Source organism: Daphnia pulex, chromosome 5 (genome assembly GCF_021134715.1).
Source record: "Daphnia pulex isolate KAP4 chromosome 5, ASM2113471v1".
NCBI lineage: Eukaryota > Metazoa > Arthropoda > Branchiopoda > Diplostraca > Daphniidae > Daphnia > Daphnia pulex.
The window spans coordinates 1,089,200-1,154,562 of NC_060021.1; the positions used below are offsets into that span (position 1 = coordinate 1,089,200).

A 65,363-nucleotide genomic window follows, 5' to 3' on the forward strand; every position below is an offset into this window, starting at 1 on the left:
GAATACCCAAGTCTACAATGAAATCACAAGATAACTCCTTATAAGTCATAGGTTGCATTGGCGTTGAGGTTATACAAAAAAACTGCTCAAAAGTTTACCCTCAAAATTTTTCAAATCGTGCTGCATATCTTTCCTATCACTTATAAAGGTAATTATGGTTCTGAATCGGAGTGGAATGCCCTATTCTAAAATAAAACCACAATAACTCTTTATCAGTCATAGGTTGCATTGGCGTTGAAATTAAACAAAAAAAACTGCTCAAAAGCTTACCTCGAAATTATTTAAATCGTGCTGGATACCTTTCCTATTACTTATAAAAGTATTTATCGTTCTGAATCGGTGTCGAATACCCTAATTTACAATAAAACCAAAATATAACTCTTTAAAAGTCATAGGTTGCATTGGCGATGAAGAAAAACAAAAAAAACTGCTCAAAAGTTTACCCTCAAAATTTTTCAAATCGTGCTGCATATCTTTCCTATCACTTACAGTACCCACCAAGCTATTAGATACAACCCCCCTTTTTTCAGTGCATTCTTATGGTACTACGTGTCTTATAAAAAGTGCAAATACTCACCGAACGGCTTGGGCTAGATTTATTTTTTCCTGAGTAGATCTAATGATGATCTACATTATTTACACACACAAAGTTGTCGTAGGATTAACCCCCATGGCACTAAGGTATCCTTCACTTCGGGTTCACTAGGTACACCCCATTTTCCCTCATATGCGCCGTGTTAAATACGACGTTTTCAAAAATATACAAAAAATACAAAAAATCAAGCTAAAATCTTTTTTTTAGTGCCAAAAAATGCAAAATTCTTCTCTATACGAATATCCAGAATGATTTACAATAATATAAATTCAGAGAACCCTCTCCGATACCTCAAAGTTTTCCACTTCAAAATTTGTCGAAATTTGTAATGCCTCTGATGGCGACAGCAGTACAATTTTGTAGTAAAAAGTACAAATTTTGAAGTTTCTTCCAGAAATTTGAGAATATTCATTTTCCCCATTCCCTAGTTTCTATTTATATTCCTACAAGAATTCCCTTGGAATTCATTGCTTCAATGAACTTAAAATGGTGTATTGGACATCGATTAATACATCCTGTAAGAAAGAAATGTTTTGGATTAATGAAACCATCAAAATAGCAAATTCTTATTCAGAAAAAATGGTGTGACCCAGCTCCTGAACTTATCTCTATCTTCCCTAATTTCTATTTCTATTCCTACATAAATTCCTTTGGAATTCATTGCTCCAATGAACTTCAAATAGTTTATTAGACATCGATTAACACATCCTGTAAGAAAGAAATCTTTTGGATAAGTGAAACCATCAAAATAGCAAATTCATGTTCAGCAAAAATAGTGTGACCAAGCTACTGAACTTATTTTTATCTTCCAAGTTTCTATTTCTATTCCTACATGAATTCCTTTGGAATTCATTGCTTCAATGAACTTAAAATGGTGTATTGGACATCGATTAACACATCCTGTAAGAAAGAAATCTTTTGGATTAGTGAAACCATCAAAATAGCAAAATCATAATCAGCAAAAATGGTGTGACCAAGCTACTGAACTTCCTAGTTTCTATTTCTATTCCCACATTTATTCCTTTGGAATTCATTGCTTCAATGAACTTAAAATGGTGTATTGGACATCGATTAACATATCCTGTAAGAAAGAAATCTTTTGGATTAGTGAAACCATCCAAATAGCAAATTCATATTCAGCAAAAATTGTGTGACCAAGCTACCGAACTTCTTCTATCTTCCTAGTTTCTATTTCTATTCCTACATGAATTCCTTTGGAATTCATTGCTCCAATGAACTTAAAATGGTGTATTGGACATCGATTAACACATCCTGTAAGAAAGAAATATTTTGGATTAGTGAAACCATCAAAATAGCAAATTTATTTTCAGCAAAAATGGTGTGACCAAGCTACTGAACTTCCTAGTTTCTTCCTACATTAATTCCTTTGGAATTCATTGCTTCAATGAACTTCAAATGGTGTATTGGACATCGATTAACAATCCTGTAACAAAATAATCTGTGGGATTAGTGAAACCATCAAAATAGCAAATTCATAATCAGCAAAAATGGTATGACCAAGCCACTAACTTCCTAGTTTCTATTTCTATCCCTACATTAATTCCTTTTGAATTCATTGCTTCAATGAACTTTAAATGGTGTATTAGACATTGATTAACACATCCCGTAAGAAAGAAATCTTTTGGATTAGTGAAACCATCAAAATAGCAAATTCATATTCAGCAAAAATGGTGTGACTATGTAAAGGTCGACACAACGGAATCATTGTGTCACCAATACGAAGAACTTAAATACTATGAGGCGACTTTACTCACAATGTCAAAGTGAAGTGTCTAAGACCGACGGGAATAATTAAGGCTTAACAATGTATTGATAACGGACAGATCATACAATAAGGTGAACTAATAATATTAAATAGTGAGACGATAAATAAGTGAGACAATACTACTTGTATGGAGAAAATGTGGTAGCGGGCTGAGCGGTTAGGCTTGTCGAGAAACGGCAAGTTTCGAGGTACAGTTGGAAATGGCACTTAGCTTAAATAACAGGCACTGAGCACAAGGGAAAATATAACTAATACAATACCAAAAAGGAGAGTGCGACTGGAACACAATGGTAGTGTGAATGCCGTGGGAGAATGCAGTCCAGAATAACATTTACATACAGTTTTTATACTAATTCTGGCTGCACGGTTAGCATAGGCCTAGAGAGGAAGTATAGGGAGCAGACATGTTTAGGCCTAGAGAGGATAGTATAGGGAAACGTGAGCAGACACGTTAAAACATGGTCAGAGCGGAGACGGACGAAAAGGGGGTTTGTTATTGAAAAGCGTTGAAGGAAAAAGGAAAATATATTTATATAGTGTCATAAAAGATAAAAGTACGCCTAAAGTTAATATAGCAAAAAGGGAAAGGGGATAGTTAAAAGGGAAAGGGATGGGGCGAGTTGGCGGCAGAGATGGGGCAAGTTGGCGGCAGATTCAAATGGTAGCAGCCTCCTCTGGTATGATATGGAGTATAGCGGAAGCGACATCTAGTAGTCGACGTTAGAGATTGTCTTGTAGAAAGGGAAAGTAACAAGGGAAAGGGGTGGGGCAAGTTGGCGGCAAAGATGGGGCGAGTTGGCGGCAGATTCAAATGGTAGCAGCCTCCTCTGGTATGAGATGAAGTATAGTGGAAGCGACATCTAGTAGTCGACGTTAGAGATTGTCTTGTAGAAAGGGAAAGTAACAGAAAACGGGAGTCGACCGAGCGTTCTGTTACATCGCTCCCGGCCCTATGAGATTACGTCACGGAATCTAAACAGCAGACGGATCGTATTCGGAATGATTCTGATCATCATCCAAATAGTAAGATCCTTTGAAGTGGTCAAATTTTTCTCTTAAATATTGCAGCAGTCTCGAGGCTCCGCAACAATTTGTAGCGATGCAAATGGCCACGCTGAAAATAAGGGCACAAATTAGAGTGACGATAAGAAGGAAGAGACGGAAATTCCCAAAAGCTGTGTTGGTTTTTTCAATCGCCGTAACAATGATGTTGGATGCACCAATGGTAGTATCTTGTGAAGATCCTTTTGCCGAATGTTCGTTAATTGAGGCCGTCAGGTCGGCTATGATATCCATTGGGCTGGTCTGTGAGTCAGCATACGCAGGATTTGAACGTTGATGATATTCGAAGAAAGTAACATCAGTATAGCGAAAAGCGTCTGCCAAATCACGTTGAGGAACGACGAGAGAAGTCTCAACCGGCTCCCAAGTATTATTGCGGGAGGCGTGGAGACGATCATTAAAATTCACGGTCCCGCTAGTCCAATAGCAGGGAGTGAAATTTGTCAGTTCCCATCCGGTCCGGCTGACAGTGAAATTTTTGAAGCGATGATGTGCGCCATAAATAGTGATTTCAGTAGTAAAGTTGACAGGAATGGTTGTGCAGTGAATAGTTGACACATCCGGGGCTGTTGGCACTACTTGCGTATGTTTGATGTGACGTTGTTCTTCGGATGATGCGAATTAAATCGTTTTCTTTGATGAACAGTTAATAATGATGAGGAGCAACATGATTTGGGATTAATGGAATACGCGTTTAACATATGCAGCGTAGTTGTAAGTAAAGGAATTTTAAGTATAGGAATAAGTAATAATAGATAAGTAAGTTAAAATAGTAAGAGGAAAAGAGAGAAAGAGAGGAAAAGAGAGGCACGAAAAGAACAAGGCGACAAAAAGGGACATATTTTTATCATAGGAAAAAGTGAAAGGTATTATTAACACTATATTGAGGACACCTGGCTGTTTCCTTTCCCCCAAAAATGTTTTACCAAAATACGGAGGAGAAAAATAGAGAAGGTAGAAAGGCAAGTGTCTGGGGAGTTGGACATTTTTTCCGCGAACTTATCGTTGGATGGAAGGGCCAAGGAAGTAAACAATATAACGATGGGACATATGGAATTTAGTAGCTTTTCAGCTTTCGACGAGTGGAGGAGTGTGTTGAGAGATGTGGAAAAAAGGTGCATATAAATATATATCCACCCAAAAGATGACAAAGAGAAAAAATGTTTCAAGTTCGTTGACGTTATTTGTGTGAAAGTGATATGTGAATATATGTGATTTCATGGATAGTAGGGTGTTTTTCTTTTTGTTTTGATTTGTTTCGTTTGTTGTTGACATACATTGTTATACATTTAATTGTAAAATTTTGATTTGATTTGATTGGCAAGTATGCATTAATTTTTTTATTGTTGTTTGCTATTTTTTTCAGTATTTTGATTATTCTTTTTTCTTAAATCATTTTTTTTCTACTATTTTTTTTGTTTTATTTTGTTTTTTATTTATTTTTCAAAGGAGAATTAACGAAGTTAGAAGGGAGAGTATCTCTTAAAGCGGAAGACCCTAGCTCTATTTCATTATAAGTTTCATTTCCGAATTGATGAGGATTTGCAATTTTATCATTTGAAATTTGGTGAATCTCATTTGACTTGTTCGTCAACAATTGCACTTTCTTATCAATGATAAAATAATACTCAGAGAAGTTACAAGTTAAGTCTACACCAAAGTGAATAAATTTAGATCAGTCCAAATGAAAAGAGGGGGGAAATCAAATTGCTTGAGCACGTAGCTTGAAATATCAGATCACTTAGATCTTATTTAAACATTTTATTTATTAAAAGAGGGGGGGAGTATTGTACCTGTGAAGAAGAAAAGTAGCCAGGCTGAATTAAACACAAATAAAATTACTATAGCACTTAGCTTATTTGAATTCCCCTAAGCACTTAGCAAAGACGAAACAACAACTGCAAATGGCACAAAGCGCATGCAGCAAAAAAAAATGTGTTTTAAACCAATTTTAGCACATAGCTAGTGGTTTAACACGAAAATATCTAGCACATAAAAGTAGCAGAAGATTTTCTTAACTTATTTAGCACATAGCTTTGCAAGTTAATTTTACAAATTAAAATATTGAAGCACTTAGCAACTGAGTTATAATTTGCTGGCTAAGCACATAGCGACACACATCAACGTTTCAAATTTAAATATTGAAGCACTTAGCAATGGAGTTATAATTTACTGGCTTAGCACATAGCAAAAACCCAGCAATGGATTGTTCATTTTGATTTGTTTTTTGTAATTCTGTTGGTTAATTTGTATCTCTGATTTTAATAAATTATTTGATTTTCTTTTTTTTTCAATATTTTGGTGTCTTTTTAATATGTTTGTGTGTGTTTTTTTTTCAATCAGTTATTTTTTGTTGTTAGTTATGCCACTACATGCATATTCTGTCAGGGCAGTCTTTGATTTCATGACCCCGTTGACGACAAGAATAACAAAGTTGCCTTTCACTACCGAATTGTGGCGGAAAAGGGTGATCCACTTGTTGAAGCTGTATATTAGGTTGATGGGGCGGCTGCTGAATAGCCTGAGGGAATGTGCGGGGGGGCTGCGGAAACTGCGGAACAGGGGGTTGGAGGGAAAAGTCTAACAGTGGAAAACTTGGATTTGGATAATGGGAAGGCTGACTGTCAAAAAGGTATGTTTCCCTTCCGACGGGTTGTTGAAATCTAGCGTTTTGCCATTGCTTATTAAAATTATTTCTGGGAGCGGAGGTTTGATGATTTTGCTGATTAGATTGCCCAACGCTATTCTGATTAAGAGAAATATTTGTTTCCATGTTTGCTTGCGTTAGGCCTCGAAGGTCAATGATCGATTCAGTTAATCGGTCCAATCGATTATCAAAATTTGAATTTTGGACCGAATTATTATATACATTTGCCTCCGCAGGCTTATTTCCCATTTTAAGACTGGTTGCAATGGCACAAATTGTTTCTTTTTGTTTTTCTATTGCCTGAACTATGAGAGAATCTTTCTGATCGTTAGCTGCTACTGCGTTGACAAATACTTTTTGGTCTTTGCTGTGCTGGTCTAACTGTACTCTTTTCGCATATTTCTGAGTTACTGCTACAAGTTCCTCAAAAGAAAAGACTTTTTTGTAGCGTACAATATGTTGTAGCTCATGCTCTAGGCCTTGCAAAAATTTCTGACGGAGAAAACGTAGCTGAGTCGCTTTTTCTTCCGCTGACTCAAGTTTGTTTGAAGGATAAGCGCGCTGATATATTGTTTTTAAACGAAACGCGTAGTTTAAAATATTTTCTTTAGGCTTTCTTTGTATTTCATCGAATTTATTCTGATAATAGTCGGAATCTTCGTCGCCATGAAAGTTTTCTTGGAAATAGGATTTTATACTACTATATTCTTGGGTGCCACTTTCCATTATATTCTGTAATAGGTCGTATGCTTCTCCTGACATTTTAGTCGATAGCATATTGACTATATCTGCGTTATTCCAATTTGACATTGCGACTACGTTGTCAAATAATTTAATCCAGCGATCAAAACGAACAGCTGGACTTCCAGTATAATTTCGAATCTGATTCAACATGGTCATAGCTCCTCTTCCTTTATGAGTATCCGAAAAATTTTGGCTTGGTCTATTGGGACTACTAGCTTTTTTGGGAGAAGGGCTTCTTATTGAAGAAGAATTATTATTGCCTTTTGGTTTGAGGCTTTTAATAGTGTCACGAGATGGCTGATATTCAACGAAGAAGGTTGATTCGTCGGTATCTGATGATTGTGTGTCAGACTCTCTTGGTCTATAATCGTTACTTCCTCTACCTGCCCATCCGCTGGGATTTCTTTCGTCGCTTCTTCTTTCATAGTCTCCTTCCTTTCTAGTCCTACGGGGAGGTTCATCGACTGTTCGATGTTGCTCGAAAAAGCTGGGTTTTGGGCGAGTGGAATCGGCAGCCATTTTCTCCTTGTTATATTTCCCTTTATCGATTCTTTCTTTCCCCCCGTAACTTGTATATTCGATGCTAGTTTTACTGGGCTCTGTTGGTCTATTTGATTGCTCGGCGTTGCAATTTCTCTCAACAAAGTCTCTATCTGTATTTGGATTTCTGCTTTCTGTTCGTGCAGCGAACGAGTCGGATCTGCCGATATTGCTGCAGAAATTAAATACTTTCTCCGATACTGTATCTTCGTCTGGGGATTTTTGATTAACTTCGTTTGTCGCGCAAGCGCCTGATAGATAATTGGGAGTGTCGATGTCGGAAGAATGCACTCCTGATCTTGGGTAACTAGGCTGAAAAGGCGCAATAAATTCACTCCCAGAAACGACGGGAAAATACGGCAATCGCTCAGATTTATTGTGCTGATTGTCAGGTTGTAACGAAAAATTAACTGTTTCTTTCGCTGCGTGGTGGTGACAACTCAATATCGGCGATAGCTGTTTGAGTGGGTGGTAAAGAGAGAAAATTCCCTGCTGTTTCGGGACCCAAACACGACTGATCGTTTCCAATTTGGTATTGAATATCCCCACTTCCTGTAGGAATTCCCAAGTCGCGTTGATGAATTCGATTATCGTTATTAGCTCGGTCACTGCACAATTCGCATATACAGCTAAAAGGGCTGTCGTTTCTAACGCTCGAGTCCAAGTCCCCGTCGGCTGGTCGTTTAAACGGATTAATCTCGGAAGGATTTGGAAAACCGGAAGAGGAAGAGGGAAATGGGAAAATCGGTCGAACGGATTCCTGATAGCTGTTTTGAAAAATTCCCGAAGTGGGGAAATATCTGTTACTACTGGCCCCTTCTTCAAGATAACCGTAATTGACTTTATTATCTCTGAGCTCGTCGTGTAATTTGGGCGGGGCTTTTTTAGTTCGTTCGTCACCAAATACTCGTATTTGCTGCGAATTGATTGTATTTCGGCCGTCTTCGTTTCCATGGGAAATGGTTTGTTTAATGGGAAATTCGATAATATCCTCAACTGATTCTTCCTCTCCCCCTACAGCGATACTATGCTTTCCCAGTTCACTTATAACGTTATCGAAATGAATATACGGTGCGTAAGTTATCGGGTTATGAATGGCCTCGATAGTCGAATTATTAAACGCTACTGGCGTGGGCAAAACTGTGGGGGGAAGATTGCGTATCAGTCCACCAATACGATTAAGAATTTCAAAAAAAGAATCTTCTTCTTCGGCAGCTGATTGACAGTCGATGCCGTTAGAAGTCGTGATTAAATTGTGATTAGTTACTGAAATCTCCGCGTTATTGTGAATAAAAATTGTCTTTTTTTCAGTATTTTTAAGAGGAAAATTTGAAATTTCGTTTACAGTTAGATCTTCTGGTATTTCAATATACTGGCACAACCAGTATCGGTTGTGCCAGAAGATTTTTTAATTTTACTTATTTGCCCCACACTATTTTGATTAGACTGAACGGTCTCTGGTGATTTAATTACTGAAGGAACAGAAATAATCGGCCCAATTTCTTTTGGAGAAATGGAACGGTCAAATGCAAGCTTCTTAATCGGACAAATAGTCGATTCAACTGTAGATTTTTTTGGCGACGGGGAAAAAAACTACCGAATTTTTCAGCAAAAGATTTTGAAGTTCCCTTATTTACGTTTCGTTTAAACAAATATTCAGGATCGGGAATACTTTTTAGTTGGACATAATTCTTATTTGATCGAGTATGTCTATTAATAACACGAGTGTCTACTGTTTGGCGCTTTTGAACTGTAGATGCGAGCGGAGTGGAAGTAATCGGGACAGAAAGAGGAAGTTTAGTTGGAAGAATTGGTACAGTTTTATCAGTAGAAATATCGTTTAAATCTTCCAAGTTTTTACGAAAAATACTTTTAGTCTTAGGCCTAGCACCGTACGATGACATTGTAAGTGAGTTCGAAAATCGCTGCCACCAGATGTAAAGGTCGACACAACGGAATCATTGTGTCACCAATACGAAGAACTTAAATACTATGAGGCGACTTTACTCACAATGTCAAAGTGAAGTGTCTAAGACCGACGGGAATAATTAAGGCTTAACAATGTATTGATAACGGACAGATCATACAATAAGGTGAACTAATAATATTAAATAGTGAGACGATAAATAAGTGAGACAATACTACTTGTATGGAGAAAATGTGGTAGCGGGCTGAGCGGTTAGGCTTGTCGAGAAACGGCAAGTTTCGAGGTACAGTTGGAAATGGCACTTAGCTTAAATAACAGGCACTGAGCACAAGGGAAAATATAACTAATACAATACCAAAAAGGAGAGTGCGACTGGAACACAATGGTAGTGTGAATGCCGTGGGAGAATGCAGTCCAGAATAACATTTACATACAGTTTTTATACTAATTCTGGCTGCACGGTTAGCATAGGCCTAGAGAGGAAGTATAGGGAGCAGACATGTTTAGGCCTAGAGAGGATAGTATAGGGAAACGTGAGCAGACACGTTAAAACATGGTCAGAGCGGAGACGGACGAAAAGGGGGTTTGTTATTGAAAAGCGTTGAAGGAAAAAGGAAAATATATTTATATAGTGTCATAAAAGATAAAAGTACGCCTAAAGTTAATATAGCAAAAAGGGAAAGGGGATAGTTAAAAGGGAAAGGGATGGGGCGAGTTGGCGGCAGAGATGGGGCAAGTTGGCGGCAGATTCAAATGGTAGCAGCCTCCTCTGGTATGATATGGAGTATAGCGGAAGCGACATCTAGTAGTCGACGTTAGAGATTGTCTTGTAGAAAGGGAAAGTAACAAGGGAAAGGGGTGGGGCAAGTTGGCGGCAAAGATGGGGCGAGTTGGCGGCAGATTCAAATGGTAGCAGCCTCCTCTGGTATGAGATGAAGTATAGTGGAAGCGACATCTAGTAGTCGACGTTAGAGATTGTCTTGTAGAAAGGGAAAGTAACAGAAAACGGGAGTCGACCGAGCGTTCTGTTACAACTAAGCTAATGAACTTATTTCTATCTTCCTGGTTTCTATTTCTATTCCTTCATAAATTCCTTTGGAATTCATTGCTCCAATGAACTTTAACTGGTGTATTGGACATCGATAAACACATCCTGTAACAAAATAATCTTTGGGATTAGTGAAACCATCAAAATAGCAAATTCATATTCAGCAAAAATAGTGTGACCAAGCTACTGAAATTATTTCTATCTTCCCAAGTTTCTTTTTTCTATTCCTACATGAATTCCTTTTGAATTCATTGCTTCAATGAACTTAAAATAGTGTATTGGACATCGATGAACACATCCTGTAAGAAAGAAATCTTTTGGATTAGTGAAACCATCAAAATAGAAAATTCATAATCAGCAAAAATGGTGTGACCAAGCTACTGAACTTCCTAGTTTCTATTTCTATTCCTACATTATTTCCTTTGGAAATCATTACTTTAATGATCTTCAAATGGTGTATTGGACATCGATTAACATATCCTGTAAGAAAGAAATCTTTTGGATCAGTGAAACCATCCAAATAGCAAATTCATATTCAGCGAAAATTGTGTGACCAAGCTACTGAACTTATTTCTATATTACCTAGTTTCTATTTCTATTCTTACATGAACACCTTTGGAATTCATTGCTCTAATAAAATTAAACTGGTGTCTTGGACATTGATTAACACATCCTGTAAGAAAATCTTTTGGATTAGTGAAACCAACAAAATAGCAAATTCATGTTCAGCAAAAATGGTGTCACCCGGCTACTGAACTTATTTCTATCTTCCATGTTTCTATTTCTATTCCTACACGAATTCCTTTGGAATTCATTGCTTCACTGAACTTAAAATGGTGTATTTGACATCGATTAACAACATCCTGTAAGAAAGAAATCTTTTGGATTAGTGAAACCATCAAAATAGCAAATTCATATTCAGCAAAATAGTGTGACCAAGCTACTGAACTTCCTAGTTTCTATTTCTATTCCTACATTAATTCGTTTAGTATTCATTGCTTCGATTAACACATCCTCTAAGAAATAAATCTTTTGGATTAGTGAAACCATCAAAATAGCAAATTCCTGTTCAGCAAAAATGGTGTGACCAATCTACTTAACTTATTTATATCTTCCTAGTTTCTATTTCTATTCTTACATGAACACCTTTGGAATTCATTGCTCTAATAAAATTAAACTGGTGTCTTGGACATTTATTAACACATCCTGTAAGAAAGAAATCTTTTGGATTAGTGAAACCAACAAAATAGCAAATTCATGTTCAGAAAAAATGGTGTCACCCGGCTACTGAACTTATTTCTATCTTCCCTAGTTTCTATTTCTATTCCCGCATGAATTCCTTTGGAATTCATTGCTTCAATGAACTCAAATGGTGTATTGGACATCGATCAACACATCCTGTAAGAAAGAAATATTATGGATTAGCGAAACCATCAAAATAGCAAATTCATGTTCAGCAAAAATAGTGTGACCAAGCTACTGAACTTATATCTATCTTCCCTAGTTTCTATTTTTATTCCTACATGAATTCCTTTGGATTTTATGGCTTCAATGAACTTAAATGGTGTATTGGACATTGATTGCACATCCTGTAAGAAAGAAATCTTTTGGATTAGTGGAACCATCAAAATAGCAAATTCATATTCAGCAAAAATAGTGTGACCAAGCTACTGAACTTTTTTCTATCTTCCAAGTTTCTATTTCTATTCCTACACGAATTCCTTTTGAATTCATTGCTTCACTGAACTTAAAATGGTATATTGGACATCGATTAACACATCATGTAAGAAAGAAATCTTTTGGATTAGTGAAACCATCGAAATAGCAAATTCATGTTCAGCAAAAATGTTGTGACCAAGCTACTGAACTTATAATTTCTATCTTCCCAAGTTTCTATTTCTATTCCTACATTAATTCCTTTGGAATTCATTACTTCAATGAACTTAAAATGGTGTATTGGACATCGATCAACACATCCTGTAAGAAAGAAATCTTTTGGATTAGTGAAACCATCAAAATAGCAAATTCATAATCAGCAAAAATGGTGTGACCAAGCTACTGATGAACTTCCTAGTTTCTATTTCTATTCCTACATTAATTCCTTTGGAATTCATTGCTTCAATGAACTTCAAATGGTGTATTGGACATCGATTAACAACATCCTGTAAGAAAGAAATCTTTTAGATTAGTGAAACCATCAAAATAGCAAATTCATGTTCAGCAAAAATGGTGTGGCCAAGCTACTGAACTTATTTCTATCTTCCTCGTTTCTTTTTCTATTCCTTCATGAATTCCTTTGGAATTCATTGCTCCAATGAACTTAAAATGGTGTCTTGGACATTGATTAACACATCCTGTAAGAAAGAAATCTTTTGGATTAGTGAAACCATCCAAATAGCAAATTCATGTTCAGCAAAAATGGTGTCACCCGGCTACTGAACTTATTTCTATCTTCCCTAGTTTCTATTTCTATTCCCGCATGAATTCCTTTGGAATTCATTGCTTCAATGAACTTAAAATGGTGTATTGGACATCGATTAACACATCCTGTAGGATTAGTGAAACCAACAAAATAGTAAATTCATGTTCAGCAAAAATAGTGTGACCAATAAGCTACTGAACTTATTTCTATCTTCCCTAGTTTCTATTTTTATTCCTACATGAATTCCTTTGGATTTTATGGCTTCAATGAACTAAAATAGTGTATTGGACATCGATCAACACATCCTGTAAGAAAGAAATCTTTTGGATTAGTGAAACCATCAAAATAGCAAATTCATATTCAGCAAAAATGGTGTTACCAAGCAACTGAACTTAATTTTATCTTCCTAGTTTCTATTTCTATTCCTACATGAATTCCAAAGGAATTCATTGCTTCAATGAACTCAAATGGTGTATTGGACATTGATTGAACATCCTGTAAGAAAGAAATCTTTTGGATTATTGAAACCATCAAAATAACAAATTCATATTCCGCAAAAATGGTGTGACCCAGCTACTGTACTTATTTCCATCTTCCATAGTTTATATTTCTATTCCTACATGAATTCCTTTGGAATTCATTAATTCAATGAACTAAAAATGGTGTATTGGATATTGATTTAAACATCCTGTAAGAAAGAAAACTTTTGGATTAGTGAAACCATCAAAATAGCAATTTCATATTCAGCAAAATAGATGTGATCCAGCTACTGAGCTTATTTCTATTTGGCCTAGTTTCTATTTCTATTCCTACATGAATTCCTTTGGAATTCATTGCTTCAATGAACTTAAAATGGTTACTGGACATCGAGTTACAAATCCTGAAAGAATAAACCGCTTTCAATAAGTGAAACTAGAAATATATAAACTTCAAATTCATTGAAGTGTTTTCAAGCTCTTGGAAGAATCATCCATTATTTCTATTCTACTCCATCAGGAATGTTTTAATGAATTCCTTGATTCAATGAACTTTAAATGGTGTATTCGGCATCGATTTACACATCCTGTAAAAATAAAACGCTTTGAATAGGTGAAACAATAAATATATCAACTGCAAATTCTTTCAAGTGGAATTTCCCAGCTCCTGGAAGAGTTTCTATCATCCCTTGTTTCTATTTATACTCAATGATGAATGTGTTAATAAATTATTTGATTCAATTATCTTTAAATGGTGTATTGGACATCGATTTACACATCCTCTAAGAATAAAACGCTTTGAATAAGTGAAACTATAAATATATACACTTCAAATTCATTGAAGTGGTATTTCCCAGCGTCTGAAAGAGTTTCTATCATCCCTTGTTTCTAATTCTACCTCATCAATAAAATATTCTACACTGATTCAAGACGAAAAATATCATTATATAAGTGATAGGAAAGGTCTCCACCACGATTTGGAAATATTTCAGGCTAGGTATGTTTGGGACGTATTTTGGGGTTTCTTCAAAACCAAAGCAACCTATCACATATAATGAGTCTTCTGGTATAATTATTGCAAAATAGAGTACTTTTCACTGATTCAACACGAAAATACCATTCTACAGTCCCCTCCATAAGTATGGGATCACCCCGCGCCGTTCCATAAGGCGGCGTGTATTTTTCATATGGGTTTTTCGGGTGGCAAAAATCGAAAAAATGACATAAATTCACCAAACTTGGGATTTATGTCATTTCACGTTTTTTCTATTGTCTGAATTTTTTTCAGATTTTTCCCCCTATTTTTTATGCCTAGAAAAGTGGCGCACAAAGTATCGGATCACTCCGACGGCGGCCGTGTTGTCTTATGGCTCAAATGGGCTTTTCATATTGCTTTTTATATATTTAATTTTTAAGAAGGAATTTTTATATTCAAACCCTTTTTACATTTCCCTTTTATAAATTAACTGTAAGATTTCCATTATGATCGGAACCATTTCCGAATTTTCCCAGATTTATTAATTTTCCCAGTTGCTAAAATAAGAGACTACAGAAGAGTTCATTTAGGGTTTGCAACCTCTATCAGCTGGCGTAGGCCGGAAAATTAGTGTCGTTTCTATACGCCCCTTAAGTAAAAAAGGAAGTAGAGTGCCAGTGGTGTATAGAAACGAACCTAATTTTCCGGCCTACGCCAGCTGATAGAGGTTGTAAACCGTAAATGAAGTCTTCTGCAGTCTCTTATTTCAGAAACTCGGGAAACGAATAAATCTGGGAAAATTCGAAAATAATTCATATCATCATGAAAAACTGACAGTAAATTTATGAAAGGGTATAGTATGCACGGTTTGAAAATAAAAATTCCTTCTAGAAAATTAATTATATAAAAAGCAATATGAAAAGCCCATTTGCGCCATAAGACAACACGGCCGGCGTCGGAGTGATCCGATACTTTGTGCGCCACTTTTCTAGGCATAAAAAATAGGGGAAAAAATCTGAAAAAAATTCAGACAATAGAAAAAACGTAAAATGACATAAATCCCAAGTTTGGTGAATTTATGTCATTTTTTCGATTTTTGCCACCCGAAAAACCCATATGAAAAATACACGCCGCCTTATGGAACGGCGCGGGGTGATCCCATACTTATGGAGGGGACTGTATGTAATAGGAAAGGTCTCTACCCCAATTTGGAAATGTGATGAAGTCGAATAAAGAGAGAGAGAGATTGCGGCTCGATTCAGTATATTGGGACGACCAATGCTCTGTGAAGAGCAGACAGAGACTGAGTGGGAGTCAGAGTGAGACAGAGAGATAGGGAGGGGGTCCTCTCCTATATATAGAGCCGATGGGTGCCGTGTTGCCAGATGGCATATCATCACACGCCCCTTTCAATGAGCAAAGATAACACAGCATAGTTAACTTTGCTCTTTAAGGTGTTAAAGAAACATGCACCAACTGGGCAACACACAATACACACATAACCATGAATAAGTAAACATGCGAATGAGATGGGTGTCAATGTGTCTTCTCGGCTGGGAAAAAAAAAATGACGTTCCGGTTGGCGGAGGTGGTTGACCGACGTGGGATGGTTGGAGCTGCAATACCAGCGGCCAGTTTTGGCGTCGATGGGCGGCGTCGTCGTTGTGTCGGTTGCTACCGCGTCCACGGAGAAGGATGATGATGGTGTTGTTGTCATCAAGGTCGGGAAGGTCCATGGTGAGAAAACAGCCAGGCGATGTTAGGATCGTCGTTTGGTTCCAACTTCAAAATTCGACGCGAGATGGCGCCAAGTGCTGGATGAAATATGGAAGCATCGGGAGGCTGCTCACGAAAATTAACTTCCGCCACGTAAACTGCAACGTGGTGGGGGTGCTGTATGCACAAACGGACCAAAAAAAATAACTGTGACGGGGTGAGTGTGTCGATGAAAACACGAGTCACACTGTTGTGCTGTACGCACGAACATAAAACAAAAACAAACTGCTTGTCACGTGGGAGATGTGTCGAAAGAACGAGTCACACAAATCATGCTGTATGCACAATTAAATGTAGGGGAGACCGGGGCTATGTGGGACATGGGGCTACATGGGACATCGCAGTTTTGAGCATGTTCCCGTAATTTTTTTTAAATAATTTTTTTACTATATTCGAGCATTTACCATGCCCCATGTTGGGTAAAAAAATTATTTAAAAAAAATTACGGGAACATGCTCAAAACTGCGATGTCCCATGTAGCCCCATGTCCCACATAGCCCCGGTCTCCCCTACGCCATGTGATGAGGGTGTGGGTGCGTCGAAGAGAACGAGTCGCACCGTTCGTGCTGTATGCACGATGAGAACCAAATCCGTCCGTCACGTGGGGGATGCGTCGCAAAAAAAACGAGTCACATCGATAGCGCTGTATGCACTATAAACTGTTCAACACGCGTGCGGGGATGTTCCGGGGTAGTAGATTTAAGTACGGCACACTTGAGCGTAATGATTGGGCTTACCACATCGTTTACACTTTCTACCTTGGGCCGGGCAGGCCGTCAAGGGTTTACACCGCGATTTTGAGCCACAGTTCCAGCAGCCCGTAAACTTGTCGAAGTCCAATTCACTTTCACCTTCGGGCGGTTTGTCCGTTTCACGAGGTGGTGGTCGGTCCGACATCTGCTTAGATCGCCTGTAGTTTGAAGTAGTGCCTTGGATCGCTGCTGCGTCTCCGGTCTTCAAGTTTTTTTGATTGCTTGTTGGAGGCTTCAGCTGTCCGAATAATAGTCAGCGCTTGATCCAGCGATAAAGCCGCACCTTGTTCAAGGAGTTTCACTCGCACTTCATCGCTTTCAACGCCGAATATAAGTTGGCCTAAAATACGAGTTTTTTCACAATTCGCACAACAATCCGTCGCGAATTCACATTTCCGAGCTAAGTCCCGCAACTCACACAACCAATCGTCTGCTGATTGTTGCACGCCTTGTGTCTTTGCCGCGAACTGTTGGCGCCACACGTGGCGGTTGCGGCCGGCATTGCAACGAGTACGGAGGTGGTCGATGATGACCGTGTGGTTGTCAAGCTGCGTGTCGGTTAAGCCCATGGAGAGAACCGCTTGGAGTGTGTCGGTTGACAGGCACGATAGCAGCGTGTGAGCCTTGTATACGGCCCGCTGACCTGCGTCCAGCGCCGAATCAATCGTCGACAGGCTGAGAAAAATCGTCCATTTCTTGTGCCATAATTCAAACGAGTCCTTATATTCATCTAAGTCAAAAGGTGGAGGTTTACCATACGGCTTAAAAGCCGGATTCGCCATGTTGTGGTAATTGCTCCAAAGCCAGTCAATGTCAAGCACACTATTTTCGTTCTCCAGCTTGAAGAGAGAAAAATAAAACACAAAATGGATGCTTGTTGCTGGCCACTAACACTGTAACGTGGGAACAAAAACTCAAACTGCACTGCTCAGTGGCCCATCAATCACGATAGCTACCATGACAAGAACCAGCGAAAGCATGGCGAAAAAATGTTCAAAAAACTGCCCAATGGCCAATAAATCACGATCGCTATCATGAAACAGACCAACGTGAGCGAGAAATTCGACTCCAATTAACAGTTAAATGTAAGATGCTTTAGATGAACACGGATGCACGAATGTCTTCATCCAATCAAATCGAAACAATGGCGGGCAAAAAATGTTAGGCCACACAATACTCACTAGTCAACTGGGTAGTGCCGTGCGCAGCCATGCGGTCGTGACGAAACTGTCATGACAACACAAAAACTGCAGTTCACACACACTCTGGTCGGGAAATTAACGCCAATAAATTGTCACAATAAATTGCACGATGAATGTACCTTAACTGAAACGACCATCAACTGCCATGCCGATTGCTGGTAAACGGGATGGCGTTGGACTACCAACTGCGCCATGTGATGAAGTCGAATAAAGAGAGAGAGAGATTGCGGCTCGATTCAGTATATTGGGACGACCAATGCTCTGTGAAGAGCAGACAGAGACTGAGTGGGAGTCAGAGTGAGACAGAGAGATAGGGAGGGGGTCCTCTCCTATATATAGAGCCGATGGGTGCCGTGTTGCCAGATGGCATATCATCACAGGAAATATTTCGAGCATGATGTTAGGGACGCATTTTTGGTTTTTCTTCAAAACCAATGGAACCTATCATATATAATGAGTTTTCTGGTAAAATTATTGTAAAATAGAGTATTCTACACTGATTCAACACGAAAAATACCATTATATAGTAGGCACCAAAAGTGTCCGGACACCCGAGAGAACCTTATGGGAAACCGCTGTTTTCGCAAGGCGAAAAGGTGGTCAAATTTTCATTCGATTTGAATGAAAATTATTCTGTAGGTTCTCTCGGGTGCCAGGAACAATCCTAATTTTTTTTAGAATTTTAAAATAATGGGAAGGGTAGGTTTATGGTGAACCTAAAAGTGCCCGGACAGTAGAGAGGCCCATATGTAAATGGGCTTACTTTAAGTCCCAATTGTGACTCACTGGGAAATGCTAGAGAAATGCAAATGGTCTTTAAAAAAAGATCTGCGTTTCTTCTATGGCACCCGTGAGCCAAGATTTTTTAAAACTATTAGTGTTCTTTCCCTACCCACCCTCAAAATTGATTTCGTTCAGATCTCCACTTCTGAGAGCCGTGCACTGCTGCCGGGTCTACGGAATTGCTTACTCTCCCCCACGTTAGTAGGGACTGGGGGGGAGATAAGCTATTTTCTATCTTCCTATTTTCTAGAAATAGGAAAATAGGAAAATATTTTCTTTCTTCCTATTTTCTATCTTCCTTTTTCCTATCTTCCTATTTTCTATCTTTCTATTTTCTATCTTCCTATCATTTATCTTCCTATTTTCTATCTTCCTATTTTCTATCTTCCTATTTTTTATCTTCTTATTTTCTATTTTCCAATTTGCTACCTTCCTATTTTCTATCTTCCTATTTTCAATCTTCCTATTTCCTAGAAATAGGAAAATAGAAAGTAAACGTCCCTATCGTGTTTACCAAAAAATATCGCCATTTCCTGCCACAAGGGAAGAATGGAAAGAAGAGACGAAGGAAGAAACTAAGAGGGGACAAAGGGGTGGCGCGGGGTTCTCTTTCCTCGGGGCAGGATATAGTCTTTGAAAACAAAATGCCTTTTACTTAAAAATTAATAATAAATAAACTAACAATGTCCAGTGAAGTCAGAAAAAAAGAAGTAACTTGCCAGAATGATGACAAATCTTTTAAAATTATTAAACACAAAAATAACCTATTCTTTCATTTTGTATTATTTAATCGAAAATGAAGCTCCATAAGAGGGCTGTGTTAATTTTAGGCATGTTGTCCCTGATTAGGGCTGTGGCCCGGGACGTTTTTAACGGGGTTTTTTTCAATGGGTTTTTTAGATGGGTTTTTCTTCTTCCGCGGGTCGGAGCGGGTTGGGCCAACTGAGTGAACGGGTTTGGCCCGGGCCAACCCATGGGTCAAAAAATGTTTACCGGTTGGGTAACGGCTCGGGTAAAAAATCGGGTCAAACACACTTTTTTTTTTACAAACTTAAAAAAATTCCCTAAATTTCTTAATTATCTTCTTCTTCCAACAGTGACACGTCAATTCTGTCTTCTGAACACCCCTGAACGCCCTTTTCTACCACTTATCCTACTTTTCATGCTACGAAATTATCGTAGAGCATTTGGCGGCAATATTTTGAGGCCGCAGGCATAGAGAATAACGAGCTTCTCTATGTGACTACTAGATGGCGCCACCGCTCGGGTTGGCCCGCGGTACCGGGAGTTCAACCCGTCGCCCGCCCCGTTAAAAAAAATGCCTCGGTGGGTCGAGTCGGGTTGGGTTTTTTTTCGTTCAGCCCGGGTGGTGGCCCGGGTTTTCATCGCCCGGGCCACAGCCCTATCCCTGATCGATATTTTTGACCTTTTCCAGACCTGGCAACTCAGCATCCTTGGGTCGTCTATTCTATGCTACTTTTTCCAAATTTTAGATTCTATTCTGAATTTTTGACACAGTAAATATTAATATTTCCGAGAAGGTCAATGAATAAAGCCTACATTTATGCAAAAAAACAAGGTTCATATAAAAATCCGATGTTGCAGTTAGTTCCCGGTAACCCCCTCCCCCCCGGTCGAGTCTATTGCACCGTCAGGCCGCTAGGGGCGCTCTGACGGTTGGGGCCCCTCTCTAGTCTCTACCCTTTCCCCCGTTTCCAGAACCGTCAGGCCGCTAGAGCGCAGTCATAACTTGACTCCGATATACACGTGATTCTATTTTACTCTGCTTCTTCTATGTTCGCTCGAAAGCCCTTGACCATTCACTCTCGCCATCTGTTGAAAACCACACTAACCCACTCGAGAAAACCCTCGGGCACAAGTAACAAAACAATAGCATACCGTGAATGGAAAACATTGATATCTGTCAAATTTGGACTGACTGCGTATATACGGAATGGATAACCAGTTTTCATCTCGTAGTTCAATCTTATTCTGAATATGATTCCACGTTTCATTTCAGGTAGGTGGCTGCTAGGAATTTAGAATATATTTAATAAGCTATTTCAAAATTTCCAATGCATTGTTTCTAGTTCGTGTTCGTTCACAACGTCAATTGACTGCTGCGACTGCGCATTAAAGTCTAGAAACACATGATCACATTGTTTTTAGATATCTTAGCAGATTCTGTATATCTATTTATCTATTTTCTTTATCATTCCTTATCATTAATCTTGTTTAAAACTTCAAATAGCAAATTCTGTATTGGTTAATAAGCAATGCACATAAAACAGTAAGGTTGTATTACTTGAAAACAGAATAGAGCCTTTCTTGGATGAGAAGACGATTGCAGTTGAACCTGAAAATATTTTGAAATTCAAAATATCAGTATTTTATATGTTATAGATAACTTTGTGCATCTTTTAAAATGGTGACTGTAGTGGGAAAAATTATCAATAGTAAAGAAACAAAAAATTTTAATTGACATTAAGATATGATTTATGTAATCTCATTTATTACCCTTATGTGATTTCAGAAGCAGACCCAAGAATCCTGACTTATCCAGAAGAATATGATAATTCCCTCCCTGATGATGTTTCATTCCCAGAGTTCATTTTACAGAGGATAGTGCGCTGGGATGATAAAGTGGCTTGTGTGAGTGAAAAATCATATATATTCAGTTAGAATTAGAAAAATATAATAATAGAGATCAATTGACACCCTCACAGGTAAATGCTGAAACAAAACAAGCTTTCACTTTTGCTCAAATAAGAGAAAGTTCTTTTGCACTGGCAGCTGGATTACAAAGAAAAATTAACCTCAAACGAGGAGACAAGGTCGCAGTAGTTCTGCCCAACTGTTTGGACTACCCCGTCGTAACGTTTGCCGTTACTTTGTGTGGAGGTTGTGCTATACTCATAAACCCTGCTCAAACCATAAGTATTTTTCGTTCTTTCTTAGTTCATACTCGCTTGAATTGGATCTCATTGATTTATGTATGTATTAATTGCAGATGAATTGGGACATTCAGTTAAATTAACCGACCCGAAAATATGGATTGGAACGGAAGATTCTTTTGTAAAATTCGAAGAAATTTACAAGGGTTATTCCAACCGACCTGCTTTTGTTTTCCTAAATCCTCGTTCAACTGGTGATAATAACGTGATAACTGTTTCACAGCTGATAGTCCTTGGACATGAACACGATTTCCGACGACCAAGTGTCAATCCTCATGAAGATGCCGCGCTTATTCTTTTTTCCAGCGGAACTACTGGTGTTCCCAAAGGCGTCGTTTTGACTCATTTGAACTTGATGGCATCCCGACGACAGAGCGAGTATGATATCCTTTCGATTTATATCCATCCATAATTAATTATTTATATTCGTTTTCAGGGAACTCGCTAAAAATGTTCGACGTCAAAATCCGTAAGAAGTTTTTTAAACGATCATTATTGTGAGTTAATAAGTAGTTGAAATCTACCCAGCGGAACGTCAATCCCGGCCAGTGAATGTTTAGCAGCCGTTCTTCCTTTTTACCATTCGTTCGGCATCAGTGGTGTCTTTGATAACCTTATGGGAGGTTTACGATTCGTTTTAATACCCAACTTTACTCTACAACGTTTTCTTCAGGCTGTTCAAGATTACAAAGTAGGCAATGTTTAAATAGAATTCATCCCGATCAACTTCTTAATATGACTTATTTTCCTAGATCACCATAGTATCGTTGGTTCCAGCAATTGCTATTCAACTAGCCAAACAACCCGTTGAGAAGCGTTACGACCTTAGTTCGCTGCGAGTTATTAGGTGCGGTGCATCCGCTTTGAGTGCTGAAACCATCACAATTTTGAAGCAAAAGTTGAACTGCTTAGTCTACCAAGGTTACGGAATGACGGAAGCAACTGTACGCTCTCACGCCAACTATAAAGGCGTTAATCGGGATGGCAGTATCGGGATCGTCATGCCATTTTGCCAATGCAAATTAAGTCTCAAGTTTTATGTTTAATGATTATAATAGTTTCTGTTTAAATAGTTAGTAATATATTCGAATTTTCAACCCATAGGTTGTAGATCGCAATACAAATGAAGCTCTGGGACCAAAAGAAGAGGGCGAGATATGCGTCAGAGGTCCAGTCATTATGAAGGGTTACATCGGTGATGCAGTAGCTACCCAAGCCACGATAGACTCACATGGCTGGCTTCACACTGGCGACATAGGCTACTATGATGAAGACGGCTACTTTTTTCTTACTGATCGCATGAAAGAACTTATCAAATATAAAGGACTGCAGGTGTCCCCAACTGAGCTCGAAAAAATTCTTCTGACTCACCCAGATGTCCTTGACGTTGCAGTAGCTCCTGTTAGTGATCTAAACGCCGGAGAAATTCCTCGTGCCTACGTTGTCAAACGACCAGAATGTACTATGACGGGCGATGAGCTGGCAAATTTCCTTTCAGGTTCTAAATTATTTTTACTCTTTGAAAATCATGTAACTGATTGTTGTTTTATTACAGATAAAGTGAGCTCCTACAAGCAACTACGTGGTGGTGTTGTCTTTGTCGAAACGATTCCGAAGACTAGTACTGGTAAAATCATCCGTCGAGCTTTAGTAGCAAAATATCCCAGCAAGTTATAAGACTAAGAAGCTGCTTGCTAGAAAATAGATATCACAGTTACTCGGTACACTTCTCTTCTTCTGCCCATTTCTTCCCATTTCCGCTCAACTAACCATATTTCAAAGAAATTATAATGTTACAAACAAGAGAACGACTAAAAGAATGTTAAATATAACTGTCTAGTCTTATCATCTGTGTACTGGTTGGCTTTCCATTGATGTTTCACTTGGGCCATTACTGTAATTCAGAAACCAAAATGAATTCAAGCCAAGTTCTAGGATACGAAACAAAATCTTGATTTTATGAAACCGTCAACATGAATAACGATGGATGATTTGTGCGATACAAGAGATACAGGAAGCTTCGAAACAAAAATGTTCAATCAGTCTCTTAAAAATCACACTAGCACTATAGATTCACGTTAACAAGTATCAATGCACACCCACATTTTCTTCTGTTTGGCATGGTTAAGTTGAGTCAGGAGACTAATCTCACAAGGAAAACTGTGTACAAAGAAGCTAACAGTTCAACAATAATTTGACACAACTAAATGAAATGTTTCTGGAAATTTTCCGAGTCTCAAAAAATTAACGAACACAAAAAGGGGGAAGAATGGGCTAAAAAAACGAATAAGACAAGTTGAATAGAGGACATTAACCAAAAACGTTCTACAAAGATTTTCAGTGTAAAACGACATGACATTTTAGTACGACTAATAGTCAACAGCACTTACTAGGAAGGCAGGCTCTTCTCTGGCACGTTTAGTTGGGCCTGCAACGCAGATCTCCTCGTCATCCGAAAGAACTTCTCTCTTGATCCTCTCCGGTGGGTTGGTGGTGCTAACGGCGGCAGATGATCCGGCGAAGTCGGCTTGCATGAGAGTTTCGCGAAATTCGATCAAATCATCCGTCATCTTTTTCAGCAAGGCGTTACGGCTTAGCATTTTTTCCATTTTGCAGCGGAAGCGTTTGCCCATTTTCACCGGATCGACCTGGACGCAGTAGCCGTTTTTGGTTCCACCCACTCGAACGGAGAATTTGCAAGCACTTGCGAACGTTGGGAAGTGTGAATAAGTCATCGACTTTTGCGTCGATCGAAGAAAGGCTTCCACTTCCGGATGACCAGGAACAACAGCGTATGGATGATCCCAGGAAAGATAAGGTTTGGTCATCGTTTTTAACCGATTGATGCGTTGGTCCAGAAACAGACGAAAAGCTGCTTTGCCACAGGGAGAAGTGCTGACCATCGAACGAAGTTCTGCTGACCAAACAATTTTCGCCACCAGGGGATTTTCTTCGGTAGGCAGAAAGGCATCCAGGATCTTGTGAGAAAGGGTCATAAAAATGTCTTCGTCGGCGAACCAATGGAAACACTTCCACAATTCAGTCACCAGCCATCCGTACGATTTAATGAAGGAATTCAGTTCTTTGTTGACGAGAAGACGACACAGGTCTCGATAGATATCGGAGCAAGGTGGCAATTTGAGCACAGATGATGACGAGTCGACAGCATCCAGCTTGCGCAGATCCAGGATAAGATGACAGAGCCTCTCCAGGGATAGTTTACCAAGAAGCAGAGTAAAGAAGGTGGCAACATTCGGTTGATCCGATCGCGGTTGGCTTTTCTCTGTGCGAATGAAAATGTTAACACACGTGGCAATTTTGCTTCGCAATCCGTCCGTTTTTCTGGTCGACGCAGCTTTCACGCCCACTTGATCGAGAATGCGACACAAGCCAACGATCCAGGCTCCGATCAGTGCGGTTGAAGAGTCACGAACAAGGCGGCTGGAACTAGGACCCACTTCACACCACGATTCAAGGGATGACAAGATGGTCTCCAGCAAATTGTTCTTGTCATTCGGATCCCAAGATCCACCACTTCCGGCTAAACAAATTTGTTTCACCAGCGAACGCACCAACATGACGTCTCCTACCCAGATGAAGGTTTTCACGACTTCAATGATGATGTCGTGCGGTACTTGAGGCAATGCTTCCTTACACTTGTTGACCAGCAACTGGCAAAGATTCTTAAAGAGGCTGAAACAGACTGGATTGTCCTTCAGTAAATTGCCATCCAATCCGCGAAGATCCAAGATGAGGTGACACAGTTGCTCCAGTGATAACTTGGGGTAGAGTTCAGCGAGGGCATCCAATCCCTTTTGATTTTCGAAGGCTGTTTCTCTTTCCAAACGGAAGACTAGATGAATGCACGCCGTCAAACTGGCTCTAGTGGCCTCCTGGGGCAGTTCCATCATCCAAGAGTGTCGAACTGGTTCGTATCTTCGAGCATTGACTTCATCAGAAAGCACAGGAAGGGGTTGATCGACTAACGAAACTAAGAAAGATAAACGTGCCGATACAAGACTGACGATGGTGTTTTTTGCCAACTGAGAGGTGTGGACCAACTCCCAAATCTCTGGTGAGGAAAGGACGGCTTCCAGTAAATTATTCTTGTGAAAGGCTGGATCCAACGACGGTGCCTGTGTGGTGCAAATTTGATCTGTGAGCGATTGTACTAGATTTTCGTCACCCAAATTCAAAAAGCACTTCAGCAACTGGACGATGATCAGAGTCATTGGTCCCGTTGTTTGCAGGTCGGATAGAGACAAAGCGAGGCACAAGTTCCGAAACATTCCAAGGCATGAAGGCACACCACGAAGTCGGAGAAAGTTTTCCTTCTGTAGATCCACCACTAGATGGCATTGCTGATTAAAGTCGAGGCGGGGGAATAGGGAGACCAAGCGTGCCAGACGTAGCGGATTAGCGGTTCGGGGGTTGGCTTCCATCGCAATAATCTGATCCACAAACGCACCCAATTCCGGCTGACTCAGAGTTGTGGCAAAACTGGGCTCCAAATCCGTTAAAGTTGATGAAATGCAGTCCATTAACTGTACGCCTCCCTCAAAACAGAAGCGATCCAAAAGGTGTTTCACGAGACTGATCAATTGAATCAATTGAACAACAATGCGATTTGGAGTGACTAGTTTCAGGATGCGATTAAAACAGGCCACCCATCCTGTAAAAGTTCAAAATAAAAAAAACATTTAAAGGTTTTAATTGAAAATAACGTGACTTAATTCTCTGGTTACCGCTAATCAGACACTGGAATTCGGCGATAGCTTCAGCTACATCTTCACTGCGGATTCCTTCGTAGACAGCAAAGTTGGGCGGACTATTACTCGCGATCGAATGAAGGTTCTTCTCTCCATCCAAGCTGAAATCCGTTCCAATTAAATCGAGAACTTCTAGTCCCTCGTCACGTGCTCGTAAAAATTGGCAAAGCCTAAGCAATCTATAAGTTCGCTGGCCAGCTTTGACTGTAGGATCCCCCCAGACTTTCACTGGTTCCGTGCGACAGAAGGACAACACAATACCCAGATCACCGATTAACTCTTGGCGATTCGACGAAATGTCGACCGCTGCTTCCATCCGATCAAGGACAGCATTAAACCCATATTGGCAATAGATGCGGATCGTTTGTGGCTTAGGCCATATAACTAAGACGGGATGGTTACAAGAAAAGGAGCGTGGCGTCCCATGTGGTATCTTTCTTTCTTTTTCTTCAGGGATAATATAATTCTTAAGCTTTTGCACGTTGCCCATTAACTGAGTTCGGAAATCAAATTCAATTCCTTTCAATTTGATCAACGTATTGGTGGAATTTATCCAATGCTCAATTTTAAATGACTGATTCAACGATTTTCCCTCATCTAAATCGCAATAGTCCAGGACCCCAGTAACATGTTGTGATATGACGGCCAAATGGATATCAAGAAATAAAGAGCAATTAAAGATGCGAGCCAATAACTGGTCCTGCCCAATTAGATCAGCAAATCCGAGATCGGCTATGCTGTACTTTTCTTCGAGTAAAAAGAATAGCATGTTGCTGTTCTCATTTGAGTATCTGGAGTTGGATGTTAAGAGCGCAGGTGAATAATCTAGAGGGTCACTGAGTGACGACGTATCAAGTACGGAAGCGATAATTTCTTCCGGGGAAGTCTCTACAGATGCATCAACTTTTAAGCGCATAGGTTCGTAATCAGCTGGGGTATTCCAAGATTTAAGAGATTCTGCAATTTCGTTCAATACTGCCAGTAAAGTAGGAAGCGGGAGAGGGGAATCAGCCATGGCCATCGCATTCTTCCAAACTAGGTTAAAGGACAATGTAACCATCCAGCCTTGTGTTACAGTCTCCAGCTCTTGCACACAGCCAACATAAATGGCAGTCAAGTGAAACTTATGACTTTCGCCCAATTCACAATCAAAGCCCATAGATTTACTGCCTAACTGAACTTTTAACATTCCGCCAGTATGGCCACCTTCAATTGGGATTTGCAAAATCATACTTGCAAACATGCCTGAATAACCAAAACATAATAAAAAAAATACAAAGAGTTTGAATGTTTTATGAATGTCAGTCCCAAAATAGTAAAGTGATTGTATACCTGGCTCTCTCTTCAAAACACAGGCAGGCTTCATACAACCACCAGGTGGAATGAATGAAAGTTTGTCTAAATGGGCTTCAATAGCTAAAATGCCTGGATTAATTCCTAGATGACACATAGCTGTTGCTGCCAATGATGAAATCCCATTTTGAAGGAAATTTTCAGGAAAAAAATTTACTGACTGGGCATCGATTTCCCTAATTTGGGTATCAATCGTGGGATTGGTACCGCCTTCAATGCTGAGTTCTACTTCTGTGTCACTTTTCAAACGTTCAATATCCTGCAATAAACAACTTTTCTGTTTTCATTTAACTGTTCCTTAATCAGAGCAATAACTGAATATACCATCAAAGAAATCGGCACTGGAATGACTCCCACTTCATTGACACTAAGAGATTGAAGTACATCTTCATCCAAAGGGCGGCTAAAGGCAAAATCAAATGTGGATGCTTTCTTCCCATTCAGCTTCAGAGCTTCAGCTAAGCGTCCTTTATCCACCAAACTCATTTTGAATCAGATACTACTTAAAAAACAACATGTTACACACTGCAGTATTGCACCCACACCATTTTGGTTTGATATTTAAAATGAGCTTTAAGTTAAGGAATATTTTAAGGGAAGGAAAGATCTTAGAAATGAGAAAAGTAATTACCTTTTTTTAATGAAGAGAAAACATTTCAATCTATAATGAAAGCCCAGTTTGTGCTTCCTTGAGTAATTCAATAAATATTTAATTCAATACTGTGCTGACTGCTGAACACTATCTTAATGAATGGGCTAATGCTGACACTATCTGAAAGGAAATATGTAACAGGAAAACTTGGATTTCGGTTTTCACTTTACAAGTTTACAATTTTAAGATTAAATTTGTTAATTTGGGTTGAAAATCTCAGGACTCAGTCCACTAAGCAGTAAGCACTGACCAGCAAAAGCAGCAATCCGCCATTCAAGCCTTCTATTTCTACCACTTACCGCTGTGGGCCTGTGGCGCACTGGCGCTGCATAAGGCTACATACTACATTAAGCCTAATCTAATTAGACTTTAAGGATAGACAATTCCAGCGATTACTTTCACCCCAAGAGAATTCTTGTGGTTTGCAAAAAAAAAACGCGCTCCTAATGGCGATCTGGTGAATTCACTAAAAGATTCAAATCATGGAAGTAAAAATATTCTGACTTGAAAAAAATAAAATCTGCGTAACTTCTTTTCGTACCAGGCTTCGTACCGTGGTTACAAAATTCCGTTTTCGTATCGTGAATCGTGAATACTCTTTTTCCACGAAGAAGTGGGGGGTGAACTCAAATTTTTTTTAATAATCGGGACCAAGGTGTCTGGGGTCACCCCAGTGGGGTGAAATAAACCCAACCACTAACTACGATCAGGGTACCTTTGTATTTGACTAAAATTACTTTATAAAATGAAAACAATAAATCACAAATTTTTCTAGGTTGGCTGATTTAATGAAATTATAAGGCGAAAATCTCGTTTTAATTAATAAATGACATTGAAATTCAGATTAAAATACTTAAGCGAATTTCCCGTGGATTACATTATAGGAATCCAGCGTAGTTTAAATTAGCAACATAAACATTATAGTACGATACGCACAACTTCCACAAGCTACTCCACTAAGTGCTCATTGGTTAAGATTCAGGAAATCATTCAACCGTCTTGATATAAAAACTTTTGGCCAAATATGGGGATCCTCGCTAGGGGAATGCCGGACACGAATCGGTTGTTGTGACTGAGATTCGGCGTTGATTGACGACTCCTTTGATGATTGTTTGGTAGAATCTGAACCATTTGATTTAACGCGAGTGCTGTCACTTGGTTTCTGTTAAATTCCCAGATTTTTAAAAATTATTTCGTCTCCGATAAAACATATATTGAAAATTGAGACATTACCCCTTTGGTTTGATTATCCGAGTGTACCTGGTTTTTATGGTATGTCATTGCAACCCTCGTTCTGAATTTCTAGGGAAAATAAAATACTTATTAAAAAGGTGAAAAAAAAACACAAACGAAACAAGAAACCAAGACACTAACCACATGACAATTGTCGCAGGAATAAGCAGGATTATCAAAATGTGCTGCAATATGTTTTCTCATAGACGTCGTTGTCGTAAATCCCTGCAAAGTTATCAGAAATCAGCATATCAGTAATATATCTTTAAATACTCGAAAGCTATAATTTGCAATTAGAAGCTATTTGCAATGAATTCCATACCGTTTTGCACACGGGACAAATGTGCAGAGGTTTTTTAACTGTAGAGACGCTTACATTAAGGTAGTCAAAATTCAAACTCTCTGTTCTTTTCTCAATCTGGGGCTTTCCAATTTGAAGCCGTGGCTTTTTAACCATGCTTTTGCAACCCCATTTTTCAAACGTGGTACTATTTTGAGTCGTTTCATCGTTAAAAGATTTGCTAGGATCGACTAAACCAACCGTCTTCTGAACAATCTGAAGAAAAAAAAAGGACGTAATTAGTAATCTCGCTTTAAACTCTTAAATCGAATTTGAATATACTACGTTTACATCCGATGCTGCTGCAATACTTTTCCTGATGATGCCTATTTTAGGGCAAAGGGAAGAATTATCACCCAAATGAAATTCCCTTCTGTGATTGAAGACAGTCTGCTTTTCTTTAAAATTCTGAAAAGAAAATTAATTAATTAATAAGGAAATTTGAAGTTATTTTTGTCTAAAAGGTCATAAATAATGACATTGCAACACAAGTTATTTAGGCTGCTGTTTAGCTTAGAAATCCAGATAGCTAGATGTGGTAATTTGTTATTTATACCTAGCTTTCAACATCTTTAATTGCACTGAAGTTGAAAGCAACAAAATATACACTTTTTTGCATGGAATACCACAATAATTTAGATGATACATAGGTTATTCTTGAAACAAGACTTGAAAGATAGCAAAAAATGGTCTTACCGAGAAATTTTCTGGCATATGCTTTAGTAACACAGATTTTTGAGAAAACACCTGTTAAAAATAACAGGGGAATAAATAAATACAGTATATAACGAAATCCAACACAATTGCCATATTACTCTGCCTTCTTTTTCACGATGCTCCTCTTCAGTGTGCATAACCTTGTGAGTAATTAGACTTTCTTGTTTTTGAAAAATCTAAACATCAAAGTAACAAAACATTATTCTAGTTCACTTCATACGAATATAAAGCATGTATATAAAAAGATGTAGTACTTTCTCACAGCAACAAGGATTTCCATTATTGATACCAGTTTCAGACATCCTTAAAAGTTAACTCTTGTTCCTTTACTTCCAGTAGTGGGTTATTCAAACCGTAGCTAAAAGAGGATATTAATCCCCACTAGAAGAAATAATGACGAACTTTAAGAGCTAAAATCAATATAACTTGATAATAAAAATACACGTGGTTGAAGTTCAAAATTAATTCAGTCTCGCGCAGTCGACAGAGCGACAGAGCTCACGAAGTTGTGTTGGTTCTGTTGATTTTCGACGTTGCCGGATCAAAACTATATTTCAACTGGAAGGGGAAAAAACGGATGTGAATATGTCATCGATATTTCTTTCTTCCGCAAACAATTTAATTTAATTTAATGTATTAAAAACAATACAATTTCCGTAAGATTAATTAACAGATGGTGAATGGCATCAGTGTCTATGTTCGTATATCGAAAAGATTTTGTTTTGCATCCACGAACTTAATCGTTTTCGGTTTCTAAATGACAGTAGGAATAATGGCTCTGAAAGCGCTCACCAATATTGATTGACACTGAACAAGATCTTTTTTTCGTTCTGTATTGGTGCATTATCATATGTTGGGTATAGGGGTATGCGATTTCTTTATTACTGGAAAGATGTTCGCTACATTTGAAAGTGTTTAATTGCAAGGCTTTTATCGTATGCAGACATCGGCATCATCTCCCGTGCATCGACAGGGAATGTATCCGTTTCTAGCGTCGTCAGCAGCAACAGTGTACGTTTTCGTGTAATCAATCTTCGACTCCCAGACACAGTCGATATCCATGTAGGCTTCATTTTCCCGGCTGTATGGTAAAAATTTCGGAAGGCCGGGTAATAACTTGACGCCCTCAGGGGTAGGATTTCTAGTTTCATTGTAGTAAAAAAAAGTTGTTAATTAATCATTTGACAGTTTTGGCATGGAAACGTCCAAGTTACTAACCCGTGAATGGCGAAATTCGTCCAAACTTGGATCATCTTCAAAGACAAATCTTTTTCTCGTTCGTCCAAAAACGGTGGGTCAGACGGGAAGGGATAAATGAACAAGTAAATCATTTCGTCGGCGTGACAGACTCCTGCGTGCACATCGTATGATATTTAATGATTTATAACATGCTCCAAGATATTTAAGCGCAAATCGGTTACCATGAGGAATGGGTGGATAGTTGCCAGCAAACAGGTAAATGTACAGACTGTTTCTTCCCTCGTAGTTGAAGGCGTACCAATAAGAATCAGGGTTGTGCAAAGAGTTGAGACGAACTGTTTCGTAACCGGCTGATTTCAGAAACAGAACACCCAACATCTAATTTTTTTTAAATAATTTAAAATGAACATAATTAGATGATTAAAATTGTTTTATGTAGTGAATAAAATGAAAGCTGACGGCATACATCCGTAAGGCCAGGAGTCATGGAAGTAAAATCCGTCATGTCAGCATCAGCCAGGTACTTGTCGACTAAGGCATCGGCCAAGACACCAGTATCATCGCGGATATCTGTAAAGAAAAATACGTTTTATTTGTAGCCTAAATATTTGTTACAAGTCTAAATTTTCAGGGACTACTGCGTTTAAAAATACTTTTAAATCTCTTTAAAATGAACGTGCAAAAATAATATGGATACAAGAATCTTACGGAGTGCCTTCAAAATGTTGGGAACGAGGTCGACTTCCAAAAATGTTCCATTGACGGTCATGTTGTTCGGTTCCAAATAGTCCTTCCAAGCGTCTTCAAATTTCAAAAAAATTTAGATAAAATTAAATAAAAATTTCGATTCAATCATCTAAATTCGTATAGACAATTTTTAATTTTTTAACAATTTATTTACAGGCTAGCACCAAGACTCCTTCGTGTTTATTAGCGCCAAACCTATGAGAAATGTTCATATTAAGTCTTGGATCGATTACACACGCAATGTAAATTCAATTACAAGACTGGAACAACCGAGTAGTCTCCAGATTCAAACTGCAGTCTCGGCTCGATTTCAAGTATCCGTTGGGCTCCGGCTATTTGAATAACGGGATTTGAAGCGCCGAATCCCATGCCTCCATTTTTCAGATCTTCTTTCTGTTGGAATTAAAAAAATTCAAATATTTTAATTTGAATGAATTGCAAAAAGCAGTTAAAAATTTCTTACGCGAAATTCTCCGTAGGCGTCGGTAAGGTTTTGAGCGTCTAGGGTCCGAACGCAATTCAGTAAGGCATCGTAAGGCTCGAGAGGACATCCGGCGATTTCTGCCACTCTGGTGGAAGCTTTTTTCCCTCGTCCGTCACGATCGACGGCCCACTCGGCCAAGACGGAACCGCTCTCTCCGATGGCACGATGAAAGAGACCTTGAGCTTGTTTGGCCAGCAACAGAATAGACACGCTGGCGCTGCCGGCACTTTCTCCGGCGATCGTCACCAGGTCCTTGTTGCCGCCGAAATATTTGATGTGTTTCTGAACCCAGCGAAGGGATTCGATCTGGTCGAAAATGCCGGCATTGCCCGGCACTTCGTCGGTATCGAAGGACAGGAAACCTGTCGACACAAGTGAATAATGTTTGAATAATTAGAAACATTTATTATTGATACTGTATGTTATGCAACTGACCTAGAGGGCCCAAACGGTATTGGATGACGACCAAGACGACGTCTTCTTCCATGAATCTACCGGGCAGATATTCGACGGCTTGACCCGATCTAAAAGAGCCGCCATGAATCCAGACGATAACGGGTAGGAGCTCAGTTGAATTTGTATCATCAGTAGTTAACTAATTTCCCCAAAAAAAATGTTGCGTCAGAATTATTTTTGGTTTTGAATGAGTTGTTTCACTTACAGATGGGGTGTAAATGCTGAGCGAAAGGCAGTCCTCTTGCCCTAGAGGCAAATGTTGGGTGCAACCTGCATTGTTGAAAACGGCTTGCTGGATCTCATCCATCGGATAAGGTTTTTTCGGTACGGGTGGCTAAAAACAATTCAAACATTTCAAAATAGATTCTTTTGAAAAATAAGGCGTAGCTAATCTTTAAAAAAATTTCAATTAATCTGAATAGTCCTAAACCGCAATCAATGACCAAAATTTACTTTGAATCCATTTGGTTCTAAATTCTTAATTATGGCATCGTATAATAATAAGAAATCTCACTAGAAAGCGCGTTTCCGGGGTGGGCATCTCGGCGTAGTAGACACTGCGGAAGCCGTAGAACGTCCGGTTGGTGTAGACGGAGGATTCCCCCGTGCCGTTGAGAACACCGTAGCCCGGGACCGTCCAAGTCACATTTCTGGCTTCCGGCCGATCTGGTAATTCCGTTGGAGGTGTGATTTGACAAGAAACACCGACCAATATAAACGAGGCCAGCGACAAAGCTGCGACGAACAACAACGGACGTCTCATATTGGTGGTACGACTACGCCCTGGAAAGAAAAAGCAAACTGCAAAGGCCTGGACTCAACCAGTCGCCTTTATGGCTTTGGATTTATCGAAACGCAATCGGACTGGGTTTTTATTTTTTCTTTACAAACCATTTTTGGTTAGGTAAACCCCTCAACGGTCCCCCGCCGATCTAAACAACAAATTTTTTAGTCAAAAGTTGGGCCCAGACACTCCAGTCTATATCAGGTTGGCTGCTGATTAAACAATCAATCAGACGTGGTCCGATTATCAAAGCTGAAAACAAATAAGAATAACTTGCGATAGATATCAAAGCAACAACAGCACCACTGGGCGCTGGCTATTTTTTAATTCGTGTCAAATTAAATTGATGAAAATAAGAAGCCAAAACAGTCAGTATGATTGTTTCAGGTTTCACTAATTTAAATTATTCAATACATTTTTTATTGCGTTGACATAATTTGTTTTTAAAAGGCCCAGCCCAATCCCAGTCGAATTTGCAGTGTCAAAGAAAAAATAAACCCTCAAACAAATTTGTATTGCAAATTAAAAGTACATCTTGAAATTATACCTACCAGACTCCCGATGATAAAATGGCGCCTTTTGGCTCATTAATTTTTTTATTATTATCGATATCAAATAAAAATTGGATGGTTTAGGGTGTCTATATTCCTACAGTACGTCAGAAGGCAGGATAACATCAGTCTATGTATATTCTACACAGACACCAACCAGTCAGCGTTCGAAATGAGATAAGCAATCGGCTGCTATTTGAATAACATCCAAACTGTCAAAAAACAACTGATCCCAGTGATCCGCATCAGACAGGGGAAACGTACATGTTTGTTTGGCTTGTTTTCATGTCAGACTGCGACGACTGTTTGTTGAATTTGTAAGAACCGCATAACAACAAGTTCTGTCCTATAATTGTCTGTCGAGACATTTTCCAAACTGACGTTTCCGCAAATTTATTAAGCCTGAAATAATTAAATAGGAATAGTCAGCTGGTACCAGACATTTTGATTCGCGATGACGGAGGCTTCAGTTATACACCAATCTTCAATTCGTTTTAGTCCACCTTCTTTTGACCTTGCGCGCTTGAAATCGATAATAAAGTGTAAAAGATAAGGCTCTCCACAGATTATCCTAAATACACGTGACGAGTTCGATTCCCAAATCGCCTGGATGCGCGTAAACATGACCCCAAATTCTCACTTCGACTTTTCAATATTCAACTCAATCGAATTACGTAAGGAAAACACAAACTGCGCAACAACAAGCAAAATGTGTTGGTAATTTTACATTTTAATAACTTTGAGAGATACTTCTGTAATCGAGCACAGATAAATAAATAAAGCCAATAAGAAAAGCCGTTCAAGTATTATGAAAATAAATTTTTTTTTAAATTTCAGTAAAATTCGTTTAAAGCACCTTTTTTTTTTAAGATAAAAAAAATGTGATGGCTAGTTTATTTTTGTTATTTGAAGCTTCTCTTATTAAATAAACAAAAGATAGGAGAAATGAAAATGATAAGTGATAGCACTCGTGCACTGACGATATGATCCTGCGGCTATAATATCGAAACGTTGACAAAATAATAACAACAAATAACCTGGATGACACCCGATTTTCAGTTACATGAGAACGGCATAATTTTAATACATTCCCGTTTTGAAAAGAACCATTTAAATTGAAAATGAGGTCTAATAACGAGGAGGTGCCGTTGTCGGAGGTCCCTCTTGGTCAATAAAGTTTTCTAGTTGCAATTTGCTTGGAGTGTTTAAAGTTTTCAAATATTTTCGAATTTGATTGTTTACCCACAAAGTTGTGAGGCACAAAACCAAACAAGTCTGATCTGCATTCGTTCAACAAATGAGATATTTCAATGAACCCCTAACTGAGTAGATAAAAAAATGCCAAGCAGAGAAAAGAGTTGCAGTCGTCCGCCTAGCTGCTGGAATAATCGTACTCCGTAACGATTTCTAATCAACGCCACAAAATAGTTCAAAAGGAAGAATAGAAATACATTTGTCCTACCTTTAAGCCTGGGCGATACGGTGACCAGGCATCGACAAGTGCTCCATCCATCCGCAGAGAAGTCGAATCCTAAGAGAGGGATCGGAAAAAGGGGTTCTTCGTGAATACATGGGTGTACACGAGGACAGATGAGATTTAAAGAAAGGGAAGAACTTGACCGACATCGGTAGTTTCTCCCATAACAGGGGATGCTGTTTATCTAAATAAAAAATAAAAATATGGTTACGAAAAATATTTAGACAACAACAAAGTGAGGAAAAGTTGAAAACGAGACAGTTCTTAATAAACCCTAGTTGTTAGTAAATGGGAAAATTTAAGGTTTCCATGTAATACATAATTAAAATATCTAGGAGATCACACGAATACAAGAAACACAAATCATTACCAAAGCGGTGAGACTGGGATTGTTGCTGATGAAACATCATTACCAGCACAAGCAAAATACTTGCATATCTTGTGGTTATGATGGTTGGCCTATGGCCTCAAATCTGCAGAAAGAAAAAGGTTATACAGTAAAATCAAACTGCCATGCATCAACAGGGGGCCGGGACTTACATCATCATGCTTACACCATGCTTCCACTGTGATAAATGCTAGTCAGGAACTAATAACACAGACATTTCCCTTCACAGACACGACGACCACATTTTTGTAATTTTACTTATTGATTCGTACAGTCGTCAGTTTTTCAAAAATAAATTATCGTTGCGGTTTCTTTGTAATCTTCGTCTCTTTTTCAAAAACTTGGAAACAAAAACGCAAGCACAAGCAGACGACACCTTTTTCCTAATTAGTTTAAGATATCGATTATCGATAGAATTGTAATCAAATTTGCACGAAACCCGCAGATTATTATTTTTAGACCGCAACCACCTAAAATTTTAGTGGAAGTAGACTATTGAGATTGTGTGATTTACAAAAAATGGTTCAGCTTTATTCAACCAGCGATGAAATATAAAATAAATTTTTTTTTTTTGAACAGCGTGGAACATTAGTCCGTATATGGAATAGATAATTTTTAAAAGGCGTTCTTATTAAAAATCTCGCAGTAGCTTCGCCGTAAAAGTATATATGGTAATGACACAAAAAAAACAAGAAAAATAAGAGGATCCCTTAAAAGGCTAATCTAATCTGTCGCGTGAATCGGACCAAATTGCTTGACGTCGGACTTCAATTAAAGCGTCATAACGGGCGACTGAGATGGCTGGGCTAATATTTTCACAAGTTTGCCGTGGAACCAGTTATGTGACTAAGAATATAGTGTTAAAGCCATTACCGGTAGAACAATTTTAAAAATAAAAATCATTTTTTGTTCAATTTTGAACTTTTTCTTGATGTTGTCCAAACAACATTTGAAGGTTTTTTTTTCAGCGACTTTAATAGACTGTGGCTGTGTTAGGACGGACCTCAAATGGATATTATTGGGCGTGCCAATCTATAATTGGATAGAAGATGCACGCAGGTATACATAAAATAAAACGTCTTATCTGCAAGTCTAGAAAATAAAATAAAACTTTTCCCATCGAGGTGAAATCAATTTGAGTCGTGTCTCCAAAATGTACGCGTCGTCGCATGTTATTATCAATGAACGACAGCGTCTAGAACTCAGACGATCTAAAAAAAAAATGAATATCTTATCATTAAAAAACAAAAAGTCTCAGGTACGTCACGGAAGAAGTCAAATTTGTTTTGACAGCGTTTATTTTACCGTGAGATGATTATATCACGATTTTTCTGATCCCGTGAAACATTAAAAACAATCGCATCTTTTTTTAAATATCCCTCTGCTGGCCGCCATCTACAAGCAACGATTTGAACTCAACGTCTCAAAAATTCTTCTCTGCTCATTAAAACAGCTACCTGCGCTGCTTTAGCAAAATACCCGAAGGGCTGTTAGCCTGTAACTGTTAGTGATTTTTTTCCATAAATAAAAATTTAATATGACCTATCTCCTACTGCAATTAGGATGACTATGATTTCATTGAGAATAAATTCAAACCTGTTTATGGATTCGCTTCTACTTTTTTTATAGTTGTAAGGCAACCTCGATTCTTAGAGCAGAGAAGCAAAAATAAATAAAAAAGTCAAGCAAGTTTATAAATCTATAAATCATTACAATTTGGACTTTTTCGGCCGTCACTGTGTGACCCATACGCGGTGCACTATTGTGTGTGGCGACTTGGATAACTCTGCTCATGCTTTTATTTTAGCATTACTATTCGATGACCCTGCTTTCGCCTACCTTAAGCCTTTAACATTAAAAGACATTTTATTTTATTTTTGCTTCGATGACCAATTAGCGCTATAGATGGCTATAGTTGTAAAGATTATCTGGTGAGACTATCGACAACTAATCCATCCTATTCCAGCCCAAAAGAAAAACGTGATTAGAAAACCCTTCGGGTAAAATTGTGTCAAAAATTAAGTAAAAAAACCAAATTAAATTAATTAAACAGGTATATGAATAAAAAATAGTTTAATTTCAACAAAAACAAAAAGATGAGTTGATGATTAATTCAGTCCTAAGCTGATGAGTCTCATATAATGTGGACTCAATTATGCGCAAGTGATGCGCAACAGATTTGCGTGACGGAATTATTATAGTTCATCACTGAAATCCAATTTTAATATTTCCGCTGCCTTTTTTAAAATCACATCCCCAACGATCCTCGGTATATCTAAATTCCAATTTAACGAAAGTTGACAGCCTGAACTGGCAGCAGCCTGGCAGCCTTCAAATTGTCCCTGGCACATAGCCCAGCATAATATAAAACATGTAAAATAAAATAAAAAAAAAGATGGAGTGAAATGTAACATTAATTACCGATGAATTGTAAAATAGATTTTCGAGCCGGATTAGACAGCCGACATGTAGAAGGTGCCGGGGTAGCTAAGTGCCAACACGATGATTGGCCTCCTGATAAAAACGGGAATGAAAAGACACACGAAAGTGATGGAGAGAAAAATATAAAAATAAGGTAGCCGGGCCAGTTAAGTATATAGGAGGAGTCGACATATTTAAAATACAAAAAAAGTTGTCAGTCTGCTTCTGCTGGCCTCTGATAAAAACTTTAATGCTATACAGAGGAGAGCTCTGATCACTTAGGCCACTTAAAAAGCCAAAAGGAAGGCGCGCGCTCAGCTTCTTATATATTTTGCCCAGCTAGAGCTAGCTAGAAGAGATGCTATCGATGATAAGCTGCGGCGGCCAGCAGCCGTTCACATTTTTCTTTCTCAGCTTTTTACACAAAGGAGCTGATTGATCGTTTGATTTCCATTAAAAGCAGATATATATATAATGTATTATACAATGGCGATGGCTGCCACCGCGCGTAAAAGCATTGCTGCTGCCATTGGAACGTGTTGGCGGAGAAATCAGATGTTGTTGGACGGGAAGAGTGCCGAACCAGATAACGATGGAACCTCTTTTCTTTATTCTTTATTCTTAGTATATAGCGATGCTATTACAGTGTGTGTAACGAAATCAGTTGCTGTTGTAGTAAAAGTCTTCATTTGAGATTATCTTTATTCTATTTCTTTTTCTTTCTCTACTTTAAAAAGTCTTGATAGATATTTGGGGATGGCCTGGAGGGGAGGTTTATCACGATAATCACCATATTCAATTTAGATTTTTATTTTAAATAAAAAAAGGCGCGACCTGCTGAATGTGGGAGATGGGAATCTGTTGATTCTTTCTGCTGGGGCGTTGATGATGGAGAACGGATAGAGTCATCATCTTGGCTTCAAATATTCTAAGCCAAGCCACCACACTAATAGAGCCAAAAGGCTAATATTTCCACCTCTTATTAGAGGCCTAGTCATCAGATGAAAAGGTATGCTAATCAAATAATCTGACAAAAATAAACCTTTTTCTATCCGGAAACTCTATCGCTTCATCTCTCAAAGCAGCAGCTCAATTTAGTCCTCTCTGCTGTCATATTTCTTTCTATATCTTACAGTTTCTACCTTTTTGCCAAAAAGGTTAATTAGCAGGTGAGAGGGGGGTAAGGATAGTAGAAGCGGCTTATAACGCCTCCCTTCATATCCTAGCAGCTAAAAAGCCAAGAAGATGAAATGACGAGGCCTATCTTTCTGAACAATCTCTTGAGCTTCCTACTGGACTTGGTATGTGCGCGTTGGGCTGCTGCTGCTGCTGCTGGACGATCGTTAGCGCAGATTATATATTAAAATATATAGCTTACTGTCGACTCTCTCTCTCTCTCGGCTTGATGTCTTTTCAATTCGACTCTCCCATCAGCAATCTAAGCCAAAAAGTTGCCTGTCGTCAAGTCAAATTGTTTTTTAAAAAATTCCGGAACTAAATAATTTTTATTGTCAGTTTTGACCTCATTTTATTTATTGACATGTGGGAAAATAGGATCAAATATGTCAAAAGTAAGTCGATATGGGGCTGGAATTCCTGTCCAATCATCTGATCAAGAAAGGTGTCCGTCGACAAACTATTCCGTCGATGCAAATGCTGATGTGTACACGGTCGAAAAACCACATAACATAACACAACTAGCCTCAGCAGCTTATATCCTATACAAACACCAAAGTGTCAATCCTCTTTCACAGATGAACGCGTATCCGGGACCATATTAAGCTATTACGGAATATAAGGAATGCCACAACTTAACGTCAATAGATCCCCCCAAAAAAAAACTGTCCAGGTATACGTAAATCAAAATGGGGTCTAAAGTAACTAGATAACCGATGGACCAAAGTGTAATAATCACCCACCGAAAATTTCTAAAACATCAGCTAATAACGCAGTATATATACATAGGTTCTTATGTACTATCCTTCCCGTGTCGAGTGTAGTACATAATCCTGTCAAAAGTGATGAGCCTACTACTATGGGGCTGTCCATATATTACGTAACGCAATTTTTCACCTTTTTGGACCCCCCCTCCCCCCCTTGTCACGGATCGTAACAAAAAAACAGACACCCCCCCTTCTAATTACGTAACAAAAAACAAACCCCCCCCCCCCCAGTGAATTTAAAAATACAAAATACAAAATTTTCTTGATTAAAGCCATGTATTTGATGTTACATGGTACAAACTCTTAGATAGGCTCAATAAAGAAGATGAAGGCGATAGCGGAGTAGGCTATCAAACTGAACGAACGAAAAACTTAATTTTCTTCCTCCCAGACACCCGTGTGTTTATTCGTGGGAAACAAAAAACTAAACAGACGAACCATTTTAGTTACATTTTAGCGTGGGAAATCGATATTTTTGCCACTGTTTTAACTTTTTTTAATTGAAAAAAATTTTCGGCATTGCTACGTAACGTTTTCAAAACTCCCCCCCTCCCCCCTGTAACATTTCGTAACACTTTTTGCAACCCCCTCCCCCCCCTCATCGCGTTACGTAATATATGGACAGCCCCTATATACCCTGTGCCTGGAATTCTCACCAGCAACAACAACAAGAGCCCCAAACAGTTCAACCAAAGTGACAAGATCACAAAAGAAGATCACAGCCTATATAGTAGCCATCCCCATCCCCCTATACACACACACATCAAGAATAGATATAGAAAGGAGAGAAAGAAGAGGGAGCTATATAGTCTCAAAACATGCTGCTGTACAAAACGCTAAGCCGCTTTTCTTCTTTTCAAATTTTTGTGCTGTGGACATTTTATATATATACATTTGTCAGCCCCCCTTCATCCAGCGCGCGCGTTCCACCCCAAGTGAGAAAAAATAAAAAATGAGCTAATTGGGGTTCCTATTTATTCTTTATTCCCTCCGGCTGCGCCTGTTGTTATTTTATTTTATTTCTTTTTATTCATCCGCTTCCGGAAAAATAAAAAAAGTTATTTTATTTTTTTGGGGGAATAACTGGTATTATAGGAATCAGATATCATGATGTAATAATAGATGATGATGGGCGGAGAATAGTTACAATCGATATCACGTGATCGATATTGTACATATTCAAATGGCGTTTTAGCAGATATATAGACTGGCTGACTGGCGGAAGGGTTTTATTTGATGAGCGGACAGACGCCAGGAAGACATGAATTATATACTAGACTGCTGGTTATATATTTCTATATACAACAGACGACATGTGTACGTTATATTTGCTCATCATCCATCGTTGATTCGTTTTCGGGAGCCCGGAAGGAAGTACATTCGAAATTATATCGGCGTCCGTCAATTTCTAACAAGCGCAACGCGATGTTGAGCGATGCAACTGATGAGTTGATGACGTTTAATACATTTACAATTATTCAGCGCTGCGCTGGGCGTAATTATAAAGCGACTGTACACACACAGAGACGGACCTTATCTTCTTATATTTCTCCGAAATATAAGTCGCCCAATCCTTAATGAAAACCCTGGGGGGATCACAGCTCACAAAGAATCGGACAAATAACGTCTGTACAGTGTAGCAGCAAAGAGCTGTTGATCAATTAGAGCCAAGCTAATAATAATAAGAGTTGCATCATCAGTTCAAGAGAAATAAAACGACCGTTAGTATACAGCAGCAGACAAGGGAACTATATCATTTCATCATTGCAATTAAGCCAAGAAGATATGCTTTCTTATAATTAATGAAACTATAATATCTAGGCTACTCTTATTCCGTCTTATTTGAAAAATAAAAATTGAACAACAGTTTAGAATTTACGGATATGATTTCAGGTTTATTGAAACTCTCGGTGGTTGGAATGATGTCGATATCATTATATTTACACGAATGTACGGTTATGCAAGAGAAATGATTTCCGGCGAAAAAACTATTATGATATATAGGGGGGGGGAGCATATTATAATGTATACGTTCATTTCAAAGAATTACGCAAGCGATTTAGTGTTCAACAATCAGAAAAATTGCACATGAATATTATTTATAGAATTTCTATTTAGACCGTACTGTTTTTATTATAACACGGAGGATATCATCACGACTGCGAAAAAATGTTATATAATTAAACAGAAAATTAAACCAAAATCAGAATACACAAATTACACACGGAATGGACATAATATACGTGGGCATATAGAAATCAAACGTTTCAAATGATTTCGGCTGACGATTATTTGTGGAAATAATAATTTTTAAAAAATCAGCCGGGATTGAATTTAAAATAAAATAAAAATTAATTAGATTTAAAAGTTAAACTAAAGCGGTTTGGAATCACCGCGACGGAATCGCGAGGTTGGAGTGGCAACGATGTCGGGCGAGTCGCGGGAGTTGATGGTCAGTGAGCCGCTGGACGGTGGCGACGGTGTGGCCGTCGGTCGGTGCTGGACTCCGTGATGGGCCGGCTGAGACTGGACTTGGCCCATCAGAGGCGTTGTGGCCATCATGCTGGGCATGAGGTAAGACGCCGCCGGCGGATAGGCCGAAGCGGCCGCTGCCGCCGCCGCCGCCTGGTGGTAGGCCATGGCCGCCCCGGAAGTCAACGACAGCCAATGGTCCAGGTGGGCCGGCAGTCCGGCGGCGGCCGCCGCAGCCGCCGCCACCACCGCCGACCCCCCGCCGTTGTTGTTGTTGTTGTTGTAGCGCGGAGTAGTTGCAGCAGCCGCCGGAATCATGGCCGAGAATTCCTGCTGGAATTTGCGCAGCTGTTGCGACGCTTCCATCTTCTCCTGGCGACGCCATTTGGCCCGCCGATTTTGAAACCAGACCTTCAAATTCAAATCATCAAATCAAAATATTCAATTTCAAATTTCCCGGCTACTTTTTTCTTATCTTATCAATGGCTATAAACTAAGTCGAACATAAGGGGACCGCTGATTGATTCGAACTTGGCGCCATGATTGCCAATAGTTTTGAATGGCCGCCAACCCCCCCAGAAAATAAAAAAAAATGAATACAACTTGACTCTTGTACTATTTAACACACTTATATCCGGTATATAACGAAGCAAACTCTTGGGTGGGGCCGGGAATGATGGGATAATGGGAGCAATCAAACGCCCATTGAGCAAGTGCTGGCTTGACAGATGGCCGTCGCTTTTTTCTTCCCCCGTACCATTTATAGAGCCAAACTTCTTTTTATACAGAAAACATTAGGGAACAACTTTTTTTGATTTTTTCTTTTTATCTTTTTCTTCTATTTTTCTGGAGTGTTGAAGGAGGGTATGTATAGTTGCCATAGCTCCCAATTGCGTCCAATTGGCCACTACCAACCAACCGAGACCCTTTTTTAGACGATTTCATTATTAGTTTTCGAAGTCTTTTGAAAAGAGAAAAATAATAATAATAAGTACGAAATTGGGTGAAAATCGAGCAGATGATTATTGCGCCATCTGGGCTCTTTTCAACGATTGTATTACGTGACGCTAAATTTCATTCTTTTTTTTTCCCTTGTTGTTCGTCCCCACAATTGAAATGATTGAATTTGTATGTCTCTTTTGTTGTATTAAACATTTCCTCTGATTTTATTCCCTGGCGTTTGAGAAAGAAATTTAGAAATTCAAAGAATATCTATTTCTACATCCTCATGATTCATTCATGTATAAAAATGGTTAAGATGTTGGAAAAAAATTAATTTGCATTTTGACTATAGATGCCTGATATTATATCATATCCAGGCATCTCGAGTGTATAATCATCTCTCTAAATCGTATCATACCGTCAATTGAAAAACTGTATCGTCTGAGCGGGCTAAATAAATAATAAATCGTCTTTTGTGATTGAGCCGATCGGAAACTATATAGGCCTACTACACCATTCTCAAATAGAAAAAAAAATCGGAACTCTATTATATTTTAAAGAGGGTGAAATCAACGGTTTAGATGTTATTACATGACATATCGTCAGACTATATAGATGGCGCAAATAAAAGGGATCAAAAGGGATATCTCTATATCTACTACAAAACTGCATCTGATGGTCTACACACGTTTATATACATGTATATAGTCCCAGCACATCTGATACCGGAGAGCTGTGATTGAGATGAATAGACTACGCGTATAAATACAAAAACCCTCCCTTCACCCTCCTTAACATTCCCCCCCTCTCTACCGACGCTGCTGGAGCGTGTGTTATTATATAACATACAGCACAGACACAGTCGCCGATCTCTATTGAATATGCTGTGCTGATCGTTGACTTGCGCTCGATATATACACACACACAATCGCCGCTGTGTATATTTTATAGACACACACACACAATTCTAGACTAAATAAATGTATACACATCGGACTCTCTTTTATCCCCCCTATAGACTTCTGTTTGGAACAGCTTTTATATTTTCTCTCTTTTTCTTTCATCATTTTTCCCTTCGTCGTCGTTCGATCTTTCTATTTTGATCAAATGTATCGGGCCTCGATTGTTATTAGAGTTTGAATGCGTGCCGTGTGTTATCGGACCACTTAGCCTCGGCTCTAGACGGTCGATTAGCCTAATAACTCGTTTGAGCTAGGGCGGGGCCTTATATTCGTTGGCTGTGCTGCTGGCGACATCATCCCATACACACACAGATGATGCTGCAACATGCAATGGGGGGGGAGCAAACACAAAGGAAAAGCTTTGCTTTTCTTTCTTCTTCTTCTTCTTCTTTGGTTTTTCAACCCAATTTTTACAAAATATAATGAGCCCTTGATTCTTTTTAACTTTTAGAAATTCGTTAACTTTGCGCTGATTAATAATAATGTCGTCTACAATTTGGACTGGGCCCGCGCCATCGTTGAGTCTCATCAAAGAAAATGCGACACAAACGACATCAAAAAGTTGGATGGGCAGGCGCAGAGCAGCATTGAATAAACGAACAGCATTGCGCCCAGCAGCGCTGCTGCTGCTGGAAATGAAAGCGGAAATTTCCTTTTTCGTGTCCCCGATTTGAGCTCGACAAAATGTATACAACAAGAAAAGAATCTACTAGATCTCGTCTAAATAACGCAGTTAAATGTTACATGTTATTACAGACAAGAGAGGCCGGGAATAGACGAAGTCAAATCGGATTTCTCTTTTCTCGGCCATTTTGATTGATGCTGTTAGATAGAATAGATGCACATATAGCACAGGTCCCCCATTTATTATTTATTCCGGGACCGGATATGAGTTCTAGACACTGTTATCCAGCATATAGCAAACCCTCCGTGTACGGATGGATGGACCCAATAAGAGAAAAAAATGAACGAAAATATAACGAAACGAGTGTGCTGGCCTATAAGACAAAAGTGTTGTCGCACTTGACGTGATTGCGTGTGTACACCAGTCACCAAGGGCCAAATAAAACTAAAAATAGGCAACTCCATTTCATATAATAATACGCCTAATAATAAATAATCCAGCCGGTCTATGTATAGTCTAAACTTTGTTGCTGGATTATTATTTATAGTCGAAACATTTTGTAAACTTATTCTAGCTTTTGTCTAGGACATTTAATGATTGGACTCTCTCTAATAAGTAGACCCGAATAAATGTATAAGGGAAAAGCGACTTATATGTAACTCTGCGTGTAAAAGGGGGGAATGAAAACAAGATCCAAAAAGACTTAACAGATGAGCAATTAAAAAGCGGGAAAACCAAATCCGATTTTCGCCGCAGCTAATAAAGTTGAACCGCGTATTCAACTACAAATAATCATATCCCGACTTGTGTACATAAGAACTTGAAACCACAAACTTTCCTTTGAAATAATTACCCGCGTGTAGATTTTAAATGTGTAGTAAAACCAGACTTAATTATAGGCCCGCGCTTTTATAATTAATTTGAATTTTAATGAAAAATGTAACTCACTTGAACTCGGACTTCCGGCAGATTGACTTTCATGGCCAGCTCCTCGCGACTGTAGACGTCCGGGTAGTGGGATTTCTCAAAGGCCCGTTCCAGCTCGTGCAGCTGGAACGTCGTGAACGTCGTCCGGTTGCGACGGTGTTTCTTGCTGTTGCCGCCGCCGCTGCTTCCAGCCCCACCGCCACCTCCTCCGCCGGATCCTTCGCCGCCGTTCATCCCTCCGCCCTTGACGGAAGGCTCATCTTCATCGCTGCTCAACTCGCCGGCCCGCTGATGACCCAGCAGCGACTCCTGATGCTGGACGTCCGTCTCATGTGGCTGATTGAAGTGATGGTGGTGGTGGTGGTGGTGATGGGCCTCGGACATTTCACGGAAGAGTTTGGCCTGGTGTCTAGCCCCCGGCCCGTCTTTTTCTGAATTTTAAGAAATCAATTAAATGTAATTCAATTGAAAATGAATTGAAATTTACCTTTGGGGTGTTGATTGTTGAGTCCCAGAATGGCCTCGATCGTGTACAAATGGCTGACGTGATGATTGAGACTCAATTTGTTGCCGGTGGAAGTGGCCGGGACTTCGTGTTGATGCTGGGCCGGGACGGCCAGCAGGGCTGGCTTGGCCGGCGACAGGGAATCGGCCACTGTCAGCGGAGGATTGACGGGTACTACCGTCGACAGAGCGGCCACCATATCGACGTGTGAGCGACGCTGTTGAGGCCCTTCGTCGGCCGATCCATTCGTCTCGATGTCGACGCTGCTGCTGTGACTCCGGCAGCTGTCGGCCGACGACCCACTCCTGCTGTTGAGACTCCCGCTACTCTCGTTGCTATTACTATCGTCCAGCATCGAAGTAGATCGCCTCTTATTATTCTCCACCGCCTGCTGTGGTTGTTGTTCCGTCATCATCTCAACGAATTTCAAATTTCGCGGGTTATTCAAATTTCAAAAAATAATAATTTCACACACTCGGCGCCAAACACGAACGAATATAGTCAAAAAATGATGGGCGAACTGTATAATAGGCTTATGGGATAACACTTGATGAAGTTGTTTGGGAAGAAATCAAACGATCGACGATCGGATGTGACGAGCGTCCAGACTGTTTGATAGTCGCGGTCGTGACTGATTTCCAGTATGTGTGAGCAACAGCAGCAGCCGAGAGAGAGAAAGAGTCAGCCGCCGTCTATGGGGGAAACGATGTGTGCTCGCGGGTGTACATCAGAGAGCCTGCGGCCCGTTTGGCGGAGAAAAAAGGAGGGGTATATGTAAGATGGGAAGGGGGGAAAAGAAGAAAAAGAAATCTCATAACATCATCATGCTATATACTATAACGCTCTCTAAGCTGTGTATATGTATGTGTATATAAGCTAGATAGGGGAGGTCGGGAGAAAAGTGGGCGGGGTTTGCCTGGGTGGAGCCAGCATGCAGGGCTCCGGCGTCAATCCTGCGGGCTATTAGCCTCCCCAACGCCGCAGACCAATGGCAGAGACCCAACTCGGAGGATGACTGGGCGGAGCTTAGCTATAGTTCAGATAGATTCAGATTGCGCCCGGCATTATTAGGACAACACGTTATTGCTGGACAATAATATACGCATTGTATATAATAAAATAGCGAATAAATTAATAGATGAAAAGATGATTCGCAAATTGTTGATAAGGAAAATAAGTTTTGTGAATTTCTTTTTTATATAAAATCTGATGCCGGGTGATCGAACGAAAACATTCAGCGCCGATGGGTGGCAGATCTAGCTAGAAGAGGAGAGGGAGGTAGCTGATCGCCTGATCTTATATAATAAGCAGACGGAGAAAGAGGAGAGAGAAGAGGAGTAGGCCAAGTGGAGGGAAATTGTCAATTTCATCGGGCGTCCCTCAAACGAGTTCATTTGGCTCCGTCGGCGTGTTTTTATTTATATAATAATATAGGAGAGAGCTAGAAAGGGTGGCCAACCACCCACCCACCACCCACAAAGGTGAATCTAACATTCATCCGCAGATAGATACAGCAGCCAGCAGTCTATATATATAAGGCTTGTCTATATAAATCTCTGATTGAGTTTGCTATGCCTCCCTCCCCTTCTTCCTTATTCAACTCCCCCCACCCAGTCCCCGTCCAAACTCTTGGATAACTTCGTTACTCCTCATCAGCGCGATGCAGCACCGGTTAAAAGGGGAGCAAAAAAATAGAAATTATTGATGGAAAAATCAGAGCGAAAAAATAAGCTACTGACGATTAGAGTCTGTCGATAATGATCGCAACCTCATCATCGTTTTCCCGCCTTCATTTGAATTGCCTATTAATGCGAGGAGAGCAGGAAGACGACCATCATAATTACACATCCAGCATCCAGCTCTATAGCGATATGACTCTTTGAACCGAATCTGATCTATTTATTATTGAGCGGGAAGTTTGAAATCTAAACAAAAAGGCAATCGATATTTGCGTTTATTGGCTGATGTCGACGACGTATGGGATGCGCGTTCTGGTTTGATTTGATTTCTCTTTGGCTGTAGATGTTAATAATATCATCATCCAACATCATCAAACGTTTGGCCGCTGGCGTTTTCTCTGCTGCTGCAGCCGATTCAATCAGGAAAGAAGAAGAAGAAGCCAATGGCGCTGCTGCTGATGTTATGGCCATATCAACTTGATCTAGAAATCAGGTCGTCGCCATCAGCAGTCGTCGTCGTCTCTCTCCATCCGATTCAATCAATCTGCGTTTCTCTTAGCCGGAATTTCGGCTCTTAACAGCCGCGGCCAAGTCGAATGGAAAAACAGCAAATCAGCCGATAATATAACAGCAGCAAAGTGGAGCGGATAGATAGGCTATATAGCAGCCCTGGCGTTGATTTATAAATAGCGATTCGATTGACAATATATTGAAAATGCCACCTAGTTAAAACGCCGCGCTAAAAGCTTCTTCCGCTCAAGCTCCGTTCCGCCGAGATTATAAAATTGGAGATTTATCGCATTCAAGAATAACTCAGCTCCCAGCAGTGCCCTCGACAACTGTATCTATAATCGAGTCGAACTCTATAAATTTAATTTGATGAGACTATATTTTCCCAATTAATCCGATAGTACACATTTTAATTCAAAATTTCATACAAAAAATAATTTTGGGAATTTGAATTTCGCGCCTTTTTTTCAAATTTCAAATTTTCGGCATTTCACAAGTGAATTTCAATTCAATCCGTTCACCATCATTCTCTGCCTATTCATAATCAATCGATATATAATGGGCCTTCATACACAAATCTCGCGGAAAGTGTGAGACGGGCGGTTTTGGGTGCTGGGTGGGGGCCGGCAACGTGAACGCGGCGGCGCTGGTATATACAATAACGTCGCCGATGATGCGCCGTGATCGAATCACGGTCCCGCCATCCGATCAAAAGAACTCTATTGTATATATTTTCCTTCGTCACACAGCAAAGGGAAAAAATATAATAATAAATAGACAACATTATTAAATAAGGCACCCCCCCCCTTGCTGGGCTATATCGCTTGATGGCGTTTTCTTTTATACATAGCCGTGGGCGTCTGTATATAAATAGTATATGGCCACGGCCCTATTTTTTTCATACATCTAAATACACAGCATCTAAATGTTGTTTCGTATATAGATCTATAATAGCATGTAGAATATATAGTGAGCCACACAGTGTGGAGGATCAAAGACATCAAGAGAAAATAGACGATATCAACGATATATGATTGCGTTACAGACAATAACGCGGGTCTGAGCGCGCGTCAAACGCCAATCTCTAACGTGCGAGGAGTTTGTCATCGCTCGTCTAATAATAGACCAAACCAACTGCTTTTAGATATTATTCTCCATCTAGACTATCAACCACGCGCTGATTTACTCTAGCTTATATCTTCTTTTTAGATTACATCGAAAAATATATCTTTTTTTGACAGTTGATTCCATTTCTGATCGCCAGGCCCTTTGTGCTTTGTCTTCGGGCAATCAATAAAAGACATCAACGCGATTTATAATAATAGTTCGTAGAGTTTATCACGTGCCTCTGCCTCCCAGCCACACTACACACTACTAATTATATATAATCTAGTATTTAGGCTTATATTAATTTATATCGGCTTATTAGAGCAGCACTAATAGGCCTTGTCTACCGAAATCATTGAACAACATTTTTATTGTTTTTTGGTGGCCATTTCAAATTTAAATTTGGATGACAGTTTGTTATATATTATTTCTATGTGCAAGCGGATTGATTGGCGCGACGTCGTTCACGCTAATGGCGCCACGCGCTTTCCTCCCAATTTCGGGCGTGGTTTTCTGCATATCTTTTTCCCATGTGAGAGCGGAGGAGAACGAGGTGTACACACAGACGACAGCAGCAGCTTTTTCTCTTCAAATAAACTGAGACTCTAAGTCGGAATTAATTGCCAACTTGCCAGTTTCGCTCGCTCTTTCTCGTATCCCTGCTGCACAGCACACCCCGTGACAGGGCGGGAAAAAAGGAGGGAGCACCCGCCCGCCCGCCCGACTTATTTATAAATCCGCTTATATAGCGTCGGGTTCCTGGCTGCACTCGTCTGTATTATATATTATTACTATTACTACTATATACCCCTGTGCTGCCCGTATATGTACATACCAGTCTATACCACTCCTCCTTTGTAGGCCTACTATATAGACATGTGTTTGCTTGTGTGTTTGTATAGATAGCGCGTTCAGCGCAGTTTAGATTTGTTATATATATTAGAAATAAGATGTAATGCGCAATGACGGGCGGGGCCCCGATCAAGATTATTGGCCCGCACTAATTGAGGTTGAGGCTATAGCTCCTATATGTACATCTATTATAAGCGTCGACGTCGGATTTATATTGCCCGGCGGCGGCGAAGAACGACGACGAGCAACCCCGCCAGCATCAGGATTGAGCTCAAACACACAGCCCAAGTCGCTTTTCCCCTTATATATTAGTATAGCCTATACGCCGGGCGTCTAAATTGATCATTTTCTCACATAGTACACAGCACGTTCTTAAAGATTTCCTTTCACTTATATTAGTCGTCGCTTTTGGCTGGCTGCTAGCATCAGCAAGAAGTTGTGTAAGCTTATTAAGAGCAGAGCCGAGTGACACACAACTAGCGTCGACATCCATCAGACTCTCGACTCTCACTGCTCCCGAACGAAAATGACGGACGACGTCATCACATCATCGTTTCGTAATGCTGTGGGCTCTTGCTGATGGCGAATCAAAAAGCCGGCGGGGGGGATGGCCTGCTGGAACTAATTATAGGTATAAAATATTAGGTTGTTGATCAATGCTCGCTTGATTCTATTAGCCAGCGCTAATCATTAATAAATAGGCTCGAGCTAATAGCTCCTTCTGCTGGCGGCCCTGGCCGTCGCCAGTCATTTATCCTGCGCTAATAACTTGCACAAACTTGTAGACACAAACAATTTCTCACGAATGTGTGACTGTGGCAGCAACATCTCAGCAGGGCGTGGGGGTTGCATTAGTTTATGTTGAACCGACGACTTTTACCTTTGAATATGAACGGAAAATTGGTGCAGTGACTAATGAACGACTGTGCCAATTAGCATTAATAGGCCTTTCCAGGTATTTATATTAATCGTCCAATTTTCACACTCTGTGAATATATTAAGGTCATCACAGCCATTCCCAAATTATTTTTTTTTCCAAAGAAATTTCTTCTGCCTGAGCAGAGATTCCATCGAATTATAATCTAAAATGGTTAAGTAGAAAAGTGCGTATTTTTCAACGTTAACACTTCTAGATACAAATCTCTATATTTTCCATATGTGTACAGGCTGAGTATATAATCATATAAGGGCCGCAGCAGGGGTGCTGGAAAAGGAAAACCCAGGGAAAAGAGAGAGGGAATTGAATATAGTAAGCGTTATTATTAAGCTGCTGTCAACGTGTCCGTCCGATTAGGCACGGTGACAGATCCACCTGTACTCCTTCTCACGCGGCCAGCAGGGCCAGCAGCAACAAACTCTCTCTCCACTTTTCTACATGTGTGATGCAGGTCGGCAGCATACAATTCTCGTTATTCTTTCTCATTACACCAATATAATAATCTATATCTTATATTTCGATCAGATATATTCTATTATATAAGTACAGTTAGCCAGAGGGGGGGTCAGAAAAACGGCCTATAAAGGGCGTGACATTTGTCAGAGACCTTTCTGATACATCCAACTGTGACTATTATAGAGTTTGATTGCTGGATCGAATGGATATTATATACATCAGCTCTAATCAATAGGCAATGTAAGGGTCTTTCGTTGACATTGATGTGCTATTAGGCTTGTAATATAACAGCATATCCTGATATATGTAATTCCTCGGCTGTCAGCATCCAGCAGCGATGAGATATCCATGGATGTATCGGCGATTTGATGCCAGCAGCTGCTGTCATCAGTTGCGCCTACATATAAGTGGCGACATTTTATTTCTCTATTTTTCTCTGTTGCTGCTGGCCGAACACACGTTAGATCGTTTTGCAAGACCGCAGATGTCCGTGCTGGCCGGCCCGGAGGATCAAAACACGACACGTACACAACAACAGTATAGTATCCGTCTCTTTTGTGGTGATTTGGACATCAATTTAATACCTCGTCGTCCGCTGATGCCAAGTGATGGCCGGCAGCATCTGCTGATTCGTTTCTTTCATTCTTCGTTCACGATCGGATATGATGGGATCTATGCTCGATTTCTCCTTACATCTTTCGTTTGATGCAATAAGAGGAGCGGACAGTGTAGACGTGATGGATGAATGTGTCATCTTTCAGTCTTATTATAAGCGAAGAAATAGGAAAGGAATCAAGATCTCTCATCACGCAGCGTTTGATATTTACTGCGTTGCGTAACGCAGATGATTGGGTGGATCTCTCAATATTATTTCTTCTCCTTTTTGATCATTTCCGAGTACATAAATGGATCACATTATTTTTTTAAAAATCTGATTTGTAGGCCTACCGAATTTTTAAAAAATTGATTCGTCATAGCGTAAAAAAATAGAATTGGAGATGATCGATTCAAGATTATTACCGGGAAATTTGATTCTTTTCCGGTTCAAATTATCTACTCCAGTAACAGCCAATCAGCACATACGCAGCGCTCAATAATATCAAGTGCCAAACGGTCATTACCATTCCGATCTTCTCTTTCATGTTATTTGTGTGTGTGTTTTTTTTCGCCATTTGGCTATTTGTATAAATCTGACATTTACAGAGGCTTACCCCAGTAAATAGCAGCGCTTGATCTCCCCCCGAAAAAAGGCCTATTCTTTTATATTATACTCGACGACAAAAAAAAAGAAAGAAAAGAAAGAGGCCTATAAGGCTATAACCATTCATGAAAAAGTGAACATCAGCAGCAGCAGCCAAACAAAATCTGAAAAATGAAACTTTGAAAAAGAAATGACAAAAAGTTCAATGGCGATATTTTTTATTTTATTTTTTAGTATGACAATACAATGGGTCGTGTGTTGCAGATTTTCCGCAAGGAACTGCTGCTGCACAGCAGCTGAAAAAAAAGAGAAAACAGTCAAACTATACTAAACAAATCAAAACAAAGATTTATTTGTTTGCCAGGCCAAAGTAGAACAATCAAATTTTGTGTATATACACTGTTGAGATTATGCCATTTATCTCGATGGGATATCTCACCTGCTTCTCGGATGACCTTTATATATTGTCCATAACCAGCAGTATATAGCTTGCTGCTCCATTCAAGTTTCTATAGTAAAATAGCCACCGATTATAGCTACTGCTGTGTCAAGGGTTATAAATTCGCAAACATAAACTCAAACTTTTGCGCTTCTTCTTCTTTCTCCAGTACAGAAAACAACAAATCCCTAAGCGATCATCTTTCTATCTGTCCCATACAAGAAGATGTATACAGTCTACATATACACACTGTATACAATCGACAATCAAAAAGAATATAAAGATACAGAAAAGACGAAGAATGATAATGGGCCAGCAGCCCTCAAATGGAGCGGATTAGCATTCAAACTGCAGCACACAGTAGAGGCTTCTTTTCACTACCGTGTTCGCGTATATAAAAGATGTTTTTATAGATGTGTATACAGAAGATATGGGATGCTAAACTGTATACAAATTGTTGTTTTTTTCTTTCCTTTTTTCCTGCCCATTCATTTCATTGTGTCTATACTCTCGGCTCTCGTCTGTGATGGATAACTTGTGCATATACTCCGATTCCCATTCACAGGAGCTATAGGCTAGGCTATATACCGGTTTCCAATACAATGGGACGGGCGGTGCGATCTCTCTACGCTCCATATATCTCATATATATATAGTGATGTACAGGAGGGTCTTGTCTAGCGCTTTTGTTCTTGGCGGCTTCTTCTTGTATATATTTACTGATGTACAAGAAATGAATGAATGAATTGTGTATATTATATTATAGGCCTATATGGCGATGGGAACACGGGGTAGGCTACAAACACACGCCTGGAAACACACAATTCTCTTCATTCTATTTTTTAAATGAATAGACACCTCACAAAAGGAAATGCAAGGGAAATTAAAGGGGCTATATGGTGATGATGAACCGTTTAGATCTTTTACCATCGATAAAAACACATTGCGGTCAATTTACAGATTATGTTGCCAACTACATTTGTAGCAGAGATTATTTATTTTTTGGGGTGGACCGGTGGAGGAAGTATTTAGACTGGAAGGACAAAAGTGTCTAGGAGAAAAAATTTAATTATAGGAAGATGCTAAAGCACATTTATACTTCAATTTGTATTTAACTAAAGTTCCGATGGACATCGCGGAAAAGTTGGTTTAAATTCACAGATTTAAAAAAAAAGTTGATTTGCGATATTTTATTGGTAGACACCCCACCCTAAAAATCAGTGTCAAAATGCGACATATGTAGATATAGAATGGGGGCACACCCGTTGGCCCATTATAATACTCCATGGCAATCGAATTAATTAAAACGGTTTTTCAGCAACTTTCCACGATTATTCCCCCCACTCAATTATTGATCCCTTCATCACTCGATATCTTCTAAAAACTCGAAAAAGAGGAGAAGAAAAAATCCCTTGTGAAATCAGATTTAAAAAATAATAAGGGGGCACTTATACAGCACTATTAAACCCTCCAAATACTATGCGAGTAAATTGCAAATGGGAAATCTACTAGAGGGAAACTTACTACTAATCCCAGACGACCGTTTAAACAGACTTTAACATCCCTGGCGAAATATCTATAGTTGCCACGCTGTTGAATAACAAACGTCAAAGTTTTGAACTTTGAATTTCCCGCGCGTCCTGCTGCCGGTCGCAATTGCCGGCGCATTGAAATTGGCTAAACGGTTACAAGGAAAACGATGACGAGTTGAACTAGCACATCATAAAAGCCAAGTGCTGCATGTCTTATCCAAGTAATAAACTAGATTTGATTGCTGCGCTGGTGATGGCGCCAAACAGTTTTCATTGGCGGCTGATTGGCGACTATTCAAGCCCAGCACAGGGCCAGCTAGTCGAGTAGTAGAGCCTTTTGCTAAGGGCATCGAGGGAATTTCTGATTGACAAATTTTCACCAAATAAACCCAGAGAGGATTGACTGTAGAGTCAATCAGGGCGCGAAATTCAAACGAGCCCATTCACATTATTCAAATGTCCATATTATTCAAACCCGTTTATATATTTATTTATTTAGATTGATAACATTCAGCGCGGGAATAATATTATAAGTAAAGGACGGCTAAGTTTGATGGCAGTCTCGGCAGATGACAGCACATCAGCCAGCAGTTTGCCAAATGAACCGGCATCCATCCACTTGATTCGAATGATGGAAAGGGGATGAGGGTGAATAAGAAGCAGCAGGAGAACCTTCATAAGTTGTTGAGACTGAGCAAATCAATTAGGAAACAATTTCGAAACTCGGAAGGGTTGGCCGAAGAGGTTGAAAGAGGCCCAGCAGCACTAAACGGGACATACAGAGGCACGAAACAGCATTAGTCATCTATAATATCTAGAAAGGCCGGCCCCTTTTGCTCCTGTTGGATCATCAATTGCACTGCTGCCTTTCCGCAAACACAGCAGTCCGGCGAACTTTCGGCACTCGGACGGCCGTCACAGCATCCGGCCGTCATGATGAACGCCCGAGCATAGTCAATCAAAACATCAACAGCCTCTATTTAAAGTCACTAACGTTTATAACTAGATGGGGCATTCGGTACTCACTCAATTGCTCATTATGCCAGGCGTGATCTATTAGGGGGAGGATCCAGCTGTGTGTGTGTCTACATTATTCCGGATGGACGCCTCTACTCCTTCGCCCCACACCGACTCTCCGTTTGAGATTCCAAGTGCTCCTGTGCTCGCACTTGTGCCTCGCCGTTATTTAACGGCCTGATTTCCAATCAAATAAGCCAATCCTTTTCGACATCTAGCTTATAGTCAAGAGAGCAGCAGAGAGTCAGACGTATTAACACGTTGAAATTGAGGTGCCCACTCAACTTGTCTCCAGATTGACTCTCTCTTTCGTCTAGCTCGTCTAGCTCGGCTATCCAAACATCACAAGGATTTTGTAATAGCCCCCCGCCAATATCTAATATAACCCAGCCAAATAGCACGCGGGTGATAGGGAAATATCGACATATTATATCCATTGAGGGATTTGTAGGAGCCCAGCACTATATAGCCTAGACTTTTTCTATCTGCTGCATATATTAATCAAGACATCTTATCTATCATCAAAGCCGAATATGAAAAGCAACCGAGCGGTTTATACAAGACAGCATGCGAGAGATGGCTGGTTTTGTATATTAGATGGGAAATTGACAGCCACAGCCACAGCCACAGTGTTGACACATTGGATTCAAATTCAAATATAATATTCAAGTGCTTTGCTGTTGCTGGTAGCAGTCGACTAACTGTCGAATATGATGGAAGTCACTGCTACTTTATTATATGGCTTTGTGCTGCTGCTGTGTGTACAGTCTATAAATAAATATATCACAAGATGGCTTTGATATGTGATGGACGGATGAGAGCTGGCGGGGGCTATGTAATATATTATACTGCGGGCTATATCTCTCTCAAGCAAGGGGTTAGAGATGAGATGTGTATTTGTGTTATATATCGATACGGAGATGTCAACCGAGTTTGTTATTCTTATTCAAATATCTCAAAGGTTTTGGCGATGAGGAGAGGGGGGATCTAATAAATAATACCGCGCCCAGCTTTCTATATATATATTGAGGTTTGTTTGATCTCGATTCAATATAGACATTTTCCCGCCACCTTTAGCCTTAGACATATATTCAACACAGGCGAATAAAGAGGCCGGGTATCTGTGCATCTGCGCTCAATCTCAAACACATTTGATTTTACGCACCCACGGACCTATTAAATCAACCGGAACCCAAATAAGCGAAATATCAGGTCAATATATAAACCCCGGCGCTCTATACTATATGCAACTTGCTGGGCGCGATGGTTAATATTACGACCCACTTTTCACCCCTTTTATAACTATATAGGGGGGAGGGGGGATCATCCAAGTCTGAAAAGGGGTGACTGAGTAATACATCAGACGAGCTGGGGGGTTTATTATATTTCTTTATTTCTCTATGTTATAAGCGCTTTGACTTGTATTACGACTATATAGCTGCTAGATTTTTAATAAACGACCAGCAGTGGCTGTGCCACTTGTCTTTTGCGTGTATACCCAAGTGCCCAGCATCAGGAGCTCACACAGCAATGAACATCTCATCAAGAGCGCAGCCATCGTACACAAGTCTTTCCACCATCATCATCCGATCGGAATGACGTGCATTTTCATCAAAGAGCTCGTCGTAGATGAGCCAAAAAAAGTCCCTGAGCAACGCTCGTGATTGGCCATCACGTCTAGAGTTTTGAGGGAGCGTTCAAGCATCAGCTCAGATATAAAAACCCAATCATGGCGCCTGCGTTTATTATACAGAGTTCGATGATGACCGATTGTCCAGAGAATTCCAAATCTGCGCGCGGATCAAAATAATAAGCTGTTGCAAATATTTATACATAGAAAAACGCACCATTTTATATATGTACAGCTGCTGTTTTTAAATAAAACAATAGCCCAGCAGCTTGTTATTATATATCTATATTTATAAAAGTGGTCTCATTATAAAACAGCGGACAACCCGGACATATAATAACGGGTCGGATATTACACGCAGAGTTTTGATTGCCAGTCATTGTGTCCGAGCTAGATGAGGGAGAAGGAAAAAAAAGGGAAAAAGGATTGTCGTTCCACAAATTGCCACCTAACGATCCAATAAGTCTAATAGTTGGTCAAATAATAAATTCGACAGTCGCCTAGGAGACCCATCAGGTTTTAAGGAGAACATTGTATACAAAAGAACGCACTGGTCATATAATATAAATAACCTGAATTGTATATTGATGATTGGCATGGGCGAAGCCAATGGCCAGCACTCGATTGTGCTGGGCAGTTAATGAAAAATACCTCGGGCAGCAGCAGAGGTCAAAATGTCTATATCAAATCACCGGGCGTTGATTGGTCATCTTTCTATACACAACCAGCAGCACACACTGTGTGTGTATATTAATAGACTTCCTTTCACACCTTGTTGATTTCTGAGCCCCAACGAAGGGTCTCAGCACACACAGCGTTCACCTTTGGTCAACTCATCAAGGTACCTCTTTATGTGAGTGCTGTGCTGATGCCGGGGCTTTCTTATTTCTTATTATGGTCGTCCGGCAATTTCAAATTCCATTTCCTGTCGTACCGTATACATATGAAAGGCATCCATCGCGGGTTCAAACGGTCGTGATGGTGATGCAGTTTTCTCAATCTATTCTATTCCTTACACATCAGCCTAAATCGTGTAGTATTTAATACCGTAACGATATAATAACGGGGTCCGCATCAGCTAAATATTTGTGATGGAACATTCCAGCGGTTTACTCCGCCGTGTCAAATGTGAAAGAGTGCAAATGACACCAGCACCACCGTTATATTATAGGCTATCTGACATGGCAAATAACATGTTGTTTTCCATCATAACATCAGCCAACAACCGTTGCTTTATCTCCAATGGTGCTGTGCGTTGATGGGTAGTAGTTTGCTACTTAGTCCACAAACTAAATAGCGGTGAGAGAAATCCGTGTCGGAAGGATTAAAAATATACATCCATGGGCCTGTACACAGGCCGGAGAAAAAAGAGGAAAAACGAGTTAGAATATTATACCGGGTCTTGGTGCTAGTGATGGCTTATTGTGTACATCAATCGGCTAGATATATATACGCGATTCTCTGATGCTGCCTGTGAATGAAATGAAATGAATATAAAAAAAGCTGGGGGCTTCTATCTTTGCATGCGGATGAATCGGCAGATCCGGGGGGTTAATCCGCGCGGGCCCTATAACAAAAACGGTGGCGAAAAAGAGAATAAAGAAAATAATAAGAATAAAGAATATAAGAAAGAAAGAATAAAAAGGAAAAAGAAGGGAAGTGTTATTTGCCTTGACAATACAATGGATATGAAAATCTACTCTTTTACTTGGACGGTTTAGACCGCACTGCCGACAGGGGCGGGAAATTCAATTTTATAAATTGAAAAAATAGAAAAAGAAAAATCCTGAAGGAGGCGGAGAGCTAAGGGTGTTGAACTGTTTCCAATTTTGGCGGGTAATTTGGGTAATTTAAAAAAAAAGGGAAGGTGTTGGGAATGGTAACTGCACACCGCAATGCACTGCAAATAAAAATATATTTTTTCATATTTTTTCATACTTTTTATTTTTTCATATTTTTTTCATATTTTTCATTAAAAATATTGAGCAGCCACTCAATTTATAAATACAAATGTAAATACAATTTAAAAAAAAAAAAACTAAAAGTGTGTTGATGTATAAGTCAATCATGAGAATAGCCTCCTTATCTCTGCTGCAAATCATTGATTATATATTGAAAGAAATAAAAGTATAAAGTATACAGTAAAACAGATTAATATAAGACTGTCAGCACTGATTATTCGACGCCGGCGGTGAGGATCGGCCCGACTGCAATAGTGGGCTCACCTTTGTTGACCTCGTCGACTTCCGCACGATAAGCAACACTGAGTTGCTGAAGAGCTTCCATAAAGGCCTTAGAGTTCTTATTCTTCAACCATACGCCAAAAGCTAGGAATTCTTCGGTTGGGATCATGTCGGCCATTTTTCTCACTGCAATGCAAAATAATTTAAAAGTCTCAGCACTCTATTAAATAGTAACTCATCGTGGGAAATTGATTCGAATACAACAAATCATTCAAACTTTATTATCAAATCTGATTTTACCTTTTTCCGCTACGGCTGCGGCTGCGGCTGCTGATGGCTCTGATGGTGCGGCCGTTGCGAGGACGCCGACCAGGACGACCAACGCCAAGATGCTCAATACCTATTATACAAAAGATGCATCAGGTGACATTTACAAAATGATTGAAACTATTATTATTATTACAGCAGAAACAATTTGAAAATGAAATCATTGTCAAACTTTGATATACCTTGAAACTCATGATGAGAGATTTGCAGCGAGTGATGTCAACTGTTGAAAGAAACCAGCAGAACAATCTATGTGACATGAACTGGCGATTGCAGCGGCTTTTATAGTGTGGCTCAACTATTATATAGCACTGTGAAATGGCGCGTTTTAAAATGCTGGCCAATCGCTACTTGACAACGACGACATACACGTTTCAATATGAGCTCTTTGGTTTCATATTGTTGCTCGTACTCCTCGACCTGTATGTAATGTATATAGTACTCCTGTCAAATCAAAATAGTTGGAACGTGACTTTTAGAATTCAGCTTATTTGTAATATGCTTTTATTTTATTTACTTTCAGTCTTCACTAACATTAAACGCCGGATGAATCTAGTAGAAACCAGTTGAAACCAAATCAATCCCGAAAAACCCAAAGTGAACCGTGTAATCGGATGTCTCGCTCTTGGTGGCCAATTGTTGGAATTGAATTGCCAAAACAAAATCGAATAAAGTCACGTTCGAGATATTCGATGTGGGCTCGTTTGATTCGCAATGCATACGTGTACTTGCGCAGTTTTGTTAAGAGAAAAAAAAGAGATGGTTAAATAAGATTAATTAAATAGCAAGGCTAGGATATTATCTCATCGTTGGTTTTCTCACAGTATAGCCTAGTTCAGTCCCCAACAATAAACCCACATCATCTTTCATTAAACAAAATGGTTATACAATTTGATTGCATCCTAATCAAGATGTTCTCAATTTTCTCCAGCCTGAAGAACGGGTAAAATTGGCGGGGGTAATTTTAAAAAGGGAAGGTATGGTTACTTCACTTGTAGTCACGCTCTTACTTCATTGGCTGCCTACTGGGCCTTAATTCGACCGTCTAGTGTTGCCGAGTGAACGACAACCGTCGACTATCGTCAGGGGCTAAGCGTAAGACTGACGGACACAACGTCAGATCGTGACCAGCAAGTTGAAATACCAGGGTTTGATGGGTTACGATCTTTATGAGATAGACGTCCTTTATAGCAACAGGGCGTCTAACAGATCGGGAGGTGAGTTTAGAAGTGAGATTTATATATTGAATCATAGATTATTATTGAACCGTATATTATCATTGAAGATCGTATATTGATGAAGAGCATTCATTGCATTCAAGACACACAGATTTATATACACAATTACAGTGGAAGTATTACACAATTGGGGGGACTAGGAATCGAACACGGGTCTTTTTGATGCGAAGCGAAGATGATGACCGATGCTCGTTGAGTGCACATCTCGATCTGAATTGAATCGAGTCAGGATGGACGACCTCTATAATCGACGACGCCTATGACCTTGCGCATCTCCTGGCGTAGGTCCCAATTCACAACATTGAAGAGCATATTCTGCCCGATATGACATTTCATACAGGCGGAATTGAATTGAATTTTGAAGAAAGAAATTTTTTAAAAAATCCTGAAGTAAAAGGCGGAAAGCTAAAAGGGTGTTGAACTGTTCCAATTTGGCGGGTAATTTAAAATTCAATTGCCGTCATTTTTGTTTTCAAAATTTCTTTTTTTAAATGTTTCATTTGATTACCGAGTTTATTGAATTGTCCCCTCGCCATAATAAAGCCCACAGCGCAATAATAATTCTCAAATGTTATAGCGAAATAAGAGCTCGACTGCTGTTGACGAACACAGAAAATGCTGTAGAGTCCGATGCTGGGATCGACACGCGCCCGGCAGGGGATCTGCTGTATAGCCACCAAACACGGACGGACAAAGACTTGTGTCTCCCTCATCTCACATATATAATATAGGCGATTTGCTGCTGCTCTATAGACTTGTAAAGTTCATTCAAAAGAACGGAATACAAACCAACTATATCTATAATCCCCCCCCCATCACCCAACGCCCTACATACTCCTTGACGAAGAGAGTAGAGTATAGCTCTGCTGATGGTCTAAACGCTTCATGTTCACTCTCTCTCCGCCCTCTTTAGCTCCCTGCCCGGCTTGTTATATACATTATAACACGCCATCTAATATTTCGCGCGCGCTCACACACATAGGGCGTCATCATCTTTTTTTAGATCTTATGGGTGCTGATGTACATAACAGCAGAGTCTCTTTTTTATTTGATATTAATCCCGCGCGACTATATGTGTAGTTGATGATGGGCTGGGCGCGTCCAATCTCCTCGACTGGTTGATCTGATGATGGCCCCGTTTTGGAATAAAGAAGAGAGTCTCTTTTCAATCGCTGTGGTGATTGCTGCTGCTGCTGTGCCCGTTGCCGCAACAATCCGGAAATGTACAAGAGGGAAAAGAATTAAGCGCGAGATGAAACTGTGCTGGCCCCATTCATCTGATTTCTCTGGCTTCGAGTATAATAGTTTGAAGCCAATAGGCTACTTTTGCCCGGCAACGGCATTTATAACACAGAAAAAAAAAACCAAGGACATTGTGTGTTGGATATCGAACGATTGGCTCTTTTTATAAATAATACGTGGGGGTTATTATCAGGGAATTGAATGACTGCACATGTATTATTATAATAATGGCAATAAGCTATATTTCGGGGCTATTTGGCTATATTCTATTTTATACACAATAACTGTCAGCTAGTTATTTTATTAGAAACTAACAACATTTCAATCAAACTCAAACTACAGAAACATTTCTACATGAAATCCGGTGCGGAATTGAATTACAACACTCGGTGAATCAAAAGAAACAAATTAATAAAGTCAAACGTTTTCACTTCGTCTCTTGCTGGCCTAGACTTCATTAACAATTTGACTACACGCCAATATGAATGGGCTCCCCCGCGATGAGTTGATAGCATTTCGTCGACGTCTATATAATTGATGCACTGCTGCCGCCTTCTAATAGACGCGCCGAATTGGGACGACCATGGTGATGTGCTGCGCCGCTGCGCTATTTGCAGCTTGGCGTCTAACTCTGTCAAACGGCCCATTTCCGTCGGATTCGCCTCGCCCATCCATTCGAAATGAATGGCAATGATTGAAATAGCCAAACCGTATATCTGAATTCGATGCTGCGCAATCTCTCTCTAGCTAAACACACATGGCACACAGATTGCTAGATAGGCTTTATAAGATAGATATTAGCGTCTACTATATAGCCTGTCTGATAATAAATACGGACCAAATGACGTGAAACTCTCTCGTCGTCGTCCGGACGAACGGAAGTTGAAGTTGACAGCCAGGAGCTGCTGCTGGGAGCGAGGGTTGAGCTCACACATCTCCCATCAGCCTCTCGATTTTCACTCAGCCGTAATGCACAGCAGCAGCAGCAGAGAAGACATCAAGGGGTATTAGATTAGACATCCTCAGAGTAGAGAGATAAATAAAGAGAGAGTGGACTGGGCTGGACTAGGCTGGCCAGCACCGAGAGTAGATAGATAGGAAATAAGACTGTCAAAGTGGCAAAAGGTTGACTGCCCTTGACAGGATAATGACCAGATCATCCGCATACATACAGCCTCTCTTATAATATAACCAACGAAATAAATCTGAAGAGTTTTATACTTACTCGTGTTTAGCTGCCCGTAAAAGTAGAAATGTGGGCCAATCAGATATACCTACAATGTATCGCGTATACGTATTAGGGTATGTGTCCAGCAGCTGCAATTGCTTATAGGATAGATTTTCATACCTTTCCAGGCAAGAGAGCCAGAACAAGA

General features: G+C 39.7%; 6 protein-coding genes across 13 annotated transcripts; 1 reads left to right on the plus strand and 5 right to left on the minus strand.

The window, feature by feature from the left end:
* Nucleotides 1-20,595: 20,595 nt before the first annotated feature.
* Nucleotides 20,596-23,533, plus strand: LOC124195128 (probable 4-coumarate--CoA ligase 1). Of its 2 annotated transcripts, none has more exons than XM_046589640.1 (9): nt 20,596-20,756; nt 21,270-21,388; nt 21,463-21,673; nt 21,747-22,068; nt 22,127-22,159; nt 22,219-22,381; nt 22,443-22,712; nt 22,795-23,188; nt 23,246-23,533. In XM_046589640.1, exons 1-9 carry the CDS (start codon nt 20,735-20,737, stop codon nt 23,365-23,367), a joined length of 1,656 nt encoding a protein of 551 aa, XP_046445596.1. In that variant the 5' UTR covers nt 20,596-20,734; the 3' UTR covers nt 23,368-23,533. The 2 variants fall into 2 exon arrangements, with proteins under 2 accessions (XP_046445596.1, XP_046445595.1); XM_046589639.1 differs by lacking the exon at nt 20,596-20,756 and adding an exon at nt 20,983-21,192.
* Nucleotides 23,534-23,627: 94 nt separating this feature from the next.
* Nucleotides 23,628-28,785, minus strand: LOC124195127. 2 transcript variants are annotated; one of them, XM_046589638.1, is made up of 5 exons: nt 28,444-28,785; nt 28,137-28,311; nt 27,792-28,071; nt 26,436-27,704; nt 23,628-26,362 (listed from the first exon to the last, which is right to left on the minus strand). In XM_046589638.1, exons 2-5 carry the CDS (start codon nt 28,296-28,298, stop codon nt 24,060-24,062), a joined length of 4,014 nt encoding a protein of 1,337 aa, XP_046445594.1. In that variant the 5' UTR covers nt 28,299-28,311; nt 28,444-28,785; the 3' UTR covers nt 23,628-24,059. The 2 variants fall into 2 exon arrangements, with proteins under 2 accessions (XP_046445594.1, XP_046445593.1); XM_046589637.1 differs by having other exon boundaries at nt 28,137-28,314; nt 28,444-28,741.
* A 380-nt stretch (nt 28,786-29,165) lies between these two features.
* On the minus strand, nt 29,166-31,333 carry LOC124193542 (zinc finger protein 84-like). Of its 6 annotated transcripts, none has more exons than XM_046587414.1 (9): nt 31,197-31,333; nt 31,009-31,135; nt 30,853-30,930; nt 30,734-30,784; nt 30,329-30,445; nt 30,020-30,253; nt 29,839-29,922; nt 29,698-29,766; nt 29,166-29,626 (listed from the first exon to the last, which is right to left on the minus strand). In XM_046587414.1, the coding sequence occupies exons 2-9, from the start codon at nt 31,054-31,056 to the stop codon at nt 29,429-29,431; spliced, it is 879 nt and encodes a 292-aa protein (XP_046443370.1). In that variant the 5' UTR covers nt 31,057-31,135; nt 31,197-31,333; the 3' UTR covers nt 29,166-29,428. The 6 variants fall into 6 exon arrangements, with proteins under 6 accessions (XP_046443370.1, XP_046443368.1, XP_046443366.1 ...); XM_046587412.1 differs by having other exon boundaries at nt 30,323-30,445; XM_046587410.1 differs by having other exon boundaries at nt 30,320-30,445.
* Nucleotides 31,334-31,665: 332 nt separating this feature from the next.
* On the minus strand, nt 31,666-37,210 carry LOC124193541 (acetylcholinesterase-like). The gene is made up of 13 exons (XM_046587408.1): nt 36,994-37,210; nt 36,824-36,926; nt 34,156-36,637; nt 33,847-33,975; nt 33,621-33,780; nt 33,165-33,547; nt 32,958-33,094; nt 32,856-32,896; nt 32,663-32,755; nt 32,421-32,524; nt 32,176-32,332; nt 31,973-32,105; nt 31,666-31,895 (listed from the first exon to the last, which is right to left on the minus strand). Exons 3-13 carry the CDS (start codon nt 34,402-34,404, stop codon nt 31,685-31,687), a joined length of 1,797 nt encoding a protein of 598 aa, XP_046443364.1. The 5' UTR covers nt 34,405-36,637; nt 36,824-36,926; nt 36,994-37,210; the 3' UTR covers nt 31,666-31,684.
* Nucleotides 37,211-43,079: 5,869 nt separating this feature from the next.
* LOC124193436 (retinal homeobox protein Rx-B-like) lies at nt 43,080-48,332 on the minus strand. The gene is made up of 3 exons (XM_046587234.1): nt 47,621-48,332; nt 47,155-47,564; nt 43,080-44,088 (listed from the first exon to the last, which is right to left on the minus strand). Exons 1-3 carry the CDS (start codon nt 48,051-48,053, stop codon nt 43,579-43,581), a joined length of 1,353 nt encoding a protein of 450 aa, XP_046443190.1. The 5' UTR covers nt 48,054-48,332; the 3' UTR covers nt 43,080-43,578.
* A 12,754-nt stretch (nt 48,333-61,086) lies between these two features.
* LOC124193667 lies at nt 61,087-61,794 on the minus strand. The gene is made up of 3 exons (XM_046587588.1): nt 61,690-61,794; nt 61,481-61,580; nt 61,087-61,366 (listed from the first exon to the last, which is right to left on the minus strand). The coding sequence occupies exons 1-3, from the start codon at nt 61,765-61,767 to the stop codon at nt 61,173-61,175; spliced, it is 372 nt and encodes a 123-aa protein (XP_046443544.1). The 5' UTR covers nt 61,768-61,794; the 3' UTR covers nt 61,087-61,172.
* Nucleotides 61,795-65,363: the final 3,569 nt, after the last annotated feature.

Excerpts from the sequence above, each read along its gene's own strand:
- LOC124195128 (XM_046589639.1), top strand. The coding sequence starts at position 21,162 with ATGGTGACTGTAGTGGGAAAAATTATCAATA. Across the intron at positions 21,389-21,462 it reads GGGATGATAAAGTGGCTTGT|GTAAATGCTGAAACAAAACA; the intron begins GTGAGTGAAAAA and ends ACACCCTCACAG. Across the intron at positions 22,160-22,218 it reads AATGTTCGACGTCAAAATCC|CGGAACGTCAATCCCGGCCA; the intron begins GTAAGAAGTTTT and ends AAATCTACCCAG.
- LOC124195127 (XM_046589638.1), bottom strand. The coding sequence starts at position 28,298 with ATGAGTTTGGTGGATAAAGGACGCTTAGCTGAAGCTCTGAAGCTGAAT. Across the intron at positions 28,072-28,136 it reads CAGTGCCGATTTCTTTGATG|GATATTGAACGTTTGAAAAG; the intron begins GTATATTCAGTT and ends TGTTTATTGCAG. Across the intron at positions 26,363-26,435 it reads ATTCCAGTGTCTGATTAGCG|GATGGGTGGCCTGTTTTAAT; the intron begins GTAACCAGAGAA and ends GAACTTTTACAG.
- LOC124193542 (XM_046587410.1), bottom strand. The coding sequence starts at position 31,056 with ATGTCTGAAACTGGTATCAATAATGGAAATCCTTGTTGCTGTGAGAAA. Across the intron at positions 29,923-30,019 it reads TTTGTCCCGTGTGCAAAACG|GGATTTACGACAACGACGTC; the intron begins GTATGGAATTCA and ends ATAACTTTGCAG. Across the intron at positions 29,767-29,838 it reads CCTGCGACAATTGTCATGTG|AAATTCAGAACGAGGGTTGC; the intron begins GTTAGTGTCTTG and ends TATTTTCCCTAG.
- LOC124193541 (XM_046587408.1), bottom strand. The coding sequence starts at position 34,404 with ATGAGACGTCCGTTGTTGTTCGTCGCAGCTTTGTCGCTGGCCTCGTTT. Across the intron at positions 32,897-32,957 it reads TACTCGGTTGTTCCAGTCTT|GTTTGGCGCTAATAAACACG; the intron begins GTAATTGAATTT and ends CATTTCTCATAG. Across the intron at positions 32,756-32,855 it reads AGGAGTCTTGGTGCTAGCCT|ACGCTTGGAAGGACTATTTG; the intron begins GTAAATAAATTG and ends TGAAATTTGAAG.
- LOC124193436 (XM_046587234.1), bottom strand. The coding sequence starts at position 48,053 with ATGATGACGGAACAACAACCACAGCAGGCGGTGGAGAATAATAAGAGG. Across the intron at positions 47,565-47,620 it reads CAACAATCAACACCCCAAAG|AAAAAGACGGGCCGGGGGCT; the intron begins GTAAATTTCAAT and ends CTTAAAATTCAG. Across the intron at positions 44,089-47,154 it reads TGCCGGAAGTCCGAGTTCAA|GTCTGGTTTCAAAATCGGCG; the intron begins GTGAGTTACATT and ends TTGAATTTGAAG.
- LOC124193667 (XM_046587588.1), bottom strand. The coding sequence starts at position 61,767 with ATGTCACATAGATTGTTCTGCTGGTTTCTTTCAACAGTTGACATCACT. Across the intron at positions 61,581-61,689 it reads CTCTCATCATGAGTTTCAAG|GTATTGAGCATCTTGGCGTT; the intron begins GTATATCAAAGT and ends TTTGTATAATAG. Across the intron at positions 61,367-61,480 it reads CGCAGCCGTAGCGGAAAAAG|TGAGAAAAATGGCCGACATG; the intron begins GTAAAATCAGAT and ends TTTGCATTGCAG.